Here is a 72,089-nt window from a genome sequence, read left to right as displayed (position 1 = left end):
AGATCGAATGCTGGAACTCGATTGTTTATTTGAGAATCGTCACTGCACCAAACATTTTAAAATAGAAAATCTCTCATAAATTCTCACAGGGCCTATGAATCCTGTTTGGAAAGATATGTATTTTCAGTATCGTGTAAGAAGTCATAGCTGATTCAGTCCCACCCCACCTTTTCTTTATTCCCTGGGTCATGACCATGGCCTCTGTGCCCTTAGTCCTCAGGGCTGCTGCGGTCAGGAGGCTGGACGCTGGATCTACTGGGGCAATAAGCCTTCTACCCAGCAAACATTTATGCATCCCCAGAGACCAGCACTACCAACCCAGATCCATACCCAGTGTGGTGTCCATGCTCCCAGATTTCAGAGAAGGCCTGAGCAGTGAGAGAAGGGATTCGTTTTGAGGGAGGAGGCCCTGGAGCTGGCTGGGAGGAGTGGAAGCCTCTTTACTCAAAGTCTGGTCCATGGACTGGCAACAGCAGCATCATCGGGAAGCTTGATAAAAATGCAGATGTGTGGGCCCCATCTCAGCACTAAGAAGACCCCGGGTGATTCATATTTATATCATAGTTTCAAAAGCACCATGTTGAAGACTCCAACTGAACTGTACAGTAGTGAAAACATCAGACAAACAGACCCCTGGGAAAAGAGGCCCGCCCTTGTGGTGCCCCAGTTATACCAAAGTACCGCCCCCCTCCAATCCCTCCCTCTCACTGCTCTCCTAGACTTTCACGGGCCTTGCAGGGAGTCTCCAAACACTGGGTTGGCCTCATGTGCAAACAAAGCACTGCTTAACAGCCAACCCCACTGAATTCTTCTCCTGAGCTCTGACAGAGAAGTAGGTACCTGTGGATGGTGAGCACCAGCTTGGGAAGAGGCAAGGACTGAAAAGGCCCTCTCTAGCATGTCTGGTCCTCCACATACGTGCCTGCAGGTATGGATTGGAGCCATTGCTTTCAAAAGTTAAAAAATGCCGATGAAAAACACCCACCTTCTTGTCTCTGTCATATAGGTTCATGCTTGCCTGGTTTGAATTACTTAGAGTGGTTCATTATGGAGCAGGGAGCAAAGAGACTTTTTAAGGGAATTGGCAAAACCCAAGCCACAATGCCCAACAGAGTAGGCTGGAGGTAAACAGCTGTGGCCTGACGTTCACCACATGAAAAGGGTTTTCATGCCTAGGATTAATAGAGTGCTTAAACAGCTATAGAGATCATTTTATAATTATTATAATCCCTTCCTTCCTTCCTTCCTTCCTTCCTTCCTTCCTTCCTTCCTTCCTTCCTTCCTTCCTTCCTTCCTTCCTTTCTTCCTTCCCTTCTTCCTCCCACCCTCCCTCCCTCCTGTAAGCTTTAAAAAATAATGTGGTTTCCATGCAAATCAAAAGCAGCTGAAAGCTTGCCAAGGCCAAGATGTAATTGAAGATGGCATTTAAGCCTTTGTGTCTCCTCAGTCTCCTGAGATATCATCATAAAATAAAAGACTTCATCAGGTAATGTTTTCTTCATTATTCAACATCACAATTCTGAAGCGGAAAAAAGATAATTAGACATACGGAGCTGTCGACACATAGTTTATGAGGAGCTCATAGTTAATTAGTTATGGTAAAAGGTTTTTTATATAGTCATAATTACTTTACATTTCAGAGGAAAAGAAGCAAACATACACGTATTTTATTTTACCTGGTGACAAGTGTATCAAAGGGAGGCAGGTGTTTTGATGACCCTTCGGCACTTTCTTCAGACTTCCCGGGATATATGCAAAGTGTCATAAAGGGATTTTAACAGCACAGGTCTTGTTAACGTTAATAAATAGGAGCTACACGTCTGAGACCCTTACACATCATCTGGCTAGATTCTATGAGAAAATATCATCTTCTTGGTGTCCCGAATTTCCTTTGTCAATGGAAGTTCCTCCTACACACTAATTCAGAGAATGGTTACACTAATTTCCTTTAAAATGTGAGGCCAAATACCTTCCGAGTAATACTTTTTCTATTTTCATTTCTGGGGTCAGTCCATGAAGCAAAATCAGCGGCAAAAATAATATACTGGGAAGAGTAGCATTCTGTAATTTATTTGTTTAAAACAATTTATAAAAGCTATCTCTTTCTTTTTTTCACCCAGTGTTTCTGCTGAAGTGGTTATTCAAGATCTCAACCTAATTAAGAAATGAATAGAACTTAAAAATAAGAGCGATACTCTTGGTTTTGCGTCTGTACCCGTTGCAAATGCATCTGAGCTGAGGTGGGGAGAGACCAGCTCTGTTAGGTCCAGTGCCGCCTGGGTTCTTGGAGTACGGGTCGTCTAATCTCTAGCGATGTCTACCCCTGAGAGAAAAATGAATCAGGCCGCCACATGTCCTGACTGTCGATCTCCCAGGATGTCACGTGGCAGACGTACACCTGCGTTTACAATCAAGGTGTCCCCATCCATGGGCCAGAATGCAATTCTCCTCGACCTCCATCCCTGCTTCATTTCTTGGAACAGAAAACAAAGCCTGAGATACATGCTACAGAGGGCAATCAGCTGATTCTCCGTGGCACGGCACACATGCTCGTGAGGCCTGGTCCTCACTATCCAAACCCAAGACTCAACGTCGGGTTCATGCCATGGTATTTGATGTTGTGATATGGGAATGATAATAGTTGTCATTTCAGGAGTGTTCAGTGATGTTTATACCTTAAATCCATACAACATGGATTTTTTTTTCATTTAATCAAGGCCCTGCTCCTCTAAGCTGAGTGTCTTTGGGCAAAGTAATTCATCTTACTAAGCTCCAGTTTCCTCACTTATAAAATAAGAATAATGTTAATACTAAGACACATAACAGATAACAGAGGTGGGTTGGGGGGAGATGGAGGAACGACCTAATTAAATACATGTTATTGTCAAAGACCTAGTTTTAACTTTGGGCAGTGCATTCCCAGGTGCCTACTGTGTTATTTAAATAATAACAAAATAACAGCAGAGGTCATTGGACCAACAATCCAACGATGAGGTGTGTCAAGAAGAAAGACAATGCACATCAGGGGATTAGCACAACAGCAGACACAGTAAATACTATTAGCTATTATTATTTTATTCTGAGAACAACTCTGTGAGTTAGGTACTATTATCATCCCCAGTGTACAGACGATACACTCAGACTGAAGGAGGTTAAGTCACCTGACTAATATGCGGTAAAGCTAGGATCTAAAACCTGGGCCCCACACCCAAGCGATCACCTTATCAGAAACAACTGCAATGACCCTGAACCGTCATCTTCCCACTTGACTTTCCCCTTCACCATCCATTATGGTGGACATGCTGGAAATTGAGACCTAAGGCTTCTGGTCCCTGGGACTCAGCACTTGGCTGCCTCTGTGGGGATGTGGGGATCTAGGCGCCTGGACTGGCTATCCCGAGGCCGCTTGCTTGAACTTACCCAGCTTCCAATGCCTCCCAGTTTACTGTGTATTTCAAGGATAGATGGGGGAGGAGGCTCCACCTAGAACCTTCCCCACATCCTTGCTCTCCTAGCCCACCTGACGGGTCTTTCATGCTGAAAGACAAGGCTCTCGCTGCTCTGGGTTTCTTCTCTATAACCTCTGTGACTTGCTTGCTGTTGCCAGCATCATCCTCCCGGATGTTCACATATTTTTAGGGAATAAATCAGGAAGTGCCCCCTTCATTTTCCTAGCCAGAAAAACATCAGCCTTAGCATTTGGTACCTGCAGTACCCTGCTTCCACAATCTCAAGTGGACTGAAAAAGGGAGCAGACCCTTTGCATAGGGTTCGAGGTGGTTAACTGCAATTCTAGAACATGCTGAGAACACTAAGTATGAGGCCATCCCTTTAGACAGGAACCATGTTAATAAACTAGGTTTTCACAGCCAAGCTGAAAAACAACTGTTTAGAAAGACTAAATAAATTATATTTGATTTGGGGCATGTAGAAGCCCTGAATAAATGAGATCAAACAGTTCACTAGATTGTCATTTGTGGGATTTACAGCCTGCATCCTTTTTCCACCTTCAGTCTAAATCTGTGAGTTATGCCCCAGGTATATCCCAGTGAAGAAGATCCCTCCTTAATCTCATTTCCTTGAGATAATTAAGACAATATTTGCTATTTTTATGTACTTTTTATGGTAATAGTTTTAGCTATTATTTTAATCACTAATAATTAGCCTGTAATCTAGGAAAGAAACATAAATTTAGAATGACAAAATGATGCATGGAAATAATTTCCCTTTGTTTATTTTTAAAGGAATAAATGATAAAAGTTTTAATACAGCCAAGGTGAATGATTTCTGAAATCAGTGCTATTTCAGGTCCAGCCAACATCTTTAGATTATTTATGTAGAACACTATAATATTTTAAATTCCTGAATAAATAATTCTGTGTGTTAATTATTCTCAATTAATCATGCTAATTTACACTAATTACTAATGCAATTACAAAATTGAAGATTAACCTGGAAATTTGGAAGAGCAATGTTTGTGTTACATAAACAGGAATAAATTACACAGGCAGGGGCAGGAGTAGGGTTCTTCGAATTTTGTTTGTCTAACTCGGGGCCTACAAAGTACAATGGAACCTGGGGAGATCTGACTTCAGCATCTAATCCACTCACAGAACAGTGGTTTCAACCCTATCTCCATTTCACTCCCACACGTATCCATTGCTTTTGACATTCCTAACATTTTCAGAAGCTGTGCTGAATGATGAAAAGATCATTCCTAGCTACAAAGGAAAAAATAAGTGTAGGACCTTCTAGAATATTCTGTCAGTGTCTGCCATGGCTGTTGGAAAGCCACGGAACTGCTAAACCTGTTGATGATTCAAGGGGAATATGAAAATAGCTGTAGTCTTTGTCTGCTGAACCCAAAGATTCCACAGGACACGTTCGCTGGGACTGTGGCTTGAATTACAGGGACTGCTATGTTGCTGAGGTTCAAACAGATGTGTGAGAAACTGCGGTGGGTGCCAACATAACAGCAAGAGCTAGGCTGTTTGAAATAATAAGGAATATCATTCCTTAACTGTCAATAAGAAACAGAGGGCACAAGCCCTGATTTAACGTATTGAGGCACTTTGCATACCAAGTGTTATTTACAGGATTGAAGCGGGTAAAGTTCTTTACGACTTACGGACATTCATTCATTTGGTCCATTGCATGTGTCACTGCTTGTGGTTACACAATTAGTTGGTAACCATCGCGTGTGTGTGTAAGCATTCCCCTGTTCCAGGTTCTACATCTTGGGTATACAAAGATGAAATGGTAAAACCCCAGCCCTTAAGAAGTTCTCATCCATGCAAAACTGATGTCTCACAGTTTTCTTGGTAGAAAGTTACAGCTTAGAGAACATAAGTTATCAGCTAGGGGGTGGGGAGACCCTCCGCTTTGAGAATGACTCACTGAGGAGCAATGTCCAACTCTTAGTTCACACGCTGGCCCATCCTAGACTCATGGACAGAAGTATTTTAAGGGTTTGCATGTGGTGGGAGAATTCATCTCATTCCCAAGCTGCAAGGAAAAGATCATCTTCGCTTCTTTTATCTCTAGGCTCAAGAAGTGGCATTTCTCTGAAGGCTGGTAGGGAAGAATCCACCGGAATTTGATACAATCCTTATTTCCCTTCCCAAAGGCTTGTGGCTTATTTTAGGTCCTGAACCCACTTTTAATTCCTAATGAAACAAATTGTCTTCTTCTGAGGTAGAGCACACATGGTCCTGGAATGCCGTGAAGAATAACAACCAAATGCTTTGAAAGGACTTTAAACGCCCAAAACGAAATTTGCCACATTAAAGCCAAGTATTGTCATTCATGACAGGAACTGCCAACATGCTAAGAACAGAGAAACTCCCTAAGCACTAATCATTCATCTCAAGCTTTTTAGTCCATTGTCCTTTTCTTTAACAGCAAAGCCTATCTTGTTATAAATTACTAGTTGTAAATGACTTGCTTAAAATCTTAGGATCGCTTATTTGAGCAAACCATGAGGTATAGTTTTGAGGCAATTTAAAAAGCTACCAAATGAACTATAATTCACTTACTATTCACATCCAAATAAGAGCTATAAACCATAAGAAGAAAATGAGTCAGGGTTACATCATGAGAATTAACTTCAGAGGAATATTAAAGAACTAAATATTCTTTTCAGTACGTTGAGATTAACAATCACTTACAAGGCAACCCGTCTGCTGGTGAGAGACAGCGCAAAAGACCCGGTGAGTCCTGACCTGGTATCTATTAACATTAATCTAGATTAGTGCCTCCCAACCCTAGTTGGTTCCACTCCAGGGCGTTTGTAACTCCCTGAAGAGATGTTACGAAACTCTTCCAAATTCCCTAAACAAAATTAATTTTAATTCGCGTTCATATGAAAAATAAATGCATACCATATGGCAGATTAGGGGAAAGAAAATACTAGAAAGTCCAACTAATAACTTAGAAAAAGATTCCAACTCATTAGCCAAGTGGGGGATTTAGATAACACTTTTTAAGCTACAAATTCTCAGCAAATGGGGATGTAGTCTAGGAAACCAAGAAAAATATTACTCCATGGTAAGTCCTCAAATTGTAGATGGAGATCTCGGATGAAATATTTTTCTTTGCAATGAGCTGATTCTAGTTCATAAACATGTGCAGACGAGATGTTCTTGCTGTCGCACAGTTTGGTTAAGGGTCACGGTTTACACCTAAGTACTGTTTCGTGGTTCACAACACACTGCCACAGACAGCATCGAAGCTGGTAACTAATACTGGTGACTGGTCTGGCCACAGAGAAGGCTATTTCAGTGAAAGATCTTCACTACACTAAACCTTAAGTGGAATTAGTTTATAAACTATGTCACTGAGAGTTTAATATTCGCCCTGGGGCTCATGGGGAGAGGGAGGAGGAGCGACTGCTGTTATTTTGCTGTTACTTCTGCGGCTCCAGCGCCATATGCAGAAGCTAAATGGTGCATGAACTTGGCCTCATTCTGTCCCACCCCCAAATAAAGCAGAGGGAGAGACAGTCAGGAGTCAGTGTCGAGGGGATAAAAGACAATGGTTCAAGATAGATTGAATTTAAAGGGCATGGGCAGGTCCTGGCTGTGGGGGCAGACTGAGTTAGCATGCAGGTAGGTCCCGTGGTTATAAACTGAAAAATTGAGACTGGAGTGGTTTGAAATAGCATCTACTGATGAAGGCCTCTTTTGAGACCCCCAAAACAGATCCCGGAAGAGGCTCACTCATTCTTTAAAAAAGACCAACTCTTACACACATATTAAAAACAAAAACCAGGATGTTATGCTTGTAACTAAAGAGTTCTTTTTTACCCCGAGTTCATCCCCATTTGTGATAATATTGACCTATCTCACATTCTGATTAAAGTATTTATTCAGAGGAAGATAATTGAAATAATGTTTAGACAACTTTAATGTTTTGATCATGGATATAATTTTTAGTATACCTAATATTGAATGAACTTATTGAGGGCATCATTATAAGAAGCAAAACGCTAAGAAAACCATTAATAGTTTGGGAATTCTGGTTCACATAGGAAATGTTAAATCTACTGAGGAACTTTCCCAGACATGCATTTGACTCATCGGCCCCGGTATTATAAAACGCACAGCAGGATGGTGCTGCTTCTCATGCAGTGGGCTCTGAACCTCCTCCTGCAAATGGCAGACACAGACAGATAAAAACAGACATATGAACAAGGCCCTGGTGCGATGGCCAAGAATCATAAACCTACTTCTCTTTGGTTGGTTATTTATTCAACAACTTCTCGAAAACTCTTAGTGGTCTGTGGTCCTGGTCTTCAAGAAGTGACTATTGAGTGGGACAGAGCTGTACACACAAATCATGTTAACTCAATGTAGTGAGGTCTGCAGAAGAGGCACACACACACAATTTCAGAAGCTCACAGAAGGGAGCAGAAATCTCTATCTAGCAGGGTAGAAAATCCACCTCACAGAAAGTAGCATTTGGTCTCCTGATGAGGAGCAGGTGGTACCAAGTACAAGAGAAGGGCATCAGGTCAGAGGCAGGAGCAAATAAAAAGGCTTGAAGGTATAAAAAGGCACAGGTATAGTACGGGGAAGAGCGAGCTGGGTAGTGTGCCCAGGGCCTGGAGCATGGAGTGGACAAGCAGAGACTCGAATAAGGACAGAAAGGGCAGCTGTGCAAGACGGCAGGAGGGTAGATGTGAAATGGTACAACAGTATAACAACCTTCAGGAAAACAGTGTTGGACTTGGCAGTCATTTTAGCCTTGTACTTCTGTTAAATTCTGAATCTTCTGGTGGGTGGTTTATTTGAGAGAACACCAAGCTAATGACAGAAATCAACAAGCAAACGTATTTTTCTCTTAAAAATATGCTTCAGTTTCTTTGCTGAAACACGCTTATTTTATACTGAACTCAGAGTGGTTGCTGTGATATTTGAAAACAGTTGCCTGAAAAATCTAGAAAGGGTTTATGCCTTGATTATTAAGAATTGCCAGAGTTCTACGATTCTACTGGAAAATTGGAAGACTTCATGTGTACCAACGTAATGAGACCAGGATCCACATGCACAACCGAACACCTACAATTGGTACCAAATTTTCACCTCCCGTGTCTCCTCTGGCTGTAATCTTCCCCACCACACTGAGGAGCTGCTGGGAAGTATGCCTGTCATGAAAATTGCTCAATTTTCAAAATGATGTATGAATCATAATGGGAGTCTTGGTAGTTAAGTGTCTACAATAACATAAAAATGCCTCCCAGCCCTTAAACAGGTGGGAGAAAGAAGTCAAAAATGACTCTTACAATGGTCTTTTTCATCCGTTTAAATCCCCGTGTATCAGACAGCGTTAGAAGAAATAATCATAAAACATAGAGCATGGCTATAAGATATGTAAGCTTATAGTATAATAATATGATAAGAGAGAGAGGCCTCGTGCCGTGAAGCCAGACTGCCTGGGTTCAAATCCTGCATCCATCACTTAACTGGCTGCACAATGTTGGGCAAGTTGTTTATCTTCTCTGTGCATCACTTGGTATAAAAATATCACCTAGTACATTAGGGTTACTAACCAGTGTTCCCAGTATCTTCTCCCTGCCTGACCGGATCCCCCTCCAACCTCCCCACCCCCCACCCTGGGAGGCTGGCCCACAAGAGTGGCAACAATGAGTCCTTTGCCCTCTGGCTTTCTGTCCTGTTTGGCTGAAGTGAGGCACTGGGTCTGGGCAGAGGCAGAAGGTGAGCTTGGGGTGTTTATTCCCTTTGCTGCTTCCCTGCCTGGTCGCCATGGGTGTCTGCAACCCTCTGCTCTCTGGGCACCTCCAGCCACTCTGTGTCCCCACCCTGCAGACAGGCCAGGGGCGAGAGGGGGGCATCAAGGCTGCTGTTAGCCCCGGGAGGGGGGGCTGCACAACACCGTATCGCGTTTTCTCAATTCCACTCACACCTTCGCAAGTATTCCTTTTATTCAATTCACTTCAATTTATCCAATTTGAGCACGCCATCTGTTTCCTACCAGAACCCGACTAACAGGATGAGTTTCTCTTTGTAAAACACTTAGAATAATGGCTGGCATATGTAAGTACTATATAAGTATTCAATAGATAAATAAAGTAAATGAGATTTAGAAACTTCTGTAGTCAATTTAAACACATCTTTCTGCATCTTGCCATAGAAAGCAAAATTTTTCCGAAACATTCCCCAAATAAAACTGTTCTCTTCAATGCACTCTATGTTTATGCAATAACCAGCGTTTCATTTCTAATCATGTCTGTAGCACTTCGGTCTAAAAAAGCCTGAGTAAAATGTTATTAAAGTGGTTTTTAATTCAATATGAGCTTGTGGGAATTTTTATAACACTATTCATTAGCATTACATAGCGTTATCTCTCCCTTTCTTACACCTTTGTTCTCCCTTCTCTATATACATTTAGTCGCAGGCACAATATTGTCTCCTTTGATGCTTTAAAAGAATTTGGGATATAAACACCTGTGTGTTTTATTCAACTGGTCAAATATGGTATTTCACAGCTTCTAAAGTCACCAATATCTGTTAGAAACAACAGACTCATTACTTCTTTGACTGAAAGACAAGATCTTTGCATGCTGGACTCCACCTTCATTTCTACGTCTAAGGTTCTAAGACCCACCACCTCTGTTTTATTCTAAAGGAGTGGCTTATTTTGTGTATAGGTTTTACGTCACTTAAGCCAGATAGCCGGGGAGCTTTTCAGTTTGCATGCCTGTGGAATTATTTCTGTATTGACACGTGGTTACCCCGTATTCCTGTTTGCGGTAGCATCTCCATCCAATATTCGAAAATCTAATTCATCTCCTAATATTCTGGAGTACGGCCTCCAGCAAGTTGCAAGAAAGAAAGAGTCTGAGACTTTGTAGATTTGAGATTACCCTTTCTTTTGCTTTTTACGTGGGCAGCAACTCGAACTAAGTGAAGTATCCTAAGGTCTCAAAGTCTTTTTCCAAGGATTCTATACATTTACTCCAGCAACTTGTAATAATTATTATAGTCCACAAATATAAAGGTGGTCTGGCGTTTGCCACTTCAAAATTAAGCAGAATTGCTGGGTAGAACACCATCATACACAGGCCAATAGTGTTTTTCTACTCCAGTGGCAAATGCATGGGAAAATAGAATTTTATTTAAAGAAAGCTATTGTTCACAAAGCAACTAGTATAAGAGATTTAGGAATAAGTTTATAAAAAGTTATAAAACTTTGTAAAATATATTAAAGGAGACCTAAGTGAATAGGCAGGTATACTATGCTCCTGAATTGGAAGACTCAGTATTATAAAGATGCCAGTTCTCCTCAGAATCTATACATTCAATGCATCTCAGGCAATCAGTCATTTATATGGAAAAAATGGATTTCTATCTCACACTATACAAAAGTGAAGTCAATGTGGATATGAGAACCAGATGTAAAAGCAAATATTATGGGGGAAAGGAGGGGAAGGGTCATCAAGGAACATGTATAAAGAACCCATGGGCAAAGACAGCAGGTGGGGGCATGATTGAAGGGGGCGTAGGGATGGGTAGAGCAGGGGAGAATAATTGGGGGAAAATAAGGACAACTGTAATTGAACAACAATAAAAAAGACTTTAAATGAAAGACAGTATATTTTCTAATGGTAGGGAAGCATTTATTTAAAAAACATTTTATTTTTATTTATTTTTAGAGAGAGGGGAGGGGAGGAAGAGAGTGAGAGAAGCATCAATGTGAGAGAGAAACACTGATTGGTTGCTTCTCGTATGTGCACTGATTGGGGGCTGTACCCACAGCCCAGGCGTGTGCCCTGACCTGGAATCAAACCAGCAGCCTTTAGTTTTGTGGAATGACACCCAACCAACCCACCCACACTGGTTGGGGCAGGAAGCATTTCTTAAATAAAATACAAACCCCACAAACCATATAAAAACGAGCAATTTGACTACATTAATCAAATAAAAGACTTCTGCTTATCAAACGAGGCATTTGCAAAACAGCCAGCTGACTAGAATGAGTGTACAACTTAATAACAAGAAAAAGACACAATCTAATAGAAAAATGAGCAAAAGACAGGTACAGACATTTCATAGAAAAGGAAATACGAATGTGTAAAAATAACTAAAAAGTCCACTTCACTAGATGTAACAAAGACTACAATAAAAATACAGTAGAAACCATTTTGTACGAACTGGATAGTGTGAAGAGTTACAAATTAGAAGGATATGAAGTGTTGGTAAGGATGTGAAACAGTTAAACTCAGAACGATGGGTTGGAGTGTACGCTGACACAGTCACTTTAGGCAGGCTCTTTGTGTCACCCAGACAAGGTACACAGACCCTCCTATGACATAGCTCTCCAGCAGTGCTTCTCGGACTTGACCTCGCACTGGCATCTCCTGGAGAGCTCATTAAAACAGACCGCTGTCTCCGGCCCCAGAGTTTCTAATTTAGTAGGTCTGTGGTGGGGTCCAGATATTTGCATTGCTAACGGGATCCCCCGTGATTGTGAGGCTGCTGGTACAGGACCACACTTGGGGAAACATCATCCTGAAGAAACTCTTAAACATGTAACTACAAATTTATGTACGAGAATGTGCATAGCAGCATTTGGGGGTAATAACCAAAAACTATGACCACCCACATATTTATGGGAGAGAGAATGAAAAAGTAAATGGAAATATGTTTATAAAACATTACGGAGCAGCGCAGGTGAACGCACGGCACCAGGTATGTGCTCGGCCTGCATGAATATCAAACGATACAATGTTGTGCATGAATATAAGTGGCAGAAGAAAGTGTAGAGTATAATACAATTTATTTAGAGCTCAAAAGCATGCATAATCAAACCATGTAATGCTGAACAGTTAGTGTGTCTGCATTAAAAAGTCCAGGTAATAATATAACTCAGTATAGTGGCTCTTACTGGGAGTGTGTATAAACACAATCAGAGACGGGCATATGGCAGAATTCGAGGGTATTTGGTAGGGCTTATTTCTTAAATGAGGTGGAGACTACACAAATATTTGCTTGTATTATTTTTAAGTTTTTCTTGACATATGAATTACCATATTTTGCTATGTATGATGTGCACCCATGTTTTCTGCCCAAACTTTCAGGAAAGAAAATCTTTTGTTTTAATTATTAATTAATTAATTAATTTATATTTAGATACTTGCTTTTTGTATTATAAAGAAGTTTTAGTATTTATTTTTGAACATGTGGATATTGTTATTGCTTTCTAGAGTTACACTTTTAATACATAAGCATAAATAAAAAATTAAAACATTTACATCGATATGGAATGAATACTACCCACATACAATGTGCGTCCTTATTTTTCCCTCACAAATTTGGGCAAAAAGTGCACATTATACAAGGGAGAATACAGTATTTCAAAGTAAGTGAATAACAATAACTACATTACATTTTAAAAGGAACCCAACGGTATCTTTCTCATTGAGCGCAGTTGCAGTAGCTGATTTTACATCCTTGCCTATGGAGTTGTCACTGTCAGTCTCCATTGACTGCCTTTGGCTCACTTTTTCTTTCTTTCTTATGTGCTGGCACCCAGGAAATTGTGAATGACACATTGTAAAGCCTCTGGATTCTGTTGTATTCCTCTGAAGAGCACCAGTTTCGTTAAAAGCAGGCAGCTAACTTACCTGTTCTCAACCTCCACACTGTCTCCTTTGTGGTGAGAATCAACCGAAGTTTGTGTGCAGTTTCCTTAGCCTTTGCTGGGCTGTTTGCACACACACAGTAGGGGTGTCAGCTGTGATAAGTGCTCAATTTAGACACAGTAACGCATTGCCACCCCTCTTCAGTTCTCTTCTTTCCAAGATTCCCTTCTGACTTTCTAATTACTGCAATCACCTTGAACTCTATCTCCTGGCTCTTTGTGCCAGTAAGACTGCAGGTTTTCTATACAAGTTTTAGCCACTCTCATTTGGCACAAATTGGGTTGGGTCCTGCTTTCCAGCGAAAAGCAGGAATAATGGGAAACTTGCCCAATGCCATTCTCTTCTTCCAAATGCAGACTCCACTCCTGTTCTTGCCTGTTTCGTTGCTGCCTCGTACCTTTGGGCAGCTGCTTTTTATATTATGTTCAGAATTTATAGCTTTTATGTGCAGGAGCATTACCAGAAGCCAGAAGCCCATTCCATTCCTTTTTTGAGCTTGTTTGTATGTTTTTTCTTCTTTACTATTTATCACTTCCCGTCCCCGCCAGGCCCCAGGGCAGCTCTTCTGGTGCCCAGAGTCTCACAGTCCTCCCTGAAACAGTTCCAACTGTCTCATCACAGAAGCTCAGATCAAGTCCAAGGGGCCAGATGGGATGAGGATGTTGCTGTCTTACACCACACTTCAGCATTTCTTCAATGCCGCACAGTCTAAAGACCTGCAGCCCTTTATTTCAACTCTGCAAATATTTACTGAGTGTCTACAAGGTACAAGGCTTTGTTGTAGGCCTTTTGGATGCACTGATAAACAAAACAGTCTAACATTCTGCCCTCGGGGAAGTAACAGTATGAAGAGGGACACAGACAATGAGTCACAGACAATAAATAAGCATGATCGTATATTAGGAGGCAGTAATGGTCCACCTTTGTTCTCATTCCCAAAGCAGTTTTGGCTCTTTGGAATCATAATCATTCCAACATCTTCATTTCCCTTAACTTTACTGACTCGAGTTGTTTTCCCAGAACGAATAGGCAGTGGTGAGTCCTGAAGGGAAAATAGGACTTGGCTTCAGTGGCTGCAGTGACTGAATTTCACCACTGGGTGGGAAAAAATGCCGGGAGCTGAAGTGGAATTTCCAAAGGGGCAGACGCAAAGGAACAGCTATGGTTCAATCACTGCTAAATTCAACCTAACCTTCACTCCCCAGGTGACCTCTCTTCTACTTTTTGTGCAAAGGCCGTACAATCAGGCGAAGTAATTCCACCACACAAGGGTGGTTTTGTGTCCAGGAATTGAGAAAATACTTTGGGGGGAGGGCACAGGATTTTTAAGTGTATGTATTTATGTTATGTGTATTATATTTTTGTTGATACCCATTTTTTCATTTTTCATATATGTAATACATTATATATATATGTTTGTATGTTTTCTACTTGTATTAATGCCTATATATCTTTTTCATATTTCTTATGTGTGCATAAGTAGCTGTTTGCACATTTTATATATATGGATATGTGTGAGTGTGTATATACATTAAGTTATTTTGTGGGCCTTCAACAGGACACTTTTAAAGCCTTTTGGAGGTATGGTGTTCCCTGTATGGTAAAGATTACCTATATGTTCACCACTCTCATCATCATTACTCACGTTTAATAAGCTTATCATGTTACAGGCACTATGCTGGTACTTTGGGATATTTAACCCTTACAGTACTCCTACACAGGAGAGAGTGCCTGTCCAATGGACAGGTAAGGAAACTGAGGTGAAATGAGCTTAACTTGCCCAGGTTGGAACCAGGATTTAAACTCAGTCCTGACTGACAAAACCATTATCTCGAATGAGGGTCAGCACACTTTTTCTGCAAAGGGCCAAATGTAAATACTTCAGGCTGTGCAGGCTATGCGGTCCCCGTTGGATCTATTCGGTCCCGCTGCTGCAGTGTGAAAGCAGCCGTAGACAATAGGTCAATGAATGGGCATGACCCTCTCCCAGTAAAACTATAGAAGGAAGTGGTAGGCCAGATTTGGCCAATGGGCCGCAGTTCTCTTCTCCCTGTTCATAACCACCAGGCTGCCCTGCCTTGATGATGACAAAGATCTGGATTAGAACTCTTCCTCTGCATGCTTCATGACAATGGTCATCAAAGGCACCTCCTTAGTCCTTGACTCCTTTGGGTCTCCATCCCTTAGCTTCTTGTGGGAACAGAAAAACTTGATTTACATGGCAGCTCTGAAATCTATTAATTCTGGGGTTGCAAGAATTGAGCTTGGACACAAGGAGTTGCAGATAGTCACAGAAAAGGAGAGTGTGTTGGTGCCCATAGGAGCAGCTGAATCTGTCTGCAGGAGGCATTCAGATGAAAATCACAAAGGAGACCTCTCCTATGGCTTTCACTTCCAACACAGAGAAAGCAGCGGTGCACCAGATCACAGCCCATGTGTAGATTAGTCGGAAAACCTGACATTTAGGGAAAGAGCATGCTTACTGAATGTTAGTGTGTACCAGGTGCAATGCTAGGCACTTTCCACGCCTACTTCACCCACAATGCTCCTATGTGGATAGGTGTGGTATTTGGGGGTTAAAAGGGAAAAACTGATAGGGTTCAATACCCAGAGGGTTGCAGGCCAGGACAATACTTTGTTTGGGAACCCGGCAGGTCCTGAAACAAGATATCATTAGGATGTCCAGAGATGACAAATTGAACTACTCAATTTATAGGCCATATACTCTGATGCATAGCCAGAGTGTCAACTTATTCATTTATCTAGGAGTATTCACACCTAACGGGGGTAGGAAGTTGGTTCAACAAGCATTTCTTGGATACCCAGCATGTGCTAAAGCCTTGGAAACAAAGACAGGGAAGAGGACATGGCCTTTGGACGAAGAAACTTCCAGACTGGCCACTGCACCCCTCAGAGGGATATGAGGAGGCTGCGTGGGAATGGGTGGAGCCATCTGAAAGTGGTTTGCTCCCCAATACAGACCTGCCTATTGGGGAGCACTCATCTAGAGTCTACCTTTGGGATGGAAAGGACAACAAACTCAAGACTGTTAGCCTTGCTCTGCCTCCGCTCCTGGTGAGCCCTTGGATGATAATAATAACAACTCGTATATACAGAGCACTTATAGCGCACGTGGTGCTGCGTGCTGAGTTATTACACGTATGACCTCACAGGCCCAATCTGAACTCCTGGGTGTGGCAGGGTAGGCCTCTGGTGAGTCGGCCTGGACATGAGGTTCTCGTTTTTTCTCTCCCATGTGCAGCCTGAGCTGCAGCCATATCGCACAGCACACCACATATTACATGACTTTTACTTCCAGCTGCAGCTTACGCAATCTCTTCCATCTGGAATGCCTTCTCCAGCTCAGTCTATCAACATGCTGGCCATCGCTCCAGGCCCCGCTCACATGCTAATCCTTCCTTGCAAATTTTTTCTTGGTGAAGATCTGTCTTCTGAATGCCTGTAAGACCTTGCACCTCATTCAATAGCACTTAAGTGCTTTTAAAAAAATCCATCTGAAGGCTCTCAGTTCTGATTACAAAAATAAAACATTGCTCATTGTAAATAACTCAAACAATAATGGGAAAAATTTTGCAAACACATCACACTCTTCTCATGGTGTTAAGTTCCTTAGGGATGAGGACTGTGTTTCATTTGCCTTGATATCTCCCAGAATCTGCTCACTTTAGTTCCCGAATGTCTACACCAGCCTTGGTTCAGAGTGAGAACTACATATTTACTTGAATGAATTATGTTTAGGACTTTCATTGCTAAACATACAGCTGATTTTCAAAACTTGCGTGAGATTTATGGTCAATGATGTTATGAACACGTTGTTATTCCTAATATTATAATAGTTCTTTAAAAATGCACTAATAAAATGGCTTCTAGATTCTGTTGCTAGATTAATGAAATGCTGTGCATTCTTGGTGTGAGGGCCGGACCAATCTCCGATCAGCTGTTATTGCTAGAAATTCCACTGCTTCTATCTTTAGGCTGCTTTAGAGATGAATTATTTAATTCATGCTGAGAACATTTCAGTTCTCCAAGTTGTTCACCTTTCAAAGTTCCTCAGGTATCTGCAAGAATTTGTGAGTTAAAATATTCCTGGGTTATAGGCCTCAACTTCATTGAAAATTGACTGCACATTTTTATCATTAAATCATGAGCATCGCAGATGACTTTCACATTTCTGCTGAAGGCATGTTTCTCATTAGGCTAAAGCTTTTCAGGCTGTACAATTAATGGTTCATGGCACACTAGGGAACATTTATTAATTTTCATTTTACTTCTTTTTTGAAGGTTATGAGGGTTAAGGGTTCTAAGTTGGAGTTATTGAAATTTTAAAAGGTGTAAATAGGTAAATATTATGGTTCCTGGAAAAGTGAGACATTTTTCCCTTTAAGCATGTGATTAATATTACTAATAAAAATGTCATCAGCCTTCCCTGCTCGGGTTATGCAGCTAGAAAGACATTTCGTGAGTGTGTGTGTGGCTCGCTTTCCAAATCTAATAGGGCATTTTCAGAGAATGCTTCATATGAGAAAGTTGTTTTTAAAAGTAGATTTTCAATGCTCTGTTAGTCTTATACAAGAATTCTAAGTGGAGCATTGGATCTCCCTATGCATTGACTAAAGATTTTTCTCAGCTGCATTTTGTGGCTTACAACAGTGTTTGGGAGGCAGAGATTTTTTTCCCCCTTGTCAGATCATGTGACACAAATACCATTCTTGCCGAAGGCTGAATTTTGGAAAGGCAGGCCTCCTTCCCATACTGTTGTGTATAGATTACTTATTTTACATTTCAATTTCATTTCATTTATAAGCTAGCTTCCTAAGTAGTTATTTCCTGATGCTACTATGCAGAGTTCATGATGTCGGTTCTGTATAGTAAAATACTGAATTTTGGCATATATTGAGCAGTGCTTCTTAAACAGCTGTATTGGCTTCACCCATTTGAAGTGCACAATTTGACGGTTTTTAAGTCTATTCACAGACTTGTGTAATCACGACCACTGTCTAATTTTAAAACATTGATGTCATCCCCAAAAGAAGCCTCATGCCCATTAACATCTTTCCACCTCATTCTAGCCCTAGGCAACCACTAATCTACCTCCTGTCTCCAGAGACTACCTAGTATTTTTTAAAACAAATTTTAATTGCTATCTAAAAATGTTGGTGATTTATGACATTATTAAAGCTGATACATTCAATACAATACTCAGTAATGGCATTTTTCTTTATTATTTTTATCTTTAAAAAGAAAGCATGGCCCTTGCTGGTGTGGTTCAGTGTTTTGACTGTCAGCCTGCAAACCAAAGGGCCTCTGGTTCAATTCCCAGTCAAGGCACATGCCTGGGTTGTGGGCCAGGTCTCCAACAGGACGAGCGTGAGAGGCAACCACACATTGATGTTTCTCTCCCTCTCTTTCAGCCTCCCTTGCCCTCTCTCTAAAAGTAAATAAATAAAATCTTTAAGAAACCCCAAAGCATCTGGTTTGCAACGACTTCAAATCCATTTGTAGATTATGGTGGCACTACATCTGCCTGTGCTGCCCTGCTCCTGGGTTGGTACTGTAAGAATTCTGTGTCTGCATCAACACAGATGCAGAAATGTTAAGTGAGAAAAACGGCGAATACTTAAATGGTTTGCATGAAGCACTCTCAGAGCAGAATGTCTCAAGCATCTACATTGTCTCTCCTTTTCGTTCTCCAGTTACTCGGACCTGGGCAACACGTAAAACACACACACACATGCACGCACACAGTAGCCACGGTCGTATACGGTGGCAGAGGCCAGTGTGCAGACCTTCTGCAACGGCAACCAGAAAGGCGGTCCACATCCGGTGTTGACCTCTTCTGCGCCCTATGAAATGGTGTGTTGTGTGTGTTGATTGCACACACATACGGTTTCTTCTCACTCATGGTGGGAGTCACAGAGCGCTCTCTAGAGGTTGGATGTGCTAAAGCAGAAATGCATGAGATAGTATTCTTGGTCAATGCTCTTTCTCCTGGTTTTGTTCATGGATGATCAGAAAACCTGAAGGTCATTCATCTGTTCACTCATTCATGTAACACCCATTTATCGATGAAAAACAATGGAAACAGCACAGTGTGAGGACCCACATAATGATGAACGTCCAAAATTCAGCTTCCTTGGAAACTGTTGTTTGACCTCAATGCATAAAAGGGTGGGCTGTCTTCTCAGAAGGAAAGGGATCAATGAATCACGCATCTTTTCCTTTTTCTTGAAAATTTGCAGCCTATATTTTGCAGGAAAATTCAGCATAATTGGTATATACCCATCTTTTTTAGGTGAATTAGGCCTTAACTGATGGATAACCCATTTTGTTCTAAAATTCAACCAACTCTTGGAAAATCTTATTCCATACAATCCTTTGAATGTGTCATTTGCTATTCATATTTGATGGCCTTCAGCAAAAAAAAAGTTATAAAAAGGTATTAATGCAAGTAGATAATAAAGCTGCATTCTATAAATCTATGGCAGCTTACAGTAATCACTAAAGCATGCAAAGTCTTTCATCTGTTCACCAATATGCAGGGCACAGAATGTCTGCTGAGGTGCATGACAAGTCAGAGTTAAATATATATTAATAAATGAATTAGCTTCATAAATAATAGCCATAATGACATTTTAGGAGACAATAAGTCTGAGGATTGTCAGAAAACGGTTGATGTATGAGCTTCACGTCTCAGTGATTCTTCAAAATGAATAGGCTTTGCGAGACCGTTCAGACCGGCGACCAGCCTATTTCCTTGAATAATTTACTTGTTGTCAATTTGTACAGCCACATTACACATGCAAATTGTGCTGCCTGTGCAAACACCACTTGGAGATGATAAAAACAAATTTACGAAGGCTATAGAAGAAGGATTTATTTCACTTTCTCACCCAGGTCAAGCAATACATGTATCTGACGATTGTGTGTACCCAATTTTGTTGTAATTATATCAGCAAATTATTCCTTATAATCTTATTATTTTTAGCAGTCTCCTTGTGCTTGGGATAATTAGCTTTCTTCACTCAGTGTAAAAACAATTCAACTTGCCAGCCAGGCAGGGCATAGCTCCATTATCTGTTTTGGGTTTAAATTTATTCCCTATATTCTTGGACACTTTGTGTAAATTAAAAATTTCATAGTCCCTAATACTGTACACGCTGTTCATTCAGTGATGAATTAAGGCCCCTAAACCTCTCCGTTTGCTATTAGATATCTCACCCACTTTATATGTTAATCTGTGCTAATGAATTCCACAACCCCTAGCCACAGTGAGATGACTAAAATTATTACCACTTACAGAGATATGCCTTTTTCATTTAAAGTTCAATTCAAATTGCTCCCATAAACAGTCTGCCACACAAAGATACCTCCTATAAAGGAGAGTTACTTACCTATAAGTAGAGTTCTCTGAAAGTAGTATTATCTTGGGATGCACATTCCTAGGTCACGTGCCCTCAGGTCTCTGGCAAGGGTGGGGGGAGAGAATTCATAGCTGATAGGTACGACTTTCTTTCCTGGGGGCACTTCATTAGCTCTGCCGCCTGTATTCCCAAGGGTTATTTGTACCACACCCCTTCATACAACCAATCCCTTCTCAGCGGAACAGGCCGGGCGCAACCACCCAGCCAGAGCCAAAGGATGGTTACCATAAACGACTCCTGCTCATGATCCAGAAGCCCATTTTCCATCTTAAAAGAAGTTATCTATAAAATACTATGCTTAGTAACTGAAAAACTGTATTATCTTTTCCACATGTAATATGAAACTTACAATCTATATTTCCTGTTATACAAAAGCATTTTTATGGTGCAAATAATACATTCTTGTTATGAAGGAAGTAGAAAGTATAGGTAAACAAGAAGACTACAAATCACATATTCTCAGCATTAGTCCCACCACCCAGTAATAGCCATTGCTAGTGTCTAGCATCTATTTTTATAAACTAGTCTTCTGCGTATGTACCCTTTATGGATGGCAACAAAATCACTAGTATTATCACGTTCCTGTGTAACCCATTCCAAGCCGAGGTTCTACGGGAACTGCCCCATTTGCCCTTAAGTCTCCAACTTAGCCCATTTTAAGGATGTTCTGTGCTGTCTTCCTCTAGGGCTGAGCAGCTCCCGGGGATTCAGGTGATGGCCACTTCCCTCCTTCCACCCTCTTTCCCCACCAGAACATTAGAGCAAGTTCTCATGCAGCTTTAGCTCTCACGTGCTCTCTGTAATTGCCACCTTCCAAGGGAACACTTCATGGAACAGCACAGCGAGGTGCAAGTGTGTCAGAACAGACCGAAAGCTGGATGCTCGTACCTTCTATGCACGAGTGACTTATTGATATGGCTACTGCACTTGATCTTCACAATCACCGTGAAAGCAGGCAGACTGGGTGCTGTTTATTCCTGTTTCACAGATGAGAACATCTCACAGGGGCATCCCACCTGCGGCCTGCAGGCTGCATGCGGCTCAGCAAGGCTGGGAATGCAGCCCAACACAAAATCGTAAATTTACTTAAAACATTATGAGATTTTTTTGGTGATTATGTGCCACAATGTATTTAATATGTGGCCCAAGAAGACGACTCTGCTTCTTTCAGTGTGGCCCAGAGATGCCAAAAGGTTGGACACCCCTGAAAGGCTCAGGAAGTTAAGAAACCTTCCTGGGAGAAAAAAAATTGGTACCTAAGTCTTTCTGACTCCTAGAACAAAGTGCTCTTCATTGTAATTCTTGCCCTTAATTGTCACTCATGACTTTGGCGGGGTTTCAGAACTTTCTTAAAGACAGATCATTTCCAGGTGTAAATCTTTGGAAATCTTTATGGTTAGAAATTCAGAGCTTCGTACATTATTTTATTTTGAGGTTCCTTAATTATTTATTACTTGAGAAGGCTATTTACATAAAGCAAATATTTTGCATCAGAAGAGTTTATAATAGTCTACCTTTTATAGTATCCTCTGATTAAAAGTCAAAACAACTTCTTGGAAATGAGAGTTTTTAGTCTATGGTTAAGAAAATACCCACACATTAAGTTCATTCAGTATCACATGAGGATGTATGTAGTATGATTAAGACCCGACTGAAGGCCTTTCCCAGTCTGTGCTTCTCTTTTTGCCACAAAGTCAGTCACTCAGGACACTACACACTCAAGCAGTTAGGATGGCCCATAGCAGGGGTTCCCCCCCCTCCCCCCGCACCGGCCTGTTAGGAACCAGGTCTCAGAGCCAGAGGTGAGCTTGAATGTAATGGGCTTGAATTATCCTGAAACCAACCCCCCCACCCCAGTCCATGGAAAAATTGTCTCCCGCGAAACCTGACCCTGGTGCCAAAAAGGTTGGGGACTGCTGGCCTATAGTATTGGAAGAACATTAGGCCAGAGGAAAAAGTTAATATATTAGTTTGAAATTTGAAACTATTGCCTGCAATTAATCTGAGTTAATATTTGGCAGGGCCAGATGTACAGCTCTTAACATCTAATTTCACATAAAATACAGTATGTTCTTTGGTGAATGAAAACCAGATAGACTTTAATTTAGCATCTACTCTGGAATACAGCATGTTCTCCTAATTGTCTCATCTACATTATGAATTTCAGATGTGGGTTTGGTGCTAGAGAGACCAAGCCCAGAAAATCGTGAAATAGGTGAAGCTAGTTTTTTTTGTGCCTCAATTATCCTCAAGAGTGTCTCCTCCCCTCTTCCTCCCAGCCTGGCCCTGCCCCTTCTTCCTAGGTGCCCTGGGTCCTCCTAGTCCTCCTTCTCCTGTTAAAGTATGCTGTCTGAATTCGGCTGGTCACTTGGTTACAATGCAGGGTAGCCAAGTTAGCTAATAGAGCTTTGTGTGTTTTCATTCCTAGGATTATCTTCATCTTGACTGGGACAAACTCTGGCAAAGAGAAAAGACATATTCATATACCAGGTAAACATGCCCAATGACCATCAAATGATGTGACTTAGATCCAAATTTTTGGTGGCTAGGGATATTGTAGTTGAAGAATTGTGGAATGCTATGTAGATCTGTGTTCCTTTTCTGGTCCACGAGACAATGTATGCTCTCTCCCTCTTAGTTTATTCATATACAAAATGAGAATAAAAGAGTCTACATATAAACAAACTATGCCCTAATCTCTGAAGGACCCTTGAACTGTGCAAGTGGAGAACACACTCCAAGCAGTCCAGCTAATACTAAAATAATTTTAAGATTTGAGTGACTGCCTATTATAGGGAGACAGAGTCCAAAGCTTGTACTTTGGGCTCAGCCAGTTCACTGCCTGCTTGTAAAAAGAGGGAATGTTCTTTGGGGGAAGCAACTACAATCTAGAGTTTCTATAACACATCACTCACAATTTCCAGGATGAAGTCCAACATTTCTTGTCATATAAAGAAACAAGAAAACACAAACCTTTTCAAAAGAAAGAAAAATCAGTGGAGCCTACCCCTGCGATGACCCCAGTGTTGGAAGCAAATGATAAGGATTTAAAAATAGTTATGCTTTAGGTTTAAAAGGAAAATATAAGGGAGGAAAACATAGGAAACCTCATATAAGAGATATAAACTGTAAACTGTAAATAGAAATTATAAAACTGAAAAATAACATGCATAAAATGAAAAATTACTGTGTGGCTTAACAACAGCATGGGTGTGGGCAAAAAGAGAGTCAGAACTTAAAGATATACCTACATGAATGATACAATTGGAAAAACAGAGAAAAATTAATAGTAAATGGTCAGAGCCCTGGGCTCCTATAGCTTGATATCATGATGCCTAATATTTAAGGAATGAAATGAGAGAATGGGGGTAGAAAAAAAATTTTTTAAACATGGCTGAAAATTCTCCAAATTTGGCTAAAGACATACTAGTTCAAGAAGTTCATTGAGCTCTAAGCAAAATATAGAAAATATAAACTGCCTATCTAGAGATATTATAGTCGAACTGCTGAAACCCAAAGATAAAGAGATGATCTTGCAAATGGCCAGAGAAAAAGGACATGTTTTATGCTGGGGAACAGTATATTTGATGGACACCTAACATTTCATCGGAAACAACAGAGGCCAGAAGATAGTGGAACAACAGCTTTGAAAAAATAAAGGGAAATACCCCATTAACCTTAAAAAATAAAAATGAGTTCCACTCCCACCTGGGATGTTGGAAGCTGAGGAGAGTACCGTTCCTACTCTGAAAAGAGAATATTGCCATACTAAAGACAAAATCACAACTTTCCTGGTCCCACTGGAACACTAGGTTTACAGGGATAGCAAGCACCTAAAAATCCACAGAATGGCAGACCCCATCAGGCAGAGGGAAGGTGGAGGCACTGGCTCGTCTAAGGAAAGCACAGAAAGAAGGAAGATTTGGTTAAAAAATGGAAAATGACTAGAAAGATAGCAGCTTTTCCTGACCATGGCAATAATTACATTAAAGGTAAATATTCCAGATACAACAGTGAAAGGCAGAGATTGATAGGATAAAAAAAATGACCAAGACCCAAGTAGGTATTGTCTACAAGAAACACACGTTAAGTATAAATGTGTTGATGTGATAAGAATTAAAAATGGGAAAAAGAGTTATGGAAATACTAATTCAAAACTAGAGGGGTTATACTAGCATCAAATGACGGCAGCTTCACAACAAAGAATATTATCGAGGATAATGATGGCTATTAAATAATGACAAATAGGTCAGTCACAAGAAGTAATAAACATTCAAATACTTATGCATCTACAACTAGCTTCAAATACCAGAAGCAAACAGAAATGAAGGGAAAATAGATGTATCCATAAAAAAAATTAGAGCTTTCATTATTCCTCTTCAGTAATTGATTTAAGAAGTAGATGTAAAATGGGTAAAAAAATAGAAAATTTAATAGCAACGAACAGTTGGAAACTGAAATTAAAAACAGTGTGATGTACAATATAGCACAAACTTAAGAAAAAAATGTGCATAACCTATATGCAGAAAAACCCAAAATTTTCATGAGAGATATTAAAAAAAAACAAATTGGGAGATAAAGTGTTCATGGATTAGAAGACACAATAATATTTAGATGTGGGTTCTCTCTGGGTTGATCTACAGATTCATCGTATTCCTAATCAAAATCTCAGCAGTAATTTTTGTAGAAATTGGCAAAATAAATCTAAAATTTGTACCAAAAAAGCAGACAGCCTAGAATAGTCAAACAATTGATGTGGGGAAACAATGTGGTTGGAAGACTCGCACTACCTGATTTCAAAACTCGGTATAAAGCCACTGTAATTAAGAGAATGCACAATGAGAGAAAAGACACAAACGTAGATCAATGGAACAGCATTGAGGGTCCAGAATATAGATCTACATACACATGGTCAATCTGATTTTCAACAAAAATGCAAAGACATTTCAGTGGATGAAAGATTTTCGACAAGTTGCCAAAAAATAAACCCTGACTTACACTTGGTATCATGTATCCCAAGTGGCTCTAAAATCTAAAACTGTAAGTATGTCTAGAATAAAACAGGGGAAAGATCTTTGTGCTCTTGGATAAGGCAAAGGTCATTTAGAGACAACATAGAAAGCACAAACTCAGAGAAAATATAGATCAAGTGAACTTTATTGAAATTGAAAACTTCTGATCTTTGAAAGACACTGTTGAGAAAATAAACAGACAAGTCACAGGCATGATTAGTCATTAGGAAAATTAAAATGAATGCCACAGTGAGATAACACTATCCACTGTTTGAATGGCTAAATTTTTTGGAGTGTCCCTGCCAAAAATGTGGAGCGATGGGAACTTTTATACATTGATGATGGAAATAAACAGTGATACAACCTCTTGGAAAACAGTTGGCAGTTTCTTATACAGTTAGACATTAACTTATCATATAATTCAGAAATCCACCTCCTACATGTTCATTCATTCAAGAAAAATGAAAACATTTTGTTCACATAAAAGCATATGGTGTTTTAGTGTCTTTGTTTGAGATTGATAATTGCTAAAAATGCAAAACTAAATATTCTTCAACTAGTGAATGGACAGTGTTGCAGCTGCGTAATGGAATACTACTCAGAAATAAAAAAGGAACAAACTGTTGATACATTCAACATGAATGATCCTTGAATGCATTCTGCTTCATGAAATAGGCCAGAATAAAAAGACTCCATGCTATTTCATCTCATTTATAAGACCTCATTCTGTAAAAACAAAAACTACGAGGACAAGTAAAAAAAAAATCTCAGTGGTTTCCAGGAGCTGAAGGTGAAAGAAGTGGTTTCCTACGGAGGTGAATGAGGGAACCTGAGGTCATGGTGATGTTCTATGTGCCAATCGCGGTAGAGGCTACGCGTGACTAGGTGCACTTGTCACATCTCATGGACCTGTGACAGGTGAATTGCATTGTACGTAAAATCTACCTCAACAAGCTCCAACTTCAAAAAACAAGGAATGAAGGCGAAATAAAGACACTTTCCGATAAAACAAAACTAAAAACATGCATGGCCAGCAACCTCCAGTACGAGATACGCTAAAGGAAATTCTTTACCGTGAAGGTAAGTGAAAGCAGACATAAACTCAGATCCACTCAGGAAGAAATGAAGAGCATTCAAAATAGTAAATATGTGAGTAAATGTAAAAAACCATTTCCCCCTCTTTATTCCTTTTATATGTACAATCTATATGTAGTTTAAAGCCAAACAGAGCACTGTACTGGGGGATTTATAAGGCATGTAGATGCAGCGTAGATGTGACAACATCACCCAGATGTGTCAAGAGCAGCAAAGGGACCTGTACATCCAAGGTTTCCATAGTTTAATGAACTGTTGAAATATTAAGTAGTCTGAGAAAAGGATGGAGACTGTAATTCCTAGAGTGACCACTAAAACGTAAGAAAAATGGGTAAGATGAAAAGCCGATATATAAATTAAAGTGCAGTTCTGAGAAGGACTGAGGAAGTGAGCACGGGAAGAGGGAAGGCGTGGCTCTCTAGGTGGGCGAAGCTCAGAGCGTGCAGGGCAAGCTGGCTGGTCCTTGTGACCGTGAGTCTGGTTGGACTGCATTGGCTGAGAACATGTCTATGATTCCAGACTACAGAGTGGAGTGTGCTTTTCCTAACTGGAATTCAGTAAGTAAACCCGCCTCATTTTAAGGATAGGAGGCAATTTGAAAAAACTTCCAAGACAGAACCAAGCAAGGGTAAGATTTTATGAGGCAGATCATTCAGGGCATCCTCAATTTAGCAAATATATGGTTTCAGGTGTTTTATTCCAGAGAGTTACAGGAAGTTCAGAATAGTTATTTCATTAGAGACAATATCCTAAATGCTTAGTAGATTCCCAGGCCATAAAAGATAATGCCATGTTGCAATAACATCAAACAAAATAATTAAGTCATAATACTGAGTAAGAAATGATTCTGTCTTACTCTGAAGAGTGGAAACTTTGGGAAACATTCTGAAGTGTCCCTTGGACACATTCAAAGTGAGATGCTAGTTCTTTATGTAGTCGTTTCACTTTAAACTTTCAGCTTGCTTTTTCTTCACAAGTCCATTGTCACCACGTGCTTGGCAGTCCTGATTAATGCGGTGGGTGGTGGTGTTTTATAGGTCACACTCACAGACACAAACACACACGGTGGGGTAGGGAACAAGTCACAAGAGTGAGGGAGACTGAAAAAAGGGATTTCCAGATGATGTACCTGCATTTGTGGGGAAGAGACTAGCTGACGTGGAATTTCCATACTCTGAACTGTAAGAATCAAAGGCGTGGCAGAGAGCACGTTGAACATTCTCTCTACATGAAGAGGAAAGGGTGTTAGGTCAGCCTCCAAGCAGAACACTAAGAAGCTACCTATGGGACCACCTGGAAGAGCTCTGTTATTGTTTAGAATAAACTGGTGCTGAAGGTGGAAAGGAGTTGAGAGGTGGCCTACCACAGGTTGTTTGTGGGGGCATTTGAAAGTCAGATTTAATTTAAAATGATTTATGACAGTTCACAGTTGAACTCATAAAACTGAAGGCAGCATATGAATGAGTGAGAAGAAGGGAGCAATGGTAAGAGCAAAAGCATGAAGGCAAGAATGAATGAATGAATGAGTGAGGAAAATATTAGACTTGATGCTCAGATCTGTCTCTTATCCTCCATTCCCATTGCCTTTGTTTCTGATGACCATTTATTCCATAATGGTCTTCCAGCTAGCTGCCTTTCCTATTGGCTCAACTACCTCCAGATTCATGTTTCATACTCACAAGGTGATAACATTAATCTCCCTGGAGCATCTTCTTTATCCAATCACTCCCTTTTTTAGGGTCCTATATTTCCCTCCACTGTCTGAAGGCAGAACTTGTCTATTTGCCTTGGGGAAGGCTCCCATGGTCTCATCCAAGCTGGTTGCTTTTGTCTTCCCTAAACCGTAGCATTCCTGCCCCCCTGCATTTGTTCACATGACTTTGCTGAACCACCTTCCCCATTTCTCTTCACCCCATGCATTGCCATCTCCACCTCTGTCACCCATCTGTCCCCTCCACAAAAATTTAACGAGCACCTATTCCATGCCAAGCACTGTCACTTTGAAGGAGCTCACAGTCTGTTGGTCAGGGTAGACTGACCTATGACAACTAATCGTATTTCAATGTGCTTTGGGTCAACAATTATGAAGGCATAGAGAAGGCATGAACTGCATGAATCAGGAAAGGTTTAACTCAGCTGGTAGTATTTGATCTGGGTTTTGAAGGATGAAAAGAAGTTCAAAGGTATAAAAGAGTAAGGTATTCCTTTCAAAGGAAAAAGCACAAGCTAGATTCATCTAGCTTACTTTTCCCTTCTTGGGATCTATGGTTTGTACTTACATCATGGTTCTCCCGATTTTAATACTTATGGTGTAAAATGTATCACGTCTCAGACTCCAAACTTCTTGATAGACCAGTTCATACACTTCATACGTGCTCTCCTTAAACCTTAGCAAAGTGTTGAGCATGCGGCCTGTGGTAAGGTCCACAAAAATATCAACATATTACTGTGATCTGGTAATCTATCAAGATTTATATATTCCTTAGCTTTTTCCCCCCTGTGTGCCCCAACAGAACTTTACTTATGGACACTAACTTTTGGGTTTCACATAATTTTCATATTTAATGAATTATTGACCCGATTTTAAAAAGGCTTTATTTTTTAGAGCAGCTTTAGGTTCACGTACAGAGATTTCCCACACAGCCGCTGCCTCCACACATGCTCGGCCTCCCTGTTATTGACTGACATCTCCAACAGAGCAGCACATCGTTCCAACGGATGAACCCGCACCGACACATCATCATCACCCGAAGTCCACAGTTTCCCTTAGGCTTCTCTCTTGGTGTCGCATAGTCTATGAGCTTGGAAAAACTTATGATACAAATCTATCTTTATGGTTACTATTCAGAGTATCTTCAATGTCCAAAAAATCCTCTGTGCCCTGCCTGTTTGATTCTTCCCCGCTGCTACACATCTTCCTTATTTTTTATGTATAAGGAAACTAATATGTATCGACCATTAGACAATTAATGACAGCTCTGTGTTAAAAGCTTTACCTGTGTCCCTTTATTTAGGGAGATTAATCAGGCTTTGGGCTGTTCTGGAAGATGAAGTTACTGCATTAGGAAACAGGACACTCACGCAGACTTCAACGCCCGGAAGCATGAGTCATGGAAGAGGGTCCTCTGATAGGATTTGACCCCTCACGAGGTGCTGAGGCGGGTGGGGAGGGGAGACACATTTTGCTCCTGAAGACTTTCTTTTCATGAGTTCCAACTGGGTAGTCATAATGTTTATACTTTATTAACTGTGCTGTGCTGGGGACTTTCTTAAAAGGGAAATGAGCAACAGTAGGATGAGCATGAGCTTTAGAGTCTAGGGTAACTTCCCCACCTGGTTCTGCTTCTTAGTAGCGATGTGACATTAGGCGAGTTTCTTAAACTCTTGAAGCCTCAATTTCCTTATCTGTTAAATAGATACAATAATAACTACTTCATAAGATTATATGATATTAGATGCAAAATACCCAGCATATACATGTTCAATAAGCTGTCCTCTTTCCCTTCTGATGTATGGCCCATTAGACCAGACGATTTTGAAAGCACTGGACATGGCCAGTTTAAAAAAATGGCTTTCTTTGGCAACATTCCATATTACAGAAATGCTATTTCCTCAAATGTTAACTCTTGCTGATAATGCAGTGTTAGTTTTTTTTTTTTTAACACATTCCTGGAAGACTAGCAAGGTTTATAGATGCTATGGTTTGCAAATTTAAAAAACAAATCCAGAAAAGGACTTGTCACACACTTCCTAAAATTCTAAACTCCCTAGTTTCTATTCTTCTGCATAAATCACTAGACTACTTTCTCTTCAATGCAGAAAATAAGGCATTCTGTACAGGCAGAAATTAATTATTCTCTTTCTCAGTTTCAGCAAGAAACACATTTATTATATATTCAACAAGGCCATATTCACTTTTTCCAACTGAGAAATATTTAAGGGATTTCATTATATTTGGGAAAATTTTCATCAATCAGAGATTTAGCAGCCACCAAAAAAGGCCTTCACAATTAATCTTTTATAACATGAGTGTGACTTGTAATCTCTACACTAAGAAAAAAATGATGAAATAGAAGGAAAAACTATTCAGAACTTATAATGTTTCTTGGCAAAGAAAAACGGCTTTATGATTTTTCAGATATATTTGATAATTTAAGTGAAACTTACATGTTTCAAATTAGTGCCAGATGCAACACAATTCCAGCTCAATTCACTAGCTGCATCACACTCGGTATGATTTAGTAAAAGGTATTCAATAATTCTATGTTGCATAGAAATCTCACAGATACAAGTATTTCATTCACAAAATGCATGGTTTGGCAGGTTTCCAGGGCAGGAATTTGCTGGAGGGAAGGTAAATTTATTGATTAAAATAAATCAAATGACTGGCAGTTCCCCCAGACAAGTGGCAAAACAGTAATATTCAGAGAGTAAGTCTCATAGCTAGAACCAGAAGTCTGAGATATTTACACTTATTGTAGGAACCCAGTAATGTCAAAACCACCAGATATTTGAGAATACTCAAATTAACAGAGAAGAATTTAAAATACCTATTTTAAAGTAGGACTTACCAAAAACCTTTGATGTGAAATTTGGTGTTTGTAGGTCTTTGGAGTACCTAGAATTACATTCCCCCTCTATTTTGCACATTTACATGTAGTAAAAATATATGAGTATTCTTTAATAGAATTTATGTGGAAACAATCTAGATAGTTATTAAATGGGCCAACATTCCTTCCTATTGTGCGTCTTAATTCCTCCCCCTCTGCACTCTTTCCCCATTCTGGCCACACTCCCACCGTAAACATTTTAATGGGCTGAATGTTTGGGTGGCAATAAAATCCATATGGTGAAACCCTAACCCCCAATGTGGCTGCATTTGGAGATGGGGATGCTAAGGAATTAAGGTTACTTAAGGTCATAAGGGTGGGGCCCTGAGGGGATTAGTTTCCGCAGAAGAGGAGACCTGGGATAGGAGATAGCTTTCTCTCTCTCCCTTGGCCCCCATTTTTTCTCTTTCCACACACACATATTAATAGACGAGAGAGAGAGAGAGAGAGAGAGAGAGAGAGAGAGAGATCATGTGAACACACAGCAAGATGGCTGCTGCCTTACAAGCCAAGAGACAGGACTCAGAAGGAAACCCACTTTGCTGGCATCTTGGATTTCCCAACCTTCAGCTTCAGTACTACAAGAAATGAATTTCTGTTGCTTAAGTCACCCAGTCTGTGCCTGAGCTAATAAAGCAATTAAGAGGCCCAATGCCACAGCTAAAACAGCGCCTTCACACACATCCTTTCTTTAATTCTTTAAGGTTTTGGATTCAGGGAAAACTCCTTTGAAAAGGCAGACACACTTGTCCAGGACAGTTTCATACAGATTCTTAATAGCTCAGCTTTGCTTTCTAGAATCAGAGAATGTGAACCTGTTAACAGGACCTTAGCCACCCAAGCTTGTCAATGCAGGTTTCACTATGATTCTGAGGTTGTAGAAAACTACTCCATAAACCTGGCGCATCTTTTGGAAGACACTGGGGGTAGGGCAGCAGACTGTCAAGTAATAAGCTTAAAGACCTGCTTATACTAAATCGAGATATATTATTGAGTGCCTAACTAACATTTTATACATTTTCAGAGTGTTTCAAAGAGAGGCATTATTGATAAGGTTAACAATAATATATAGCTAAGACAAAATTACCGTGGACCAGGTAATAAATAGGTTAAGGGCTTTAAGTGTATTTTCTTACATAAACATTACAACACTAGAAAACAGGAAACATTCTTAGTCTTCTTATCATTATTACAGATCACTATTTTAGAAAAAGGAAGCTCTTTTAAAAGAGCCCCACTCCCATCGAGATCCCATTATGGTTTTATTTTTTTCATAGCGCTTTTCTTTTTTTCTTGACTGTTTTTTCCTTGCGTATTTTCTGCGCTCCCCCAGGGTTTAAAACAGTGCCTGTCATGGAACAGGAGGGAGCTCGTTCAAGAAGCTCTTGGCCAAGGTCACACAGCTGGCTGGTGAGGCAGTTTGGACGATAATCAGATGGTAAGCTCCATGAGAGCAGGAGACGGACCGTTTGCTCCTAAACAGAGCCTAGAAGGAAGCCTGCTTAAAAACTATGTGCAGAAAGTGAAAAAGAAAGAGAGGGAGGAAAAGGATGAATGAATGGAAACATTCCCAGAAAGGGCCTAGAGAGCGTCTGCAGATTCTCTTTGGAGCGATTCTCTCCTTTGTGGATCGAACTCAGCTAAAAGTCTAAGCCAGCACGGGATTGATTATTGGGGGAGATGAAGAAACAACAAAGTCTAGAGAAGAAAGAGGGAAAACCATGGGAGAAAAGAAGTAGAAAGAAAATAAGCACCCTCAGTTCAGCCCCTTTCATCTCTGAGTTGAGTTCTGCCGGTTGCCATGGCGACTACCAGGCCAGAAAGGCCACAGCCCATTGGCTGAGGTGTCAGAGCCAATGAGGAAGCGCGATGTTGGCGGGGTCTTAAGATGGCTGCCGGGCGGCAGCCTCTTTACCGGTGAGTTGGGTTGCTTGTCCGGCTTGCTACCGGGCGTCTCGGACTCCGGCAGGAGAGGTTGGGGAGGGCCGGGTGCGGAGACTGAGGGAGCCATTGTGGGCGGCCTTACAGCCTTTAGACCCAGGCGCCCCGGTCCGGGTCCACGGGAGCTTCGGCGCGGCTGGCCTCGCGATTTGCTCGGAAGGGGACGTGTCGCAGTGCCTTGTCTAGCCTGTTGGGTGGGAGGGGGGTTCTCCGTCGCACCCCGGCCCAAGTGAGATGGGTTAGGGAAACAGGCTCCTGTTTACAATTGCTGGGTCCCGGAAAAGAGCTGCAGTTAATGGGCTGTCAGTAGGCTAGATTTCCTGTACCGGAACCTTGGGCACCTAGTGTTGTGCCCGGGACGAGAATCCCGTTTGGGGACCGGAGTGTGACGCTGCCGCCAGAGAACCTGCAGAGTTCCGGGTTGCGCGGCCAAGCAGAAAAAGGTGTACCTTTCTAGAGCCACCCTCTTGCATTCTTGAGCCTCGTAAGTATTTTCACAGCGACATTCCACTTAAAAATGAGTCCTGAAATGTTATTGGTTATCTGTAAATGTTTCTGGGGTCTGAGGAATTGTTTTCCACCGCTGGACTAAACAAGCACTCTCTTTAATTAAAACATGCATAGGAGCAAAACCCTGCAAAGTACATATATACAAAACAATAGTTTATCTGGGTAATCGGATTGGTAACTTAAATCCTAAGGCAGGCCTGCGGTACACTTCTACTTTCTACCTTTTTGGGAAGAGGGAATGCGTTTATTTCATGAAAGCAAATAGGATGTGTACATTAATGTTAATGATACAGTATTTAAAAGTATTTTAGTTAAGTAATTCCAAGCCACAGAAACCTCTTCAGATGGGTGGGTGGTGGTATCCGATTATTACACAAGTAAGGTTAAATCATATCAGACAAGGCTCAGGTTCCTGGGATTATTTCTAATTGGATACAAAATATGGAAAATGAGCTTCATTCAAGGAAAATGAAATTGAGATTTTGGACTGTTAGAGACAGGAGACATTTACTAACTAGATTGCTCAGAGTATATGTTTTGTGTTTGGTTATAATCAGCTGTCTGGTTGCCCAAAATGTGAGTCTTACTTGAATGTGACTTGGATATATGCAATTTAGTGTAGCATCTTACATAGCTTTCTGCATTTAAACAGTGAGAAAAAATTTTTTCTTAAATTTTATAAAGTCCAGGGTTATAGGCTAGAGTCTTTCTTCAGACCCACTTTCAAATCTTTGTCTCCAAGAATATATTACCACTAAAAGTGCCCTCTGAAAGTGTATAATTTGAAACCATAGAGTTCCATTTTTGTAAAATAAGCGGATCATGGTGCATTAGGCAAGTCAGTTACCTTATTTGTAAAAGGTAGTAATTCCTGGTGGAAGATGATTGTGAGGTTCATGGTAAATTAGTGCCTGTCACATTGTATACTGTGTATAGCAATGACTGCCTTTGTTTCCTTTTCCTGGTTCTGTTTCTTCTGCCATGACTGGGGTTTTCTTCCCTTTTTCTAGAGCATCTTTCAAGTGTCCTGTGTGAAGTGCGTAGACTAATTGAAAACTATTCATCTTGGCTTTGGCTGCTAGGTTGAGAGAACCTTCTCTGCTGGGGGACTGGGGTTTAATCACTGATGCATCTGCCTGGGAGAGAATGGAGAGTTGCAGCAAAGAGTGCAGTGACTGAGAATTTGGGCACAAACAATGCTAAGGTCCATAAAGAAACATTTGAAAGCTGCAGGACATCCCAGAGTTTATCTAAACAGACCTTCATTTTAGCTTAAGAATGGAGACCCAGACAGAATTCAGTGGCTTGCCTGCAGTATGTTGCTCGTGTCTTTTCCTGCCGTCCTGGCCGTTCCCAGTCGTTCCACATAATTTTATTTATTATAATTTGATACCTCCATGGGTGCCAATCAGAGCCTCTGATCAAGGAATATGTGATGAAGAATAATGCTTACTTGAATTTATCTCCTCATCTAAAGGTGGATTATATTGTTTAAGGGAAAATATGTTGTCTTTTTGGATATTGAAGAGTAATTTAGAGACCTCCATTACTGTCTTTATTAAACTAGGTAAAAACCTTAGATTAGGAATTGCTGGACTGGGTTATGTTCTTGCTGCGTTGCGATCAGTCCAAGTGTGTTAAATGAATAGTAACTGTGGTAGGTTTTCCAGGGCCAAAGAAGACCCAGCCATTCAGACTGGAGTGATACATAAATATTTTCAGTTCATAGTAAATCATGTCAGTGCAGGACTAAAGATGTGTTCTGGGTGGTATACACATAATTTTTTAGAAGAATAATTGTGCAGTGAAAAAAGAAAACCCTTAAAAAGTAGAGAGTGTTTGAAATGACAAGGGCGATATTAAAAACCATAGAGTAAAAGGGGCTTCTGAATCATTTACATCATCGTGGGGGCAATATGATTAAATTAAAAATTATTTGAAGTACAGGCTAGAAACTGAAAGGTTATGTATTACTGATATATGGACTGTGATATAGACCTGGCTAGAATCTACACTAAAATACTTCAGTTTCTAGTCTGGTATACTGAGTAATTTTCCAATGTAAAGAGTATTATGGAGTGATCTGCTTTATAATAAAGGAATATGCTCTGAAAGGTGTGGCGCGAGAGATGCTCCAAAGAATCAGAATAGCCAAAAAAGAAATAACATGAGGCCTACCATAGTACAATTGGAAATATGTGAAAGATACATATATGCTTTGAATAGAGACAGTGTTTCGGAACGAGCCCAAAGCATGTTGCAAAGCAGTCCCTCCACACTGGCTGCTTCATGGTCGGGGTGCTGCTCATGTGGGCAGCTCCACTTCGCAGGCTCCTCGGTGAGTTATCTGTGTGTATCAGGGGCCACTGGTACTTAGGTGTTCTTGTTTTTTTTAATAGTTACAGGAGAATGGCACATTAAAGGTTTTGAGGAACTGAGTTCTTAAAACAAACTGTTTTCAAATTTTGCTTTTATGGATTTGGATGTAGGGTCCAATTTTTAAATGTTATTTTGATTTTTCTTCCCTTTGGGCAAACACAAGAAATTCCAGCCAGTGCCACACTGAGGGCAGTCGTTATTGCTGCATCAGTAAGAGCTAAAAACATGATTTTGAGAAAGGCCGAAAAGCAGTCAAAAACAGATAGCTGCTTGAGGGCTGGTGAGGAGAGGCATGTGCTCTCCAGGGCAGCTGAGAAGCGCGCCTGGGTGCCCCCAGCACAGACTGCCTGGTAGAGGTGCTGAAATTGTGGTCCTTTGGAAGAATGCTGGGCTGAGGGACACATGTCTTTCATGAGCAGCCACACTGCAGGCTGGGCCAAGTGGCGCTTGGCTGCTGGTGGACAGACGCTTGCTCTGTGTGTAGATTGTCGGCTCCATGAGGTTAGGCACTTTTGCCTGTTCTGTCCACTGGTGTCCTGTCCACTGCTGTCCCTGTGTTTGGAAGAGTGCCTGGCACACAGTGGGCGTGCAGAAGATGCTGTGGACAGGGCAAAGAAACAGTGGTGTCAAGCATGGAAGACTCCCAATTATGCTAAGAAAGCTAAATTTGAAATTGGTTACTATACTTAGATCTTGAAATGGTATCACATGCCAGTGTCAAAGTCACGTTGGAGCTTATTACTGCTCGCCTCCTCCTGCTTTTCAGAACAGTAAGAATATTTTTATTAACAGCATAACATCTGCATATTTAATATCAGCATATTTTACATGATATCCTTTGTGCCAGTAGAGTATCTCAAGATGACGTCCATTCTGACTTTTAAAATCCTCATGCCTGGTTTAGGAATGTGTCCAAATTTTATGGAGCCTGGAGCCTATATACTTTTGGGTCTTCTCTTTTCTTTTTTTAAAAAAAGAAATACATCTTCTAAATAGAAAATTAGGTATAGTGTTTTGTGCAAATGAACCTTGAAGCTTAAGCTTCATTATCTTCATGGTAATTTGCTTTTGGCTTTATTGCTCCATTCAGAAAACCAGACACCAACATTTTTTAATAGAAAGTTCATGTGAGCTTGTGGAATTCAGGGAGAAATGGTTTGCATCAATTGTTAAGTGCATACACTTAAAACATTAGGAACTTCAAAACTACCTTATGAATGCTGCCACCCATAATAAAAATGACCAAAATGTAGTACATGGAGTTCCATAGCCACGGAAGTAACAATGGCAGAAAGCACTTAGCACTGACCCAGCCCCTGGAACCTCCGAAGTGTTGCACTGAGTGACTTTGTAGCTTGTCTCATGTAACCCTCTGAATACCCCTCTGTGTAGTATAATTACCGCTGTGCTGCAGCGCAAAAACTGAGGGGTTAAGAAAGGATTTCCACCTAAAGTACCACTAGTATGTGGTAGACAGGATTGCAGTTGGGGCAGTTAAATGTCAGAGCCCTTCCTCTTAAAAAGCCAAGAGAATATTTTGGTGAGGGTGTTTCAGAGAGCTAACAACCGATGAATCTGGACCAAAGTGGCAGAAAGTAAGATCTAATTCTTCGGACCTGGGAGGGAGTTCTTCAAGTTTTCAGGAATCCATTATTCAGAGTTACATTAAAAGCCCCTGTAGTCTTTGTCTCAGGGACAATGATGGTGGTCTTGTTACTATGCTAATCACAATAGGGGGCAGAAAACTCAGCAGAAAGAGATTTCTACCCGTTCTTTTCATTCCTTCAGGTTGAGATTAAGTCATGAGCAGTACAACTGATGTCTCAGTTTTAGGTGTCTTTTAAACAGACTGGTTTTGCTCAGTCCATGTGCTGAAGTAGACTGTACCACAGAGTTTAGTGGTGGAAAGGTACTCGGTCAGCGTAATTTGAGCAAACTGATGGCAACTCCCAGTTTTTAAAAATAATTTTTATTAAACTTAACAATAGCTAGTGGTTCTTTCTACCAATGGGCAGTATAGCTAATGCTAAATATTATTCTGAACTTTAACATTAGTTTCCCAAATATATTATTGATATTCAAAAAAGTTAACATGTTTTTGTTGAAGTGTTAGGATTATACTCCATTTAATATTACTTTAGCACACAATAAACAATTTTAAACTAGGATTTCCTTTTTACCATCATACTTGTCTCAAACCATTTGTACAGCTTAAAATTTTTTTCTTTGAGTAATTGTTTGCCTGCCCCTTAGTAAGTCCCCTGAACGCTTTATACATTCAAATGCAGGTGAAACAGTCAATTTTGTTTTCTTCTCTGGTTGTTACGGCTTGCAATACAGTATTGCCGTTCTTAAATTGCCTGCAATGTATATTGTTAGCTCTTAACATTCTTGAGCAGTAGATGCTTTGGCTGCATTTTTTAAAGGCAGAATTATGCATATAATAGAGAATCAAGGTCCTACTGTCTTCAGGTCATTCATTTACAGGTGTGTTTTGTAACAACCTGCTGCACTACTTTACACTTTCTAATTATATAGGCGAAGAGTTGAATTATTTTAATATGGAGGGTATAGCCCATTATAGATTTTTAAAAAGTTTAAATGGACTGTTCCCAAACTATAGGTATAATTATTAAGCTCTGGGGTGTTATTTAATGGTTTTAAAATTCTTGTAAAGAGGTCTGAATTCATCCTTTTCCCCTTAGAAGGAAAGATGTGGAGTGGGCTGCTACCTCCTGGCCTGAATGAAAGTGATGTTGAGTCGAGTTCGGAAGATGAAGAAGACACTTTAGAGAACTCTGGACTTAATGTACAGGAAGGTGAAGAAGGTGGGACCATTACAGAAACAGAGGTCTCAGACTCCCCTGCAGGTGGACCAAAAACTGATGCAGAGGCAAATGTGAACGCCTACGAAGAGTGTCCTTCTGGAGTTCCCGTACATGTGTGGGATGTAGGTTTTCTCAGCTGTGTTCTTAATAAAAAAAAGCCTGAGTCTCTCTGCCATGGTCAGAATGTGTACGTTCTTGGGAGCCAATAGGCAGGAAGTGTTGGCTCAGAATTCTTTCGTTACTCAGTGGGTCTGTGGTCAGTCCATTGGCCACTCAGACCCTTGCTTTCATTTTTGTTTTGTTTTTCATAAAAAGAGGAAGAAAACAGTAGGATTAGCTACTTTGCCTAACAATGGTAGGAGGAATTTCTATCTTAATTTTATTTTTTTGTTATCTATGAGTCACTGAATTTGCTTTCAAATGATTGGATTGGCTTATTTAGAAATAAAATATGAAAATTCAGTTTTCGAAAGTATCTTGGAGAGTAGAATATCTTAAGAGCTTAAGTTTATATGTTTATAAATACTCAAATTTAATTTTTTATTAACATTTGTTATTTTTTTGAATGTATGTTTTGCCTCAAGATATATTTGCTTTTTTTTTTACTTTTAAATAGAAATTTCAAGAATTGCATAAAAAACACTCTGAACAGAAAATTTCAGCTTCAAGGTTCAGAAGGAAAAAGAGGAAACGCTCCAGAAAAGGTGTTTTGTTTTCCAGTTAATTGTCAGTGATGCTGATGTTAAACTGAAAGCTTTAATGTTGTAACTTTGAAATAACAGCTAAATACTTAGCTATTAACACTGTGAATTCTTTTCAGGAAAATTGAAGGATGAAGAGTCTCATAGGTAAGTGAGATTAAAAATACTTGTCTCTTCTAGACAGTATTTATGGAATTTGTACAGATAGTTCCATTACTAACCTTTGAAACATAAGAACTAGTTGTAATATAATTATAGTGATCAATTTAAAATAACTCAAATAAAAATGAGTATATTTAGTGCAGAATGTATTGTCTGTCTTCCTATAGCGAACAGTCCACAAGTGAAGCGCAGTGGAAGGAACTTACTCAGTATTTTGGAGTCAATGACAGGTTTGAACCTCCTGTGAAAAAGAAAAAAGTTGAGAAGGTGAGGTCTTTTTTTATTGCATCTTATATTTCCCAGTAGGAAGTTTTTGTGATCAGCCTTACCTAGCATATTTCTCATTAATGCGTTCAGTGAAAATGTTAAGATGCCTACTGTGTGCAAGCAAAATGCTAGGCAAACAAGTAAAAATATAGTTACAGATAATTTAAAGGGAAAAAAAAGCTACGAAGGAAGACATGCACAGGATGTTTGAAGATTGTAGAGGGTTTGAAGACATGCAAATGGAGGCCCCGCGTTAGCCTGCTGTGGTCAGGGAGGGCCTTTCTCAGGAAGCTGTTTCATGGAGCCTAAAGGGCAGGAAGGAACGGTCTAAATGAGGAATGCTGGTAACGGCCTGGCCAGGGTCCTAGGGTAGGAAGTCTCCGTGTGCCCTTTGAGTAACTGGAAGAAGGTCCGGCTGGCCGGGATGCAGTCAGTGAGGAGGGTGCTGGACCAGTAGAAGATTGGAGAGGCAGGTGGGCACCAGACTGTGAGACCATAAGGAGCACGGAAAGGAGGGGGGCTTTAGTCACAGTGCAGTTGAGAGTCATTCAGGGGTTTTAAGTTAAAGGAGTGACATGATCTGAATTCTGTTTAAAAGGATTGGCAGTATGTAGAGAATGGACTGTGGGGCACCAAAAGAAGGTGAGAAAAGACCAGGTAAGAGGTTCTTCTAGGCTTGAGGTCATGGTGGCTTGGACCAGATGCTGAACAAGATGGAGAAGAGTGGATTTGAGGTTTATGGTAGAAATAGAATTGACGGTATTTGCCTCTGGGTTGTTTGTGAGGTGGTGGGAAGGGTTTGGGGCATGAGGAGGGAAAGAGCTGTTCCAGGTTGTGCCTTAAGCAGTAGTGTGAATAGTGATGCTAGTTATGAAGATGGGAGAGCTGGGCCAGGGAGGAGATTCACAGCCGGGCCTCTCCAGAGTTTAGGTTGAGGCAGGGCAGTAGCAGCAAGCAGGAGTAGGACAGACTGTTTGTAAAATGAGGCAGGAGCTTGGAGGAGGGTCTGGCTTTAGAAACACATTTGGGAACTTTCAGTCAGTAGATGGTATTAGTACTGTGTGGAAGCTTGAATCGGTGAGAAACTCACACATTCACATATGGGAGCGAGGATGGACTCTGGCAGCGCAGTGGTGGGGCTGGAGGCACAGGGACCTGCCTGGCTGGACCACAAGCATGTCGTCCTTGCCCGTGCAGATAGATGCCTCCTTTTTGGGTCATTGCTGTAGACTGCTTTGTGTACAGAGGGAACATTACCATTTTCTGATGAGTCAGTATTTCTGGTGAAAAATTCTTGATTTTCAAACCGTTGTGGGGTGGTGTTGCATCATTGAGGGCTTGTGCATCAAGGAACTAACACAACAGAATTTTACCTGTGAACTTGTGATTCCAGCTTGGTCAAGTGTCCGTATCATTTAGTTCCTAGAACACTGGGGGCTTGGGACCAGGCTCATCTTCTGCTGTAACCAATGACTGGTGCTGAGCAACCTTTTTATACAAATGTTCAAGCAGGTGCACAGTTTTCTTACAAAGAAAGATTGTAGGTTAGAATTGAAACTAAAACCATTTGGAACTAGTTCCAGTCTGTGACACCATGCCCACGCTGCAGAAGGGGCTGGGAAGCATTTTAAAATTCGATTGCCCTGCAGCGGACCCTTGTGATTCTGGTGGGCTGACTGCACCAGACCTGTTCTAAAGCATCAAGAAGGGGCTTGCTGACAGAAGTGGTCCATGGGTCATCTGCTACCTGCTTTACGTCCCAGCCTCTGACTTAGCCTCAGGCCCAGGTTCTTTTGAGGGAAGAAATGGTTAGTTGTTGGTGCTCATGGGACATTTTTGTATAAGTTTTATTTGTGAATTAGGTCGTCTTCGATCTTCAATTATTTACAGTATTTGTTATGTTTTCTCAACTGTATTGACTTTAGAATGTCTAAATTATTTCTTAGTGAAGTTAAAGCCATGAAATTAAAATTTTAACCATTGTAAAAAGTAGAGATTTTGAGAGTATTTTTTACAGTCTATCTGTGTCAGAATTGTATTATTGCTTCCTATATATGAAATTGTACCTTCCTAATACTGGCTGGATATGGCTCTTAACCGTTGTCTAAAATTTGTCATTTGTATGGGGTAACTTTACTAAGGGATGCTAAGATTCCTTGTGCAAAGTCTTTTAGACAACTCAGTGTTAGGAACTAGTGTTCTGTCTTCCATTATATATGAGATGTATTCTAGAAAACAGTTGCAAGTCAAACATCATTTTAAAAATGAGATTTCTGTTTAAGGGAAGACTGCTGTAAATATTTTCGTGATCGCCCATTGATCTGGTTTATGTTTGGATTTCCTTAACAGTAGACATTACTCTGTATGATTGACATCAAGGAAAGTTATGGCAATCTGTTAAACAAGTAAACTGACTTGGGCCAGTCTTATATCTGCCCAGGATTTGCCAGCAGTATCTATGAGTAAATGCAAGCCTAAAAGGAAAGGAAGGATTTAATGAAGCCAGATTATTCATATTCTCTTGGCAGTTCAGCATCATCACGTGCCGGCAAGTTCACGGTCTTTCTTTGGTCTGGGGTCACTGTTTTGTGTGCATCCCTTTTGCTGTGTCCAACACAGTAAATCGACATTAAAGAATGTCCACAGTGGAGACACCAAGATGAAAGCTAAGAATAAGTGTAAGTCCAGCAGATGGTAGTTACTGCTCAGGAAATCTAGAGAGGGCCATGGACAAACTAGCATAGATTTCTACTCATTATTTCTCCGAAGCGTAGGCTGCTCTGTCACCGTGTCTTTTTACCCTGTATCCCCTGACCCTCAAGAATGGTAAAGCAAAGCAAACTTTTTTTGTGTGTGTGAACTTCTTAATCTTATGTCTATTGTGTGTCTATTTTTTTCCCAGGAACACTGCCAAACTAACTAAAACTGGCTCAGTCAGGGTTGTGTACTTACAACACTGTTTTCACCTGTTTCCACAATAGTGCAGAGAGGCCTGTATTTTTAAATGTAATCTTCCTAATATCCAAAACTTTTAAAAAGTACATGTTTTATTGAGTACAGCCATAATTGTGTTTCTGGCAGCAGTTTACTAATAATTCTGTAATCATTATTTTGAATCTGTGTGGGAATTTCTTTAGAGTAAATTTCATTCATTCATTTCATTTTAAATGTCTCAAGTATGATTAGTTGAGTCAGTTTGATTACCTGCAGTCATTATTGAGGTATAGGGTTATATACACTTAATGGATATACACTTACTTTTTGGCATGAAAAACCAGGGGTACTTTTAATTTTTAGAGTAGTTACACAGTGTCTTGGATGATTTTTTTTTTTGTTAGTTGTTTGTGAGAGGAAATTGCTCTTGTATAACTTGAAAAAAGTGTAACTTTTTTCAAATTTACTTTTTAGTAAAATTAAAATGCCTTTTCCAACCAGAATCTTACATGGAACTCCAGTACGCAGATCAGATAAAAGTCGGTGCCTTGAGTGGGCAGGCAGGAGGGGAGGGTTGTGGTAGTGGGTGTGGACTGGGTGGAGGGTTGTAGTGCTACCGTGGTGTTCCCCTGGTGTCAGTGACAAAGTGGTATCTCCTCCCCTACGTGAGCCTGGTGGGGGGAGCGGGCAGGGCCAGTATTAGTCTCAGAATACGGATGAAGAAACCGAAGCCCAAAGTGATGTCTAAGAAAGCAAACGGAGCAGGGAGAAATGAAACGAGGCTTTAACCCAAGTCGTTTGGTACCAAATACAGGGTTTTTCTGACGTAAAGCCCAACTTAGTTTTTATTTATCCAACTCAAATAATTTAAGCAGATAGGATCCATATGTAAAGGTAACACTAATTCTTAGCCCCTTCCTTTCTTTTTGGAGAGATTACCTAATGTTTCTTCTAGATACTTAGGTCTAATCATAGTATAGCACACTTGAGTGGGTAAGTCACTTGCATTAAGCCTTAAAAATGGACTATATTATATATTCAAATAAATATTCATCAGCAGAATTTCTGTAGAACTATACTGTGGTACAGTTTGACTTCAGAAGCTTGAATTACATATTGAAGATACTCTGCATGTGCACACATGGGTGGTTGATCCTTAATGTCAGACCAGTGGATTTCTCAGATATTTGCGGTACTGCCCTTGGCAACTGCACCTAAACTTACCAGTAATTTAGAGGTTACTTTTTGCCTCGTGGGAACCGGCTAGATACTGAGTTTGGGTGATTTTTCACCTGTGGCCAAACTGCCATCCCTAAGTCTATTTGTCTCTATTGAGATGTATCTGAAGCTGGATTCTGATTCCTGCCAAAAGGCATCTTAAAATCCCACCAAGGCCCTGCAGAGCATGAGGAGTCTTCTGTGCTGCCTGCCGCTCCTGGGGTGTGAAAGACGCCCCAGGAAATCCTCATAAAGCTCACCTAAGTCCAACTTAAAACTTCTAAGAAGCCTTTATACTCAAGTCCTACTTCATGAGATTACTTGCTGACTCGGCGTCGAGTTCTGGGGTCTTGGACTTGCAGTCCGAGCCCTTGAATAACTGTGATTAGGTCTGTGGTCATATGAGGCTAAGCCTTCTCTTTGTTTTAATGGCCTCCTCACATTTAGATAGAATATGAACAACTTATCTATTGAATGACCACCATATTTTAAAAACTTTGATAGGTATTTTACATATATTTCTTTGACCCTTAATATAACTGCAAAGACCGTGGCATCATTCCCATTGCACAGGTGAGATAATTACAATCTTTCCGAGGTTTAGGAACTCACCCAGGTTGCTTGGCTCATAAGTAGAAGAGCTGGAATATGAACCCCGGTCTGGCCTCACCAGCTGTGCTCTCTGTAAGCAGCTGGTAACTTGTGGTGTTAAGGTGATGCAAGTGTCTTACTGTAGGACGCCTTAGTACTAATGTTCGCGTTTGGAATGTTGATGTCTTCTTAAAGAGGCAGAAAGACTGGGTGTACACATAAAACCAGACATTTTTCAGAGCCAAAAGTGACTATTATATTTACATAAGTAAGTTACCAAAAAAGAAAAAGGAAGGAGGAAAAGAAACAGTTCTATCTAGTGAAACTTAGTAGAAATTTAAAAAAAAAAGCAAATACTTTAAAAAGAGCTAACAGCAAAGTCAAACATATACGTGGAATTCTAGGATTTTGTATCTAGGAGAGAATTTTGGTCATCCAAGCCAAACACTCAGATTTTTTGAAGGAAACTGACACGTAAGAACCCAGTACTGTGTTCCCCCAGAGCTGTGACCGCCTTTCCTGGCTTCCAGTCTGTGTTTTCTACCGTACTGTGCCTTCTCCCCCAGGGGCTGCTCCGAGTGGCTGGGGAGTGGAAGGTGGTTGGTGGGGAAGAGATACATCTGTAATTTTTAGATGATTTACTTTTAAGTGAAACTAATACTTGTAAGCTCAGCAGTTCATGCTAGTTTCTAGAAGAGAGGAATGTTCCTGTTTTCCCCTTTGGGACTTTAACTTGTAAGCTGTGGCTGTATCCATGGTAGCCAAAGGGAAGCCAGCAACCTGACGTAATAAACAGACCACTGGTCATTCATGGCCATTGGTGGAAAGAGTAGGGCGGGTTTCTTTTTGCTCACTGACCTGTGACTGTTCCAGGTTGTGGAGTTTGGGAATGCAGTGCCCGGGTGTTACGTCATCTCGGGAGGCCCAGTACTTGGAGGGAAACGCACCGAGCTGCCGTGTGCAGTGAGCAGGGATGGCTCAGCAACGGATGCTGTCAGTGAGCAGGCCGCTGAGGGGAAAGACCGGAGGAGATTAGGTCTGGGTCGGGAATCTGACGCCCCGGAATTGCGGTACAGGGAAAATCGAAGTTTGGTTAAATTAGTGTTTTGTTTTCACATGTCTCAGCGGCATTTGTGGAGACACCTAGTATTCTAGTCAGGTAGGAGGGGCCATGGTTTTAGCATTTCTTAAATGCAATACTTTATTTCTGCCATCAGAATAAATAATAATTACAATATTCCAGATGCAGGTACTGTGCTGTGCAAAATTCTGGGAGCCCAAGATGGAGAAGATGTTCTCCATGCCCTCCAGGAATGTATATTCTAGTAGTAGGAAGATTCATATATAAATAAGTGCAATAAAATGTGACCTTTTTTAACCATAGGGTACTACTACCCTAACATTACTGTGTGGAATTCACTTGGGAACTTGTGAAGTAGTGGATGTGTAGAAGTGTTTCCCATTTGAGGAGGGTTCTCCCAGTACTGATGCAGCGGTGGGTCGCTGCGCAGTAACACAGGCTGAGGGCTCTCTCCTGTGGGGAAGAAACTGGGCTGGATGCTGAGACTCACCAAGCTGGTAACGCGTGTGCTGCCCTCAGCATGGAACCCAAGAGGGAAGACACACCAACTTGCTGTGGTGTAGCAGATCAGCAGGCGCGGAAGGGACGCTGGGAGTGCAGCGTCAGCACGGGGTGGGGGCACTTAGTTGTTGGGCGGGGTCAGTGGGTGTATAGGGATGAGGAGACCTGTGTAGATAGAGGTGACATTGGACATGAGACTCGTAAGGATAAACAGGATGTTTCAAATAGAAGCACATCAGAGGCACAGAGAATGTTAAGAGAATGGCATATGTGGCCAGAGATTAGGAAGTACAACGTGACCCACGCTGAGGCAGCGAAAACATTTGGGGGCCCTGTTGTGAAGGGACTTGGATGCTATTCAAAAGGAGTCAGGAAGTGATACTGTTTTAAGCTGGGTAATGACGTGGTATCTGCTTTAGAAATCTGGAAGGCCAATTTGGAGATGGTTATAATCTTGCAAACGAGATCATGAAGCCCTGAAGGAGCACAGAAGGAGAAATGAGAGGTACTGCAGAGAGAGTGAAAATGAGAGCACGGGGTTGGAGGCATTGAAGCTGGCCAACCGAGGGTTTTATCAGGGGCAGCTAAGTGGGTGGTCAGCTCTGAAGGAAGCAGGGCGGAGTGAGGAGCTGGTTTTCAGACATAATAAAAACTGAAGCTCCGCATCTTAAGTGTGAAGATAACTAGCAGGTAGTTGGAGCTGTAGTTCTCGATGAAGGTGAGAGGTCGAATGTTTTAAATTATAGGGAGATACAAAGCAGCTCGTAAGAATTGAAGCCCTAGGACTGAGTTACTGGGAAAGTGAAGAGGAAGACGAGGAGGCTTGTCACAGAACCTCCAGAATTGCTCTTAATTAGGGGGCAACAAGAGGAGATAAGGAGCTTCAGATATTGAAGATAGATATTTGGGGAGATAGCTTTAAGAATGAGGATGTAGTTAACAAAGATGATCAAGCAGAAGGATGACGGGTGGTGTCACCTGTGACTGCAGAGGGTCAGGATTAGAAAGATGATGTGGGGGCCACTGGTACTGTGTTTTCAGAGAGAGAGGAAGTACTAACCTAAGAAGAAATCAGTTTGAGGGAGGGGCTGAGCCCTCCCATGTAGCATCTGGTCCAGAATGCGGGGGATAAGCTGTGTGTGGGGTGAGAGAAGGATGAGAGAGAAGAGACAAGTTGAAGAGCGCAGATGGGAGGGACTGTGATGAGCACGGGCGGTGGGGTGAGTCTCACCAGGGGAGCGCTTCCTTTCTGGGAGGCAGTAGGATGGAAGGACAGAGTACGTGAAGGTAACGCCGCTTGAGATGGATAAGAGGAAGATTGTAGAAGGGACACACACATTCTTGGTTCTTTTCTTCCCTCCCCTCTCCTGCCTTGGACTCCTGTGCAGTAGGGGATAGATGTATAAAAATCTGCTAAAAAAGGAGGAGGAGGTAGGGTTTAGGGTATTTTGAAAAATGGAAGAGACATGTAGTTTCTTAGAGGAATGTGGGGACTTTGAAGGACAGAATTGAGAGTTTGGAAAACAGCTTTTAGTGAAACCAGTGGTTTGAGTTATTTGATTTTCTCTGATGTTGCTGAGACACTTGGATATTAAAGTAGCAGAAAGAAGTGGTTGGGAAATGCCAAAACAAGAGAAGATGGAGGAGGTGGAAGGCATTGCTTACAGCCAGTGGGTTGTCGGGCTCCACCCTGAGTTTCACATCCAGAGAAATTGCATCTCTAACAAGTTCCCCAGGTACTACTGACGCTGCTGGTCCAGACTCAGACTTGGAGAACTCCTGACTTAGAGTCCGTTAGAAAAGATTAGTCACGGGTTGCAGGCCAGAGAGGGAGAAAAAGAGAATCCAGGAAGGGGCTGAAAGACAGAATAAATATGGGGGTGTCAGGGCGTGGGGTTCCAGATGCAGACAGGGCAGGTTCACTGGCTGTGTACACTTGGGATACGTGTGGCAGGACAGAAACTTGCATCTGGAAAGAATTCCAGAGTGTGAAGGTTCGGAAATGGAGCGTCTGGCGGTGCCCGTCACAGGGCCTAGTGCAGGCACCCTCAGACTTGCAGTCTCCAAGAGTAGGGTCTCTGCCTAAGTGCAGTTCGGTGTCCTGCTTCCTTCTGTGAGAGGGTCTTGTTCGCCTTTCTCGTTTCTCCTCCCCTAAAATAAATCAGCCAAACAAAACTGCGCAGTCATGTAATTGATTCGCGTTCCGGCACAACAAGCTCCATACATGAATGGGCCTGTTTGTGGACCAAACTGGTACCCAGGCCACACTGGGAGTGGCACTGGCCTAGGCCATAGACTATCAAGGTGGAGTTAGAGGTCCCTGAACAGGAAGGGTGAAGGATGAAGGAAGGTGAGTCCAAGGTGTTGTTTGGGACCATATGGTCCCGAACAGATTTACAGGAAAGGGTAATTTCTGGAGACTGGTAGCTGGTCCTGGGACCAGAATGGAACGAGGACAGGGCCATGTGGCTTAGGGTGAGAGGCTCTGAAAGTGCTTGAGTGGAGATCTCAAGCTACCTCTGAGCACAAGGAAATGTGTCATCCTGTTAGGTTCTTAAATGGGTTGAGAGACTTTGAGACGGAACAGTCTTTATTTAACATGGACATCAGTGACAGTCTCATTGGTCTTTGTGTGTGTAATCTTTTGGGGCACATTATGTGTGGGCATTTTTAAAAATTTAGATGTATAAACTTTATTCCATTTTTGCTAATGATAAAAATAGTCTATCTAAGGCAAAAATTTATTGTATATATCTGATGGAGTGATAAGTTGAAGCCTACAGACAATTGTGATTCAGAAATAGCTCATTCAATTTATTGAAGTAATAGTACTTTAAAAAATTTATTATTCAATTACAGTTGTACAGTTTTCTATTCGTGTCCGGTGCACAACATGGTGATTAGATACTTACATTGGTTTGGCCAAAAAGTCCATTTAGTTTTTTCTGTAAAAGACACATTTTTTCCAATTTGATTGCTATCAACTTCAGTGGGTCTACCCGACCATGGAGCACAGTCCAGTGAGAGATCTCCAGTATGAAACTTCGCAAACCACTTTTGACACATTTGATCAGTCACAGCACCTCTTTCCTTGTGTTTCAGTTGTGTTTTTACCTTACGTGAAATAATAACGGATAGTGTGCTGAAAATGTGTGTTTTCTTCCATCTTCAATATTAAAATGGCTACACAAAAATTCACCAATTTTGATATTGTTTTTAAATGCATGCTGTTGTGACAGCTGTCATAATACAGTCAAACAAAATTGTTTTGAATGAAGTGAAAGACAACTAAGTGCTACTAGAGCCACCTTATGGGAAAACCCAAGTGAACATTTTGGCCAGCCCCAAATACTTTATCAGGTAGTCCCGCCGGTAAGTCTGGTTCCCACCTGGCGCTCTGCCTGGTTATCACACTGTTGGTGACTGCGTCCCCTGTGCTGTGCTTCCCGTTTGCATGACTGTCTTTCTAACCGGCGTCTCGTACCTCTTCATCCCTTCGCGTTTTCCACGCAGTCCCCCAGCCACCCTTGCCCCCCTCCGGTGACCGTCAGTTTGTCCTCTGTATCTGCGAGTGTGTTTCCACTTTGGGTAGTGGGTGTTTTTAAAGTCTCATGTCAACAAAGGCTCCAGAGGAACGACATTTCACTCGGTGGTGGGTGTGGTCAAGCGGTCCACCAATGGAAGGCTCATCTTCAGGACTTGTGCTGGGTATGGGAGGAGATGCTGGTTAACTGAAAATGTTACAGGATACGCTAGATAAGCCATTGTTAGGGCAAACTTTTCTTGTAAGAAGCATATATTAGAGCACTTAAACTTATTTTTCTGTAGTACTTACTTTCACAAGCTAAACCTCAATTATTTAAGTCTAAGCATCTTTCCATAAATATATGATAAATACTACCTGATTGGTAATTCCATGAAAGTTTTAAATATGATTTTCTGAAGTATCTTTAGTAAATAAAAAAGTTTCCCTTGGAAAGTAAAATCATTCTCATATGAAACTTCCTTCCCATGTTTGATATTCAACTTAGTACCCCCGGTAGTGGACGACTAGGAGAGGTGGTTGGGTGAAGGTGTCGAGCTACGGCAGGGGGAGGAAGAGAGGAGAGGCAGAGATTGAGTCACGAGATGGCTTAACCACTTGCAGACTCTGACCTTGGCTGAGTCAGTGAGCCCAGGCCTCTGTTTCTCTCCTTTAAAACAGGGAAGCAGTGTTATTTGATAGAGTTGTTATAAGGATTAAATGAGCTTTCTCAGAGTGTCAGCCCAGGGTCTGTCACGTAATTTCTAACTATTACCATTTACATTACTGTCGTTAGCAAGAGAAAGTATAGTCCTTAGAGTCACAAAAGCCTGGACTTACTTTATTTTTCTTAGTCCAAGAAGTTATATGCCCTTGGATAAGCCATCAATGTCTCTGAGTTGCCCTCTCGTCAGTGAATGGTTTGGTGCCAGCTGTCATGTAGTGTCCTCATGGGAATCAAGTGGTCTGAGTGTGTGATGTGTGTGGTGTGGCCCTGAGTCAGTGGTCTGAGTGTGTAACGTGTGTGGTGTGGCCCTGAGTCAAGTGGTCTGAGTGTGTGATGTGTGTTGTGGTCCTGAGACATAGTCTTTGCTAGCAAATTCTTGTTCGCCTTTCTCTCCCGCTGTTAAGTTTCGGGTTTTCTCTCTGTAGTCGGGCCTTGAGAAGCGCATCGACCAGGCTGTGGACGAGGGGGACGTGGAGAAGGCTGAGGAGCTCAGCAACCAGCTGGCCACCCGAGAGGTGAGTGGGACCGATGGCACGTTTTCTGTGTTTCCAAGTTTTCTAAAATGAACGTACATTCCTTTTGTGATCATAAGTAAGTTCAGTATTCAGATATTTGATCTAAGATTTTTCTTTCAGTCTGTTTTCTTCTCTCGTGTTCTGCCATTTATTTAAAAACATTTTTGTTTCTAAATTAAGTTTAAAACGTACAGTGGAAATAATCCATGATTGATATTCCGCCCTAGATTTTACATAATTCAGAGAGCTTTTTTGCCCGTTATGATTAAAAGGCCAGCTTTGTCTTCCTATTTGCATCTTTAACTCAGTTTAACTCGCCCTCAGGGCACAGCGCCTTTCTAACTCTTGCTCCCAAAATGTTTTTTTACTTCATATTCCGCCTATTTTCCTCAGCCTTAAAGAATGTTCAGACCTTCTTTTTTTTAACCTATAGTTTATAGAGTAAAACTAATAGATACATGATATGTTCTGTATTTTTTTCCCAAGTACATAGACTTCTGGAAGATTCTGTCTCGCCCCTTTCCGAGGGGAATGTCCCTCTAATTGGGGCTCAGTGCTGCTTGTCACTTGGCAAGGTCCTATGTAAAGAGCTTGTACTGGCATCTGTTTTGTTGTAGCTGCTGTTGTTTGTGATTCTTTTGTGTTTTTTCTAGGACAAAAGTTCTACCATAACTTTCACTTTCAGCATGTCTCTGCCTTCTGCATTTTATTCTTAAGCTGTAACTACTCTGTGGGGTTTGATTTCAGGGAAATATCATCTGTACAAACTGTTGGCTGTATGTACTTACTATACTTTCTTACTCACCAGAATTTTTTTCTGAGACTAGTGGTGAAATTACAGTCTCAATAAATTTCTCTGTGGAATTACTATTTCGCTCTTACATCATCAGATGTCAAAAATCCACCCTGATGACTGTTTATGGCTTCTGGCTGTAAGAATCCTGTGAAGTTAACGTTTTTATGTGGGAAAAACAAGTCCGGAAGTGAGGCTTAGGGATTCGGAAGTTGTCTTTTTTTCCTGAAGCTTCAGTGATGCCCTGGGGGGAGACGGGGTCACCAGCGGCCTCACGTCCAGCGGCAGTGGCACGTTAGCTCCGCCTCGTCGGCCGCACCCTTGTTCACCGAGGAGCCTTTCTCCTCCTGCCCCTTCGAGCTGCTTGTGATAAAGAGCAGGCGTGGTGCCCGACAGGCCTCAGAAGTGCGAGTTTCCTTGGAGGGTGTTCGGTTTTGGTGTTGCATTTTTTGTCATGCTGCTGTTTTAGAAGTGGAAATTGTGTAACACAGACTAGTGTCCTTTTAAGGGTAATTATCTGTCACACCTTATAACAAATGAGATTGCTCTAGAAATACATGGTATTTTCAGCATTTGTAAGGATAGTGAACATTTTTCTCAAACGTTCTTTTTACTTCCATACAAAAGTAATGCTTTGTTCTAGTAGAACAAATTAAATTTATTTAGTGTGGGGTTAAAGAATTCTGATGAAAAGAGAAACAGTCATTTGGGTCCTATTCTTGTCTTTGTGGAAGTGGAAAAACATCTGGAAAGGGTTTGCTGTTCAGACACAGGCCCTGGAAGGACACTGGTGCCGTGTTAACTGGGTGCCCGGGAGGAGTCACTAAGGGGATGGAGATGGAGTTTCCTGAACAAATAGTTCAGTTTGAGATTGAAGTTTGCATGTTTATCCCTTCGGTGTCACACGCCGTGGAGATGAGATGGGATTTGGAGAAGTACGTAATTGCGCGTTTGGGGCAGAAACCCTTTATAAAAATGAAATGTATACTGCATGGCAGGTGTCCTTTTGGACTCAGGTATATAGGTTTTTAGTCAGGAGCATTTTCTCTTTTCAAGAAGCAGTGACTGGGACCAGCTGATAAAGCCTTTGCTCAGAGGCACAGACCCCGGAGTTCTTAAAGCCTTTTCTAACCATAATAAGTGAAACTAATTTTTGATGTTTAACATTTATAAGTCTTTGAAACCAATAGGGCAGAATCAGTATGGAGAAAAATGGTGCCAGGAGTAGAACCATGTTTCAAGATGGTCCTTGAAAACAGTTCCTCAGAAATAAGCCAAAATAAGACTGTCAGTCCGCTACCGCGGGACGCAGCCAGTGCGTGTTTTCCCAGAGTCACGTTCCCTGAAATGGACGAGGACATTAAGGATGTATGCAATCTGGTTTGGGGCGGCGGCGGCTCAAGTTCACGTGGTTGAAGCCTGGATTGTGCTGTTATCTTTGGTTTTACCCACTTAGTAAAGTGGTTGCTTTGAAACTCCCTCTGGTTGATTAAACACTTCTTTGTTGTTAATCGGAGGAGAGATGAAGTGAAAAATATACTTGGGTTTGTATCATATTGATGAAACTGCTTAACAAGTTGTTTTTTAAAAGATACTGTTGCTCTTATACACATAACACTCACACACAAAAGTATTTGAGCATGTCTGTGGCTTATTCCCCTCAGGCCTGAATTGGAGTACATTCCATTCATTGATAGCAATCTGTCTTCCTCTGGTACTTTTTATAATTTGCAGCATATTAATATTCACATCCGAGATACTGTGGTTATAATTTGCTGCCATCTTCGCCAAGGCCAAAACCCCTCAGTTTGAGCAGTGATAGAAAATGTTTTATATTTTAAAGCTTTTTGCCTGAGTTAATGAATGCAGGCCAAGGCAGTGACTTCCACTGCTAGTGCTGCTGGGCATGGTGTTTTTTTAAAACCTAATTTAAGGTCTCACAAGTATAAATGATTTTTAAAAATTCCATGTTAATATTACCTTTTTGTGGGTATAAAAAATACTGCATTGGCAGTACGAATTAAACTAAGAATTTTAATTTTTATTAAGTTTATTAATAGACTACACAAATGTTTGGATTCCAAACCATATGTAAAGTCAATAATGTTGAAAAAATAATAATTTGTTGCTACTTAAATAACAAAGGTAGGAATGGTTTTGTAAAAAGAAAAAAATACTGTCTGAATTGATTGAGTTATATTCTTAGCTAAATTAAGTGCTGTCTAAATCTGGGCAGGTTATTAATTTGTAGCATAAACTCTGTTTGTAAACCAGTTTCCTAGAAAATCTGAAGGTGTTCTCATTGAAGCGGGGCGTGTGCACATCTGAAGAGGTAGTTTCTGCATTTTATGTCAACACCTGAGAAGTGGTCCTTCATCAGAAGTGCTGTGGGTGCCGGAGCCCTGACCCAGCACCCAGAGTTTTCCCAGTGCAGTTCGCTGTTGGCCTTTAGTTTCCCTGAGGATTCTGGCTACAGTTTGCCCTTTTTATTTTATTTTGGTGGTTTGTTTTACATTGATGTACATGCCATGCTGTCTTGATGGAGTGGCATACTTTCCTCCCCCGCGAAATCCTTTCCAAATAATACAATTTTGACATGTTTAGCTGTCAGAGTACCCGGAGCACGATCATATCTAGAGTTCAGAATTGGAACATTTGTTTACATTTTTGGAGTAGAGATGCTGCCAAACTTGGTGAGTTAGGAGCCACTGTCCTCAGGGCTGTTGCAGAGCTCGTCCCGCAGGAGAGGTGTTTGCATCACACACGGAAGGAGCTGAACGGAACGACACCTACAGGGAAGGAAGTCTGGTGGCTCTAAACCTTCACTCTGTAATCCAGGGAGCAGAATTGTCTTCTTCCGTTTCCATGGATACTCTTCAGGTAGAAATGTCTTACCCACCATGTTTCCAAGGTGAAACAGTTTGGATGTGAAGCTGAACACATACTCCTTTTGGCTATTGTAAGAATTTATCAGCAGAACCTGTGGCTTTGCGAAGGATGGCAGGTACTTCTCATTTTCTTAATTATGATATCTAGCCACTGGAGACTGTGTAAGCAAAGCAAAAGTGCATTAAATATTACTCATTTTTATATGTTAAAAATGTAAAATTTCTCCATTTAAACATTTTATTTTTCTAGAAATGAGATTACTTTGTTAATCTGTACCAATAATGAAGAATACGTTCTTTCATACAAAGTCATGTAATGCCTGCAAACTCGGGCAAAATACATTTTATGTCTTTTGAAATTTTATTACTCTATCCTTTACTTTTTCTTTATTTTTTTCTTTCCAGTTAGTATTGTTTAGGACCATTTTCTTTGTGGTACATTTCACTGGTTACCAATGGGAAAGAATGCAGGGAACTGGAGGGAGAAGAGCCTCATTCATTCGATAGGTTTCTGCTCGTCAGCAGGGTGATCAGCTCCCTGGGCCAGTGGGCACTCTCTCCTACTAGTAGAGGGTATGTGTCTGTCAAGGGGCACCTGGAATGGACACACTTTCAGTGTAACTGGTCATTCCTTAGTGGCTTCTTACTTTAAACGCTCCTCTGTGTATGGTTTTGTATCCTGCACGTAGTCCAGTTAGTTCATGTAGGTGAGCAGTTAGAACAGTGTATGGAAAATAAGCTGTTCCTTTGCAGGTAAGGGACGGCGTCATTGAATTCCTTTACATTGAGGTTCAAGATAGGTTCCTTCCCATAGAAAATTGTGTGCAGCCTTGCAGCTGGGGCATTTTAATATAAGAACAATAAGAATGGCACCAGGTGGTAGGCTTTTCTCGCAGGTTTTTAGGTGGGCTTGGTTCGCTCTGATGGCGTTGAGGATGTTTTCTTTTAACCTTTGGGCTCTGAGTGGGTGATCACCTAGAATGGCGTTCCTTATGCTCTGTTCTAATTACGTTTGTCTGTGCTTTTAACAAACCTTAAAAAAAGATTTCAGATGTTACAAGTCTAATTAAAGAGACAGACAAAGCGTAGTTTATACTGTAGATTTTTTCTGCAGTTCAATTAATCAGCATGTTTTCTCTTTTAATTAAAACCATTTTAGTAAATTAAAGCCCACAGCAAAACACATATATAATTTGTTTGTAATTAGCTCTTAATTGGTGGTAGTTGAAGCTTAGCACCCTCGGTTTCTTTCTTCATGATTGCCATTTTATTAGCAGCCAGTCATTAATTAATCTTTTTCTAATTAGCTTATAAAACTGTTGATGGCACATTATTGTAAATGTGATTTTAAGTTCAAAGCTTGTTAATAAGCTTTCTTACTTAGAAGAACAGAGATAAAGAATTTGCTGAAAACAGTACTACAGTTCTTTAAAAAGCTGTCTTTCTTATGGGGACTGTGTAAAGCATCTAACAGCTTATGGTTAATTTTTCAATGCTTCATTCTCCTTATGAATGGAATAAGTTGCTTAAATATAAATGTCTATATCCAGGAGTAATTTCAATAACATCTTTTCTCCCTCTTGGAGCACTGTAATCTACTTACAATTTGAAGCCTTAATAGTCATCATTAAAACAGGTGTTATATAAACTATTGCACTATGAAATCGAAGTTGATTATATGAATCAAAGTATATTTTCTCACATCTTATGGGCCAAGTACATTTTTTAAGTAAATTGCAAGGTGATTTTTATATATCACATACACACACAAACATACACACATGATACATGATATTTCTGTATAAACAGATCTGTATGGTGTGTTTTAAAAATAGGATTTGTTGGCTTCTACTTTGAAATAAAAACCATTCGTCTTTAGCTGACATGAAGTTGTAGGTGTAAGTGATAGGTGTCGGTGCAGTTGTGCACACACATAGATCTGTGCAGCGCACAAACATGCAAACCTGTGCGTGCATGTTTTGAGATGACAGTGAAATTAGGCTGTTTTCTGTAATAGAGAAAAAATGATTTCATTTCAAGTCAGAGCTTAAATGACAGGATATGACATGGCTGGTGTGCTGTCCTCAGAGCTCCAGCCTCTCAGGTGTGACGGGGAGAGACAGTAGCAATGCAGACGTCCTGAATTACCAGAGCACCTATTCAGTTGTAGTTTGAGTGAAGTACACTAGCCACACCATGCTCTTTACTGAAATTGACTACCGATTTTGTGAAACTCTAACTGCGTGATGTTCTGAGCTGTTTATCAGTATTAGTGTGAAGTTGTGAAAGTTATATATAAAAAAGCATTATCAGTCATTGGAAGTGGTTTTTTTCCCCCTTATTTGCTTTTTGAACTTGGCATGTTATTTCAACTTTGGCTGTTTCTTTGCATGTTTTCAAGGCGGTGTTTTAGGATGCTACACTAGAAAGGGATAGCTGACAAGGAAAAAATTAAAAATTGGATAAAAAGTAAATGAATAATGTCATATTACCAAAAAGATGAGAGGCTAATTTGTGCCGACTTTTTGCTAATTTTGTTCAAGCCTCAAAATGAGGAGCTGTCACCCGGCCTGTGTAGCGCCGATGACAGTGCCAATGATCCATGAAATGAGCTGCCGCTGGCTTTGTTCTGATAAGAATGAGCAAATCTGCACAGGGTTCGGCTCCCAGAATCTCATTTTCATACTTGCATGCAGGCTAAAAGAAATAAGCTGTTTGCAGACTTGATTAATCAGACATTGGAGGGGTTTTTGTCTCTTTGATCTCTTTCGTCTCCTAGGTAACTTGCTTGACATTAATGTTGAGCTTGAGTCAAGACAATCAGGAATTGTCGACCAAACTGATATAAAAATTAAAGACCTTGACACTTTAAGTACTCCAGTAATGGTTCCGCTTTACTTCAGAAAACATCTGTTTTCATTTAATTAAAGAACAAAAGAGAATGGCATAAATATTTTTCATAGAAACCTATTATTCCATAAAAAGTTAAAGTATGATAATTGGCATTTTAAAATAAGTGCCTTGAAAGTATTCAAAAGGGAGGAAAACTTTATAAATCTGTTACAAGCTAGTAGTTTTGAGATGAGTAAAATATTTTATGAAATGGATAAGAAGTTGACAGGCTAGATTAAGCCGTTTGCATCAGATGCTTCAAACAATTATCAGCGAACTTTACAATGGCAAGGTTTAGCAAGAAAAACTAACTTGATTTTGAAAGTTTGTCTTTTAAAAATCACTATGGTACAAGATGTGCCATTATATCTATTTTACAACCCAGTATGATTTACACATGCTAAACCTGTAAAATTGAAAGGAATTAAAAAAATGTCGCCGAGCATTTGCTTGAGGTTATGCAGCCGCTTTTACAAATCTTCCAAGTGGCTGTAAAGATGAATGCCTCTAGGGTCCAGCCAGGGCCCTGCTTTTCCAACCAGCTAAAGCCCTTATCTTAAATCCAAGCAAAGTACCATTAATCTTTTTGAAAGACCTTTTATGGCTTTTAATATATCCCAAATTAGAACATTTTACACCCTTGGTTCCTGAAATATGGTGATAAAAAGCCTTTAGAGCTTAATTTTCCTTACCGCTTGCTCTGACCAATTTGCAGTTCTTTGTGATAATGTTTAGACACCTTAATTAAAATGCAGCAAAATATTGGATGTTCTATATGGAAAATGCTGATACTTTGGCTACACATACAAGAAATTCTGTATATATTTTTTACTCATTTTAAAAAATGTCTTCCCACATTGTGCTGCTGTGGTTATCTGATGACCTGAAACAGTGTTTTATGCAGAAACCATTGACGCAGCTTTTGTGATGTTTACTTGGGCACGAAGAAGCGTTTTTCTTTCTACGGAAGTGAATGGGGATTCCCGATGGCCTGTGTTATTTGTTTGTAATACTGAAACATAGCACGGAATTCTTTTATCTCTGGAACTTGGGTTAGTCATCTTGCCTAGCAAAACGTGTTTCTTCTCCACTGTCTTTTCCATAGAAGATCTTATTCTTTCACATTTTCAAATAGTTCTGCTTTGAAATTCCCCACAAGAATAAGTGAAACATTTATTTTAAGCATTTGAAGGACACAGAATTGATAGGATTTTTCATCATCAGTGCAAGCTTAAAGATTCTTCCCATTAAATACATAGACCAGGCTTGTTTACTGTTTATCAGTTGAAGAACATTCCATTTAGCCTAATCCAAGGCAAAGTACACATAGAAAATAGAGCTTTTACATGAACAGATCTGTTCGAAAGTAATTGCCTGTATACCCAATTATTATATTTATTTAGTCCACAAAATGGCACCCTCTCCTGTAAATACGTGTTTTATACATTATAACGAATTGCTTTTCACAAGTTCATGCTATGTCTGATGGAACATATGCGCTAAACCTTCGCTATGGTGCTGATGGTGCCAGGCTGGCATTCACGGTGCCAGGAAACGAGAAGCCGTTGCGTCCGTAGGGCCTGTGACTGTGTTGAGAGGAGGAGCCCATTTAAGTCAAGTGACCACACGTTCAGACACATCGAGATGCTCTTTGGTTTTTCTCACAACTCTAGAAAATCCATATTGGAAAATTTCAAATAGTTAAAATGTAAGAAATGTCTTAATTTACAACAGTTTTAGAAAATAACTTGGTCACATGGTTGGTGGTATGTGGCAAACCTGTTTAGGTCATTTTGTTTCATACTCAGAGTGTAAGCTCAGTGTAGATATAGACCGAGTGGGGTTTTGTTGGGTTTTTAACTTGGCAGAATTTGCATTCGTTACACATGACACACCGGAATACAGTGAGGTAGAGATGTGTGCTTCTGTGTTTTACCACGTGGAAGTGGGCGCAGGACAGAGACCAAATATTTAGCGAATATGTGGAGAGGCCCAGTTTATATCTTTTTTTTTTTAAGATTTTATTTGTTTTTAGAGCAAGGTGAAGGGAGGGAGAAAGACAGGGAAAGAAACATTGAGGTGAGAGAGAAACATCCATTGGTTGCTTCTTGTACGCACCCTGACCGCAGACGAACCCGCAACTTCCTGTTCGCTGGGCAGTGCCCCACCCGCGGAGCCACACAGCCAGGGCCCAGGGCACATCCCAGACACAGGCAGCGAGCTGTGTGGCACAGCTGCAGCTGTTCATTAGGCACATGTCCTGCGCTCCCAGTGTGGACCCCACAGGACCCCATATTCCCAGCCGCCTTGCACTCAGGGGGTACCGTATAGTAAGTAGTTCTGACCAGAGGGCTGTGGGCAGAAATGACATTTGTCACTTCTGGACTAAAGCTTTTAGGAGCCAGGGTGAGACCCCCTGGCTGTCTCTTCCTCTGCCATGGCAAATTCGGCTTGGAAGCCACACGTTGAGATGCTGGTAGACCACAGGGTGGCAGAGAGCCCTGCCAATCCGCTGCTGACTTTAAGTGAAATGAGGTAAAAGTTCAGCCAGTGAAGTTTGCGGATTTGATTGATAATGCAGTTTTGACTAGCCTCGCCTGGCAGGTGCTGACCTGGTTTTTCACTTAGGACGAACAGATAGATTTCCAGTGGACGGGAGATCCTCCTTACAGATAAGTCAGACCACAGCAGCCTTCCCGGTTCCATTTCCTCTTTGGAGGGTAATGCAGCAGCCCTTTGGGTCTTGGCCCTTTGTTAGTAAATGAAGAACTGAAAATAAAAAGAGAACCAAGAGCCCAAGACCGGTCTTGAGGCAGTATGATGTCACTGGCAGCCCCGTCTCCCCAGCCCCACACTGCAGACTGAATCCTCTATCCCAGGCTCTGTCTCCAGTGCCCGGAGCAGTGTCCGGCAGAATACTGCACTTGGGCCCTCACGGCACTCGCTGAGTGCTCATCACCCTTGTGAGAAGGGGGGGGCACTGCTCATGTCGGGTGGGTTTTGAGAAGGAACAGGCTGGTCTGCTGTCCCTGGTGGGCTCTTGTCACAGCGGATCGTCTGTTCTTCAGTGGCTTTCCTGCCGGTGTTGACCCTGGTTTAACAGTCAGGTTGCGGCCTTTTGTTGCCATTCTTTATGTAGACTGTTCTCTGGATGGAAAAATCGGATCTGTTTATGCTCTCGTTTAGAAGCCCCAGGCGGTGCTTGATTACTACTCATCAGTTTCACCTTGGAGCAAACTGTGCCCCCGGGTGAGGTGGAAGAAGCGTGGGGCGTGCCGCAGCTCCCTTTGCTTCTCTCTTTACCCGGGCTGACTCTGTCTCCCCCTCGGCAGATTCCTGAAACTTGAGCTCTGAGTGGCCCCCAGTCCTTTTTTCCCTCTCCCTTAAGTCTGCTGTCCACTAATGTGCATTAGGTCGAGTGCAGGAATAGAAAAGGTAAGAAACACTGGAAAGAGTTTCAGCCTTTGTTGTTTAGCCTGGGTTCTTAACAGATACTTCTGAGCCATTGTATAGAAGGGTATTTTTAAAGTCAGATCCCATTAAAAGCAGATCCTAGTGCCTGTCCTGGAGACACTTCCTGAGGAAGAGCCTGCAGCGGAGAGCTGGGTGGGGCAACGTGGAAGCCCCTGAGCTGGAGGGACGCAGGAGAGACACAGAAACAAAGACTTGCAGGTCGAGTTAGAGAAGGCCTTGTAGGGTAGGAGAGGAGGAGGCTTCATTCTGATTGGACCTTCCCAGACTGGCAGGTGGGTGTCAGGAGGAGTAGGAACAGAGGGACCAGTGGGGGAAAGACTCAGGTCCCGGGGTCCTGGTGCGCAGCCTTTTCACCTCTGAGCATCCATTATAGTTCCTTCTCTCAGTGAATTTAAAAGCTGTTGCTCATCATGCAAAGTACACTTATGAAGGAGTAATTAGCTTTCCCATGTTTTATTAATCACATCTCTGACTGCCAGTCAGAGCTTCTGATCAGCATGAGATAACTGGTGTGACCATCCCGAGTCGCTGTAATTCTCGCCCAGAGCAAAGAAACTGGATGTCTCTGTCAATCCTTGCAGTCTTATCGGGGCACGTTCCTGCTCAGCCTACTGAAGTGCCAAAATAGCTCGCAGATCTTCATCTCAACCTGTGCAGACCCTTGAGGGCCCTCAGTGTGGGAAGGCTTGCCATCGGGAGACGGGTGCAACTAAGGGCAGGGTCTGGGGGGCGGTAAGGGGATACGGGCCACAACTGTGTCTCCCTGAACTACCACGGTCCTGTAGAAGTCCATTGGAGCCCTACACACAGGGATTCCTCATTTCCTGACACAGCTTCCGTATCCCCAAGTGCTCAAGTGTTTGTATTCGTGTATTAGCTGAAATATTTATTTTTACTTTTTCTTCTAATTCTTAGCTTGGTGTAAAAATTGCCAAAGCAATCGCCTGCCACAACTTCGTGAAAGCCAAAAAGGAAGCTGAAAATTCACAGGTTGCTCGAAAAAAGAAGAAACTTGCATGGGGGTAAGTTTAAGGCTTTTAGTGGTAATTCCATGGACTTCATAGACGCGAACACACCTGTGGCACGTTTTGTGCATCCAGTTCGTGCTTCGTGGTTGCTCCTGGCATTTGTGCAGAATGACTAGGAGACTGTAGTCACGGGGGCACTTCTTCATCCTGCTTGATGTGCATTTTGTGATGGATGGAGTATGTGAACATTTATTTTACTTTGGCACTTAGTAAACATATAACTTTAGCAAAAATATTTTAGAAATAAATTGAGATTTTTTTATGTTCTTTGTTTCAGGTTTGAAGCGAAGAAGAGATGGGAAACCAAGAGTAACATGGGGTACATGTGACCTGCCGAGTCCTTCCAGATGTTGTGTCTTCCCTGAGGTTGCACTTGAGTCTGCACTTGCTCAGCTGGCTGAAAAGATACTCCTGCCTATGTTAAATGTGTCAGAAAACTGGTGGAAGTAGAAAAACAAGCATAAAATTCGGGGGTTTATTATCAGTCTGTTTCTAAAGAGTTCATTCTATTGAAGTGAATGGAATGGAACGTCCTGGTATTTGCACAGGGAGTCTGAGCATACATGCAGAAAAAAGACCGGGTCTATTTATTTATTCACAGGGACTGACATTATCAAGTCGATTTTACTTTCCATCCATCTGGTAGAGCATAGCCAATGAGCTCCTTATGCTTTCTTATCTGTACTCAGTATAACTGCACTTATTCTGGAATTGTGTTTTTTAAGATGGGCATTTGTTTATAATGGATTAGTCATAAATCTAGGAAAGTCTCAATTGATACTGTTTTACAAATGACTGTATCTTAATGTTTTAGAAGTAACTATTGGTTCTTTATTGGATGCAGTGGAGTTGATACTTGGCAGTCACGTAATGAAAGCAGTTGGTTAGTTTTAGTGTACCTTCAGATAAAATACTGCAATAAAGAAAAAGGACAATGTAGTGTGTGGAGAGGGGTTTAAATTCAGCTCTGCCTGGAAACATTTTCCTGAATATCTCTGAGTTGTGTCATTCTTTAAATTATGAGCTGACTCTTAGAAGAGAAAATGGTATAATTGTATTCGAATGTTATAACTGAAGACAACGTAACTTTGGACCTTCTAAGAATGTGGTTTGATTATTTTTACTCTTCCATTGCTCCTTAAAAGACCGAAGCATTAACAAGCCGAATTGGGGTTTGGTGCCATGGGAAGTGGATATCATTAGATGGCTGTGTCATCGTCCTCACTAGAAGGGGCTCTGAGACATCACCAGCTGGTACCAAGACCAGAGCTGGACGCTTTGACTTTTGGGCAGGCCTTCAGTGCTTTAGTACCTCTCTGCTAGGCGCTCAGTAGAGATTAAGAACTACTTACCATGGTTTTCATCAGTTTACCGTCCTCCGTCAAGCTTCATCAGAGGTCTTCTAGCTGTCTGATACAAACTTTCTCTGGCCAGATAACAGATAAATTTAGGAACATATGAAATGAGTCATGATTAGAATTCTATTATTATTTTGTTATTTTTAGGTTTAGAGTAGTAACATAATTTTACTAATTTATTGTTGGCATGTTTAGTGTTTTATCTATGTTCTGGAATAAGTAAATTGATATTTAAGGGAACAAAAATCATATCTTACTTCTGCTTAGGTGATAAAAGCCAGAATAGAGAAAGTAGGATTTTAGATGATCTACTTACAGAATTCACCACGAAAGGTGTCCAGATCAAATATTGCAAAATCTTATATTTTATGATTTAATATTTCCTGTTGCATTTTGCAGATAAACATATACTGCTTACCTGCAACATATCATTTTAAAATCCTAATAGGTAAATATAATCTTACAGTATAGGAACCTTTAAAAAACCCTACCGCACAGCCCAGTGGTTCCATCTGCAGTGGAAGTGTGCTTTCCGAGCAGGGTGGGTGGCACGTCCGGCACAGCTTCTGCCTCGGCTTTCTTTTCCCGCGTCCACTCCTGGGCACACTTAGTGACCCCTGCGGGCACGGTTTGCTGGCGCCCAGGCCCTGCCAGGTGGCCTCATTTAGACTCTGTCTGGTTGGGAACCCTCCTTCAGCCTGTCCCAGCGCCAGTGTTGCCTACTCCACCCCACGGCCTAATGTGGGTGGGGCATTTGAGTTGAGTGGGGGCATTGTGGCAAACTCGGATGGCGCAGGGGACACACATGATAAGAGGGTCATACGGCCCCACCCTTTGGAGGCCTGGGTTGTGAAAAGCTCTGGAACGTGGGACAGCAGAAGGGGGTGGGCAGCAGGAGGCAGGGATTTGCAGGGAGGGAAGGGACCTGCTGTCTCTGATTTGCGCTGCTGGCATGTCATTTGGAATCAGTTTTATTTTATTAGCTTAAATTCGAATTAGACATTTTACTCATTAAAGCATTAAAACGGGAACCTGATTCTCAGAGTGCCCATGTTCCCTCCAAAGTGCAGTCATTTGTCCTCTTCCTCTGGTCACAGCAAAGGAAGGGCTGTGTTTGCGTCAGTAATAACTTTGGTTCCTGGGGCTTCACATGCGAGGTTACTCCCCCCGGGACGCCTGAGTTAGATTAGTAATGTAAATGTCAGTTACCATTAACGGAGATGAATACATTGCAGACCATCAGCATGGCATTAATGGAACTGATTTATTGAGTACTTCAGGCTGAAACAACTCACTGCAGAACAATAATCTTGAGTGTTAACGGTGCCGGTTCTGGAAGTAAAGTGGGCAGTGTGTTCCTGCTCGGGAGCCCTCAGGACGCTTGTGATGTTCAGCAGCACATTCTGTTTCTTTCACCAAAAGGAGGGTTTGACTGTGTAATCTCGGCTTTGCTATAATTAGTTCTGATGACAGAGTTAAATACCTTGGCCAAAACTATAAATCAGCAGTTTAAACAGGTTTCTGCAACTGATCATAAATCTCATCCTCCATATTTTAAACACACTTGTTTTTTTAGACAGCTAAGGGAGGGACAGGCCAAGGACAGGAATGAAATGTTATCTGAACTTCAAGGAACAACAGCTTAGAACCTCACATTCAAAAACCTACCGATTGCCCTGCTGCTGCCTTTTGTCTAGAATGTTATCTTTTAAATGTTTTAATAACTTAGCTTATTGTTTACTCTGATAGGACATGTTTGAATTTTTAAAGTATGAAAATTAATTTTCAAAATATCTACATTTTCACTTGCTAGGTAAAGATACTACTTTTTAAAATGTGTGTCTTACTAAACTATAAAAATTATTGCATGTTGTTGGTATTTAAATAAGATTCTAGTTTCCCTGTTTTTTGTTTGTTTGTTTTTTTAAGAAAAAGTTTAGGAAAACCCGGTGATGTTTGTCAGACACCGTCGTGGGAAAGTAACGTAGTGCGACTTGGTAGTGAAGTTCAGGACCAACGGGAACACTCGAGTTTTCCGTGTTGGCCGCAGCCGCTTTTATTTTTAGTGTCTGGCAGAGGCATGAGTGCTTTTCATGTCAGTTTAATATTTTTTTCAAGCCAACTGTTTATTTATTGGCTTAAAATTTACACTGCTAAAGTCTTAGCTGACTTTGATGAAACAAAGAGTAATATTTGGACAAAATATGTACATAGAAATCTTTCCCAGAACCAAATGCAGATTGGTATTTGTGGCATCAGTGCCTTCCGACATGGTAACAGATATTAAAGTGCTTCGGGAGAAGTGTCCTGCTCGAGAGTGGCCTCTGTGTCAGGGTGAAGGTCAGTGAGCTGCCAAAAGGTGATTTGATTTGTGCATGTCCTTGACCTGTGTAGCTACTGAGGCACCTCATTTTCCTAGTTTGAGGGGGTGCTCTGTCGGTTTTGACAAAATGGGCAGAGCTGCATTCTTTAGTCTTTATTATTTTATCCTCCTGCCTCCTCACCTTAAAAGCAGAGGAGCCCCACGAGTCCGCAGTGTGGCGGCACAGAGGCTCGCTGGGGAGGGCACTCTGGACTCCGGGTGGGAACAGGGCGGGCCGCCCCGGCAGACCCAGAGTGCTGAGAAGGAACTTAGAGGACCAGGCCTTTGAGCTCCCGGTGAAAACGAAGCCCTGGCATCTCAACAGTAGCTCCTCCTGTTCCTCGGTGAGTACTCAGGGGTGTGTGTTCTTTTTGGTAGAATTTCTTCAGGTACAGCCCTGCTGCTGGACCAGCTTCCCGCCACACTGGCCTTGAGGACCCTGAGCCCTGGACCGTAACGACAGGCCTTCGACAGGAATGCCCATTAAATGCCAGGCCGTGTGCTGTGTTTCAAGACGTGCTTGTAAAATCCTGGGTTAGCTGAGGAATAATTATCTTTTTATTAGTGTTAGTAACCCCTTTTTAGATTTAAGTCCAAAAAGCCTAAATTTTTTTAATTAGCTATGTGCCTTTTGTATGTAGACCAAGTTTTTTAAGGAGGCACAGAAGGGAAGGAATGAAGGGGGAAGGGAGGTAGACCCGAGAGAGGCCCCGGTCCTGGGAGCCCCTGTGCCAGGTGTCCCCCAGACCTGCTCCCTGGCCTCCTGGAAGCCCCAGCCCACCCCTCTCTGAGCCCCTGGGCTGCCACCCACCGAATTGCTGCCGAATTGCTGCCGGGGGCTTCTCTGTGACAGGTACCGAGTGAGGTCATCTTTCCCCACCTCTAATTCTGAAGGGTGTGTCTGTCCAGTTATTACTTGTTCATTGAACTTAAAGGGTTAGAAACCAGCAGCTACAGTCCAGGCTGTAATTATTGATGTCTGTTCACATTCATCTGTTAGTCCTGGCATATGATCAAGAAGTTAATACATCACTTCGTCTTCAGGCTGAATGTGCCTCAGCTCATAATGTTTTATTGTTTGATGGGATAGTATACAATTATGCCTGCCCAGAGTAAAAGCTGTTTTCGTTTGTAATGTGGGTGACACCAGAAGTCATTACGAACGTCACCAGGAGGAGTGAAACAACGAGGCCTGGTGTTGTCCTGAATTCCTTCCTGCGTGGTCTCTGGGAGCCGGTCACGGAACGCCTTCCGCATGTTAGACGCCGCGCAAACTCCTCAGATGCCAAGAGGCACAAGCACAGTCCAATGGGAAATGGATGTAAACCATGTTGGGGCAACTTGGTTTTTTAGGTGGGCTTTTAGAAAACAGTCCCGTTTTCTTTGCTAAAAACAAATCATCTACATGTAATAAAGGCAGAACCTAGCCGTAAACATTTTGGTTACAGGGGTGTACGCTTTCCCAGGAGGTGGGTTTTCCTAGCGGGGCGGCCAGCTGCACCCCTCCCTAGCTTGGAGACCCACCAGCACCCGCACGGGCTCCCTTTGTGGGGAGGGGGCTGGGCCCCCAGACTTTCACCTGTTTCTTAGGCTTACAGACAAGGGCCACAGAGGAATGAATGTAACTGATTTTGCACAACACTCAGTAATTTTAGGTGTCGAGTTTTTCTTAGGCTGTACTGACGTGTCCTGTCGTTAGGACGGCTGTGTCACAGCGCCTGCCCAGGTCAGGGTGATGGTGACTGCGGTTGGAAGTACACCTCCCACCTGGGCCGACTCAAACACGGTAGAAGTTTCCTGCTCATGGGGCAGAGGACGATGTTCCCGTCAGCAGGGGTCTGTGCGCCATGCAGTTGTTCCAAGCCCCAGGCCAATGGCAGCTCTCACCTTCTCTCCCCAGGAACCTGGGTGTCACGGAGCACGCTCTGGGCAGCCGTGGGCCTGTCGTGGGAGTGTGACAGTCCTGGTCACTCTGCACTGGCTCGAACTTGGCGACTTCACCACACCCACCTGCCAGGAGGCTGCAAAGTGTGCACTAGCTGTTCTCCAGGAAGAAGTTGAAATAGTGACTAGCTGGCAGTGTCTGCCGAGTCACCTCAATCACACTTTGAGTTGGTGGTAACTGTCGCTGAGGCACGATGCTGAACAGCGCAGGTCGCTATTTGTGATTCAGCGTGGGCCCTTGTCCTTGGGTGTGTTGGCAGAGCTGATAGAAGTCACCGCCCGTATTGCCAGGTAGTGTGCGCGCTTGGTCCCAAGGATATGCGGTCCACGGTAGGGGCCGAAACAGTTACGTGCCCAGGGAGGCTCAGTGAGAGTGTAGTCACCTTTGCAAAGTCGGCCAAGGCTTCCCGGCAGGGGCGATGCTTAGTGTAATTCGTAACAGGGACTGACGCCGGAGGCCAACTGAAGCAAGAGCGTCCCAGGCGGAGCAGCAATATGACGCATGGGTCTCGGCAGGGGCTTCAGCGGCTGGTGGTCTGGGCGGAAGGGGTCCAGCGGCCGAACCATGATAGGGTGGCTGGACCCCTATTGCACACAGCTTCGGGAGACCTGCTGGGGACCTCGGACCTCCGTGACTAGGGAGTGAGGAAGGTGGTAGAGGCAGGTGATGTGAGTCACGTTTACTAATTTCCACACGTCAAATCGGACATTTTGCGGCACCATATTTAGCAGTGCGGGTCACATTTAGATATTCCGTGTCAAGGTGCCGCGGAGTTTAGCTCCTGGGCAGTGTTTACGGAGATGTGGAGGTGAGAAGACAGGTTTGTTGTGGGAGACAGGTGGAGGAAAGGGGTTCTTAAAGGCGGAACGTCAAGAGCAACTAATGTTGCCAAGCCATGAAGCCGACAGTGGGGGGTGGCCGACCCTCGGCGTCAGAGGGCCCTGGTGGTCCGGGCCAAGTCGGAGATCCAAGTCATGGTCACAGGAGGTGGTCTTAGGTTGGTTTTCTAGAAGCACCGTCTCTGGTGTCTTGTGGAATGATTTACAAAGACATGCGCATCTGGAAAAACCTGCAAGCAAGGGAGTAAAGCTGACTTAAGAGGGCAAGAGCCCAGCAAGGAAAAGCCTCGAGCCATCCTTAAGGCAAAGGTGCTGGCTTCTTAATGGCCACGTCTTGGCCAGACCGTGCCTGGGCGGCCCCTGGGGCAGAGAGACACCACATCCCCTGCAAGGTGGCCCCCCTCAGTGGAGGGCAGGTTTCCAGAAAGGGGCACCTGTGGCCCGTTAGCAGCTGAAACAGCCCCTGGGGGTGGGTCCGCAGAGCCAGCGAGGTGCTGCGTGGGGAGGGGAGTGTGCGCATGCGTGGTCGTGGCTGCTGGGCCTGTCGAGGGGAGACCGTCTGGACCAGCAGCGCGGGTGCTGGCGTGAAGTCGGAAGGGTTTGAATAATCCGCACCACTCCTGGTGTCCTGATGAAATGAGAAATCTCAGCTACGACTAATGGTGCTGGGTGGAAGCCTGCTGAACTTGAAATCCTTAGTGCTGTGATTATTGGTTCTAGGAATAAATGAAACCCTTCAGTCACCCGCCCTGAGACAGTACGAAAACCAATGAGCTGTCTACATGTTTTAAATACCTCATGAGAGCACTGTGCATACAGCAGGTGCTGTGCAGGGAAGCGGGTGAAAATTAAAACCACCTACTGCTGCGTGTGTGCTTACGTGTGTAGATGACTAAATACACGTATCGTACACAGAGTGGAGAGACTTCCAGAGTAAGCTCCGTGGGTCCGAGGTCAGGTCCGTTGGGGAAATACTGTATTGTCACACAAGGGCTGCAAGACGTCAGTAGACCCCTGTTGATGTCTGTCACCGTGCTTCTCAAACTTGTTTAATAATGTGATCATTTTTATCTTCTAACCTGCCATTTATTAACAGTCCACATACAGAGCCACAGCAACCCAGGAAATGCAGATCTCACCACCAGGCCTGTGGGGCAGCAACAGTTTAGAGTCTAACACTTGTCCTGCTCCCGGGTCCTGCTCTGGGAAGGGCCTCTGTGCGCGCCCCCTCTGCTGTGTGCCGGGCTCCTCCCATCTCCCTTTATTCGAGGCTCATCTTAAATCTTCATACTCCCCAGTTTTCCTTGACGTTTGCTCCCAGGGCTTCGGAGTCACACCCTCTGCACCCTTATATTATGTAGATTTCTGAGTCCACGCCAGACTTACTGAATCTCTGCAGTCTGGGGGATGCTTCTCTGGCAGCTGTCCTGATGGGATTGCAGGCCGACATTTTATGGGGATGGATGGATGGGTGGGTGGGTGGGAAGTAAATGCCTGGTCCTCCCAGGGAAACCATTTTCCATTTTCTTGTCTTTTTTTTTTTTAGATTACTTATTTATTTTTAGAGAAGGGGAGGGAGGTAGAAAGGGAGAGAAACATCAATGTGTGGTTGCCTCTCACACACCCCCTACTGGGGACCTGGCCTGCAACCCAGGCACGTGCCCTGACTGGGAATTGAACTGATGACCCTTTGATTTGCAGGCCTGCACTCAATCCACTGAGCTACACCAGCCAGGGCTCCATTTTCTTGATAGCCTTATTCATGACTGATTGGGAATGTAAACTTTGGAAGTACTGTCATAGTTCTATTTAATTTTTCTAAATTCTTTGGTTTTTCAGTGTCTTATAGGCTCCTGCCTTAAAGAGACACCTCAGTTCTGTGTACGTCATAGGAAAGTCCACAGGTAGAAAAGCTGAAATGTTCTCGTCACTTTCCATACTCCTGGAAGCATCCCTCCAGGGAAGCCAATATACATTTTACTTGTTTAATAGGTGAGGAAACAGATGCTGGGAGGCTTAAGAGAGAACTCGAAAGCTATACATCTAGCATAAGAGGGCCTGGATCAGAAACCAGGCCAGGCCTTTGCTCTTTCTCCCTATTCCTGGGGTTCTCCTGTGTGACCCATGCACTAGCTGGAAGCGAAAGAATCACTCGTTAAAAAGGAACCCTCCAGGGCCCCTCTCAGGGGCAGGGCCTGGGACCCCGCAGTTTCGTAAGCGCCTGTGATCCATGCATACTGATGTTAAAGAATCATTGTCTTGAAGTAGCACCTCTTTCCTCCTGGGGATGCCAGAGTGGGAGAGAAACAAGCCAACAAAACCTGCATGTTTATCACAAATTGTGGGGAGGTAGGTGTACCATGCAGTGTAAATGCTGAGTCCAATTCCATCAGTATAAATGCTTGTATCCCCAAACAGTCTGGCTCTACTCAGTCAACCACTTCCATTTTCAAAAAAGAGAAAAAGAAAGGTTCCATGTCAAAGAACTCAATTAGAACCCTCACTTGGTACTTACTTCCTTGCTGGCAGGGCTCAAAACAAAACCCAGTCTATGTACATAAAAGTTGCGTTCCCTGTGGTAGAGGGCTTAATTAAAGTCCTCAGATGTTTTTCACCTTGGAAGGCAGTTTTATGAAATTCTTACATTATCAGAAGTGGCTCCAGCTCCAACAAAAGCTTTGTAAGTAGCCCAGCTCCGGCAGCAGCAAGCCACTGCCTTCTGGATGCTGTGTCCCGGTTCCTTTACCTCCCCACTGCTCAAGGATGGCACTAGAATGGTCTCAAGGTTAAGGGCAGATAACAGAATCTGGAAGCAGTGGATTTCCCCCCATTCTTTTGCCTCATTTTGTCCATAAATACATATTGAGGGTTTGTTACATGGCAGATGTGATTGTAAACACTGAGGATACGACACAACAAAAATCCTCACAGCCTGGGCAGGGAGGTGCTATTACCTCCATTTTTTGGAAGGAGAACCAAGATACGGAGAGATGAAGGAACCCACGTGAGGTTCCACCATTCACAGTGGCAGTGAAAGCACCCAGTTGATATGTAATCTGAGACTTAATATGATGTAAGGATTTGAAGTTTATATGGCTATTTGTGAAGATTTTATTAACATGCATAAAGCCCTTCAGCACATAAGGTGTGGAATGTGTTCAAGCAATGTTATTCAGCCCCCTGGCTGCAATGCCACGATTTAATGAGCCATCCCTTTTCATGACTATCAGTAGACATTGCACAAAGGTGTGTAGTAGGTGTTCAATAAAATTTTTTGGCTGAATGAATGGCCAAAAGTGCCTACTGACTAA

General features: G+C 42.0%; 1 protein-coding gene across 4 annotated transcripts; it reads left to right on the top strand.

Moving 5' to 3' along the window:
- The first annotated feature begins 33,171 nt into the window (after positions 1-33,171).
- FAM204A (family with sequence similarity 204 member A) lies at positions 33,172-63,209 on the top strand. 4 transcript variants are annotated; one of them, XM_037132853.2, is made up of 8 exons: positions 33,172-33,238; positions 38,857-39,101; positions 39,596-39,683; positions 39,800-39,827; positions 40,010-40,109; positions 51,110-51,199; positions 62,162-62,268; positions 62,552-63,209. In XM_037132853.2, exons 1-8 carry the CDS (start codon positions 33,178-33,180, stop codon positions 62,601-62,603), a joined length of 771 nt encoding a protein of 256 aa, XP_036988748.2. In that variant the 5' UTR covers positions 33,172-33,177; the 3' UTR covers positions 62,604-63,209. The 4 variants fall into 4 exon arrangements, with proteins under 4 accessions (XP_036988748.2, XP_036988747.2, XP_053524438.1 ...); XM_037132852.2 differs by having other exon boundaries at positions 33,217-33,238; positions 38,860-39,101; XM_053668463.1 differs by lacking the exon at positions 33,172-33,238 and adding an exon at positions 33,250-33,746 and having other exon boundaries at positions 38,860-39,101.
- The last annotated feature ends 8,880 nt before the right edge of the window (positions 63,210-72,089 follow it).

This window comes from Artibeus jamaicensis, unplaced genomic scaffold, assembly GCF_021234435.1.
Source record: "Artibeus jamaicensis isolate MK-2021 breed Jamaican fruit bat unplaced genomic scaffold, CSHL_Jam_final contig_490, whole genome shotgun sequence".
Classification (NCBI taxonomy): domain Eukaryota; kingdom Metazoa; phylum Chordata; class Mammalia; order Chiroptera; family Phyllostomidae; genus Artibeus; species Artibeus jamaicensis.
Note: the sequence above shows the minus strand (reverse complement) of the source record. Positions and strands in the feature narration are given on the sequence as shown.

Coding starts and splice junctions, on each gene's coding strand:
- FAM204A (XM_037132853.2), top strand. CDS start 33,178: ATGAGGAAGCGCGATGTTGGCGGGGTCTTAAGATGGCTGCCGGGCGGC. Junction 33,239..38,856: donor GGGCGGCAGCCTCTTTACCG/GTGAGTTGGGTT, acceptor TTTTCCCCTTAG/AAGGAAAGATGTGGAGTGGG. Junction 39,102..39,595: donor TTCCCGTACATGTGTGGGAT/GTAGGTTTTCTC, acceptor ACTTTTAAATAG/AAATTTCAAGAATTGCATAA.